General features: G+C 37.4%; 5 protein-coding genes across 5 annotated transcripts; 2 read left to right on the top strand and 3 right to left on the bottom strand.

Annotated features, from left to right (window-relative positions):
- The first annotated feature begins 41,934 nt into the window (after window positions 1-41,934).
- On the top strand, window positions 41,935-45,841 carry LOC113317506 (uncharacterized protein ycf20). The gene is made up of 2 exons (XM_026565632.1): window positions 41,935-42,219; window positions 44,991-45,841. The coding sequence occupies exon 2, from the start codon at window positions 45,030-45,032 to the stop codon at window positions 45,495-45,497; it is 468 nt and encodes a 155-aa protein (XP_026421417.1). The 5' UTR covers window positions 41,935-42,219; window positions 44,991-45,029; the 3' UTR covers window positions 45,498-45,841.
- Window positions 45,842-46,411: 570 nt separating this feature from the next.
- Window positions 46,412-50,933, bottom strand: LOC113315967 (uncharacterized ATP-dependent helicase C29A10.10c-like). Its single transcript, XM_026564205.1, has 10 exons — window positions 50,823-50,933; window positions 50,177-50,671; window positions 49,554-49,965; window positions 48,742-49,382; window positions 48,331-48,655; window positions 47,987-48,242; window positions 47,686-47,902; window positions 47,202-47,572; window positions 46,943-47,086; window positions 46,412-46,643 (listed from the first exon to the last, which is right to left on the bottom strand). The coding sequence occupies exons 1-10, from the start codon at window positions 50,931-50,933 to the stop codon at window positions 46,412-46,414; spliced, it is 3,204 nt and encodes a 1,067-aa protein (XP_026419990.1).
- Window positions 50,934-52,957: 2,024 nt separating this feature from the next.
- Window positions 52,958-55,401, top strand: LOC113315966 (sulfite exporter TauE/SafE family protein 3-like). Its single transcript, XM_026564203.1, has 12 exons — window positions 52,958-53,162; window positions 53,304-53,492; window positions 53,575-53,639; window positions 53,743-53,767; window positions 53,873-53,952; window positions 54,031-54,138; window positions 54,214-54,294; window positions 54,402-54,452; window positions 54,525-54,746; window positions 54,857-54,950; window positions 55,048-55,188; window positions 55,316-55,401. Exons 1-12 carry the CDS (start codon window positions 52,958-52,960, stop codon window positions 55,399-55,401), a joined length of 1,347 nt encoding a protein of 448 aa, XP_026419988.1.
- A 965-nt stretch (window positions 55,402-56,366) lies between these two features.
- Window positions 56,367-57,553, bottom strand: LOC113315965 (F-box protein CPR1-like). The gene is made up of 3 exons (XM_026564202.1): window positions 57,388-57,553; window positions 57,106-57,249; window positions 56,367-56,995 (listed from the first exon to the last, which is right to left on the bottom strand). The coding sequence occupies exons 1-3, from the start codon at window positions 57,551-57,553 to the stop codon at window positions 56,367-56,369; spliced, it is 939 nt and encodes a 312-aa protein (XP_026419987.1).
- A 410-nt stretch (window positions 57,554-57,963) lies between these two features.
- On the bottom strand, window positions 57,964-58,914 carry LOC113315964 (F-box/kelch-repeat protein At3g06240-like). Its single transcript, XM_026564201.1, has one exon. It carries the CDS (start codon window positions 58,912-58,914, stop codon window positions 57,964-57,966), a length of 951 nt encoding a protein of 316 aa, XP_026419986.1.
- Window positions 58,915-72,089: the final 13,175 nt, after the last annotated feature.

Genomic DNA, 72,089 nt, shown 5'->3' with positions numbered 1-72,089 from the left:
ACCCGAATACAGTTGAAATTAGGGTTTGTTGAATCTTACCCATACTTCTCTGATTTGCTTCATAGCCTTCGACCCATTCTTCTGCTTCCTCCCATGCTTCTTTGGTGCGAGTTGGTGCCCTAATCCTTACCCCTACTCCAACTAATATTAACCTAATTCTTCACTGAGAGGGGAAGGTGAAGATGTAGGCTGATAATAGGTGGATAGAAGAGTGATGGTGATGTGTGAGGGTTTGTTTACTCGAGCTTTGCTTGAGTTGGTGGAGGCAGCAGGAGAAGGTGGTGGGAATGGTGGTGCGACAGGGTATGGTGGTGTTGCAGAGGGTGAGGGAGAAAGAGAAGAAGTCGATGGAAAATGGATTGGGGTGCGTTTGTTTTGGGTATAGGGTATTTGGTACTCGGGTGTTGAGCGGGTTTAGCAATTGTTGATGAACAGCGAGGATGCGACGTTGGATGCGAAGATGATGGGTCGATCTAACGGCGAGACAGAAGGAAGCGAGGAGCGACCGTTGGATGCGGAAGTACAACGAAACTGACGGCTCAAGATGGAGTTAGGTGCTGTAGTGTTTGACAGGAGCTTCAGACTTCGATGCACGACTATGAAGCGACCGTAGGATGTATCTGTGGATCTAATCTGACGGCTACGAGCTTAGGCAGGCTTTGGGCGGTCTTGGACTTGGGTTAGAGTTTGGGCTTAGACAATTCTGAGCCCACTTCTTCTTTAAGAACAAATTCTTCCTTCCAAGCCCACTTCTAGTTGATCCGGCTCTTGCAAACATCATTCTTCGCTGCCTTTCTGCGGGAGTCTTTGCCGTTTCTTTGCTCTTTTCACTTCGTGAGTTAACCAGGCTTTATTTAGTACCTAAAAATGCAAAATTAATTAAGAAAAGTATTTATTCTTGAAAACAATGAAAATACAGAATATGGGATAAAATGGAGAATTAATGCACAAAAGATGAGTTAAATGCCAAGAAAAATATATAGAAATATGCACTTTTTAGCACTCATCAAACACCCCCAAACCTGAATTTTACTTGTCCTCAAGTATAACAAAACTAAGGAAATCCTACCTATACCACTGTCGCTGGTTTCTCGAATGCATTTAGCGTATGCACTAAGCCTTTTAAACCACTAAGTGTCCCTAGTGGTTGAGTGAAGTCTCGTGAAGGTTTGCTTAGAACGTACCTACAAAGTTCTAGGTCAAAATATAAGCTCAGATTCCATCAAATGTGACATGTGCAAGTCAGTTTAAGCTCACAGCAAAATGGAAATGTCAATCTAGCTATCAAAGGCACAATCCTAGCACTGATAACAAATAAAGACATGTGATAAGAGTGTAAAGTGTATCTATACATGTGTAAAGAAAGATCTGAAGTTATGACTACTAATCACCAAGAGATAGTTTTTAGGCTAAGAACCGAATTCTAAGCCAAGCTAGCTGTCCGGATTTACGAGAATTGTGAATGTTCACCCAATGAGTTGGTGATATTTCAGTTTACCCGCGTTATACATCGATGGATGCACCCTCCTTGCTTATTACAAGACTATTTACAACAAAAAGATGACTCTTTACATGACTCTTATTTACATTGATTACTCTCTTTTATTTTTGGAACAAGAGAGAATATTGTCTTTAACATGACAAAACATGGAATAAATAAATACTTGATTGAATATTTTTTTGATTTTTTTTTGATTTTTTTCTGAATTTTTCTGATTTTTCTGATTTTTTTTTTTTTTTTGAAGAAATAACTTTGATCTTTACAACATAGTGACACTTTTGATACATGAACAAAAAAAAACATAATTACATGACTCTTAGCAAGAGGTGGCCCTTATCGAATGCATCCGGTCAAATTCTATGGTTGCTTTTCTTAATGTATCCTCCAACTTCTATCCCAGCCAACCAAAGAACAAGCTAGTCAAGTCTCATTCAGTATTCTAAAGTGATTGGCAATCTAACTTCCTATCAAACACCTTGAAGATCGAGGCTATACATGTATTGGTAGATCGTGCGCGTGCAAGTTTCTTATCACATGTGAATTGTGCTAGAATCAGGGTGCCTAAATATCTAGACTAAGAATCCTTATGTTTACATACATGCACAAGAGTCAACATTTCAAGGTAAATTAGCTCCATTTTTATGATTTTTTAATTATTTATTTATTTTTTTTTTTTAATTTTTCAATTTTTTCAAAAAGAATTCAAAAAGAAGGAGTTCTTGTTTTCAATTATGGCATATTATCGTGGTATCTACTCTATACCCCCAAACCTAAACTAAACATTGTCCTCAATGTTTCAAAAGATGTAAAGAATTATAATACAACATATGAATAGGACCATGCTAAGCAGGGAAAAAGGAAAGAGAATACCCAGATGTCGGCAAAAGCAAGATTAGAACTCCGTTATTCAAGGCAAAAATCCAACATATTTCAATTAAGAGTTACATTGGATTAGAAAAATATGTACAAAAAAAACAAAAGATTTAACTAAGAAACTATCTACTAGATTCTATACAAGAAAATTTGGTTTTTAATGGGATTGAAATTTTAGGGAAAAGTTTGGTTTTGTCGGGAGACATTTGGTTTTGGCGGGAGACATTTGGAAACTTTTGGTTTTTTAAAGGGAGCAAAGAGCTTTGTGTTTCTTGGGAATTTTGGAAAAGAAATTTGGTTTTTTATGGGATGAGGAAAAGTTTTGGTTTTTAAAGGGAGCAAAGCCTTTTGGTTTTTAATGGGTTAAAGAAAAAACTTTTGGTTTAAATGGGATAAAGAAACCTTGGTTTCTATTCGGGAAAAAGCCCAGATAATGGGTAGATCTTTTAGGGCTTTTGGAGAGGCCCAGCTGTGAGTTTTGAAGAAGAAGCCCAGATGACGTTTTTGAAAAATAGGCCCACTGCTCGGGTGTAAAGCCCAGCTGTGAGTTTTGAAGAAGAAGCCCACCGCTCGTGAGTAAGGCTCACTGTTGGTTTGTGGGAATTTGCACGGCCCAGCTGAGAAATTTGGACGAAGCCCAGCTGGTTTTTTTGAAAAACAGGCCCAGCGTTTGAGGGTTTTAAGTTCGTTTTGGCCCAGTTAGTTAAGGTCCAGAGTTTGTTAGGAACTGAGCCCAGTATTTGTTCAATAGGGCCTAAGGTTCAGTTCTGTTAAAACTACAAGCCCATAAACAAGTTAGATAAGCCCACAGATGGTTACCAGTTCAGCTGGGTTTAAGCCCAGATTTCAAAAACACAAACTTATTACAAACCCAACAAAATGGATAAGCCCAGTGTCTAAAAACAAAAACACACAGTTGTTGGGTTTAGGCTTACACTCTTAGCACAGCCCAGCTGCTCAGAAATTTCAGTTGCACAGCCCAGTTGGGCTTGGTTCTCAGCAGCAACAAGCTTGGCCTGGCTCACAGCAGCCGCAACAGGACAGCAAGGGAAGGAAAGACAGCAGCAGCAGCAGGGGACCAGCAACACAGGCTCAGCTCAACAACAGCAGCTGTAGCAGCTCAAGGCAAGTTGCACAACACAGCAGCCTTTGAACAGCAGCACAGCAAGGTACCTGGACAACTCAAGGAGAAGATTAGTTTCTTGCTAGAAGCTAAGAAGTTCAGCTGCACTACACAGCAGCTACTAAAACAGCAAGTTACACTAAAATGCAAGAATGCAATGCATGATGAGTATGCTAGAATGAAACAATATGAAAAAGAGTATGCAATGATGCAAATGAACTAACATGCAAAAACAGCCAAGAAAAATTCAACACAACACAACCAAGTCCCCGGCAGCGGCGCCAAAAACTTGGTGGCTCTCTAAAAGAGTCACAAACTAATACCGCAAGTGCACGGCGTCGATGTAGCTAATGTGCAAGTGCGAGTCGATCCACAGGGACAAGGTGTGTGTAGTTGAAGCTTAAGGTTTCACTAAAATTGAGTTGTAACAAAGAGTCTTGGTTGTGTTAAAACACACTTGAGATGATGGCAGTGACTGAACTGAAAAACAGCAGAATGTAAAGCAAGTAAACAGGAACATGCTAGGGCTTTTGAATCCACATCTTGATCGTAAACTAAGGCAGATCCTAATCAATCATGTTCTTGTTTCATCTCAGGGAAGATTGTGGATGATTTACTTAACTAATCTTACTAACTTACCCCTAGCATCAACTGTCTTCTCACAGTACAGCTGATCACAGGTTTGTTTGCTCAACCAGTTATCTAGCAATCCGCATTAGTGGAAAGTTAATCCACTAAGTTCTCTAGTTCACCCCTAGCATTGAGTGTCTTCTTACAGCACACTCAATCACAGGTGCATTTGATCACTAAGTTTACTAACTTCCCTACTTCAATTAAGCACAGTCCTTCAAATGGACTGAATCCTTAGCTACTCTCGCTCTTACACCCCTAGAATCAACTGTCTTCTTACAGCACATCTGATCACAGGTGCATTCACTCAACTAGACAATTATCAATCCTACTTAGTTTCAGCACTACAAGAACAGTGACAGGATTACTAACTATCTTAACATACAATCAAGAGTTTCATCTAAACCCTAGCACATGATACTTAAAACATGCTGGAAATGATTAATAGCTGAAATTGAAATAATATTGACTTCAAAACATGAACTGAAAACAACTTGGAAGCACTGGCTATTCCAGGCCCCTTGGGTGAAGTTCTGGCTAGCCCAGGCATACCCACAACAGCACCAAACACCTTATATTTATACCCAATTTACATCATTAGGGTTCATACACCCAATTCCCAAAAATACCCGAATACAGTTGAAATTAGGGTTTGTTGAATCTTACCCATACTTCTCTGATTTTCTTCATAGCCTTCGACCCATTCTTCTGCTTCCTCCCATGCTTCTTTGGTGCGAGTTGGTTCCCTAATCCTTACCCCTACTCCAACTAATATTAACCTAATTCTTCACTGAGAGGAGAAGGTGAAGATTTAGGCTGATAATAGGTGGATAGAAGAGTGATGGTGATGTGTGAGGGTTTGTTTACTCGAGCTTTTCTTGAGTTGGTGGAGGCAGCAGGAGAAGGTGGTGGGAAAAGTGGTGCGGCAGGGTATGGTGGTGTTGCAGAGGGTGAGGGAGAAAGAGAAGAAGTCGATGGAAAATGGATTGGGGTGCGTTTGTTTTGGGTATAGGGTATTTGGTACTCGGGTGTTGAGCGGGTTTAGAAATTATTGATGAACAGCGAGGATGCGACGTTGGATGCGAAGATGATGGGTCGATCTAACTGCGAGACAGAAGGAAGCGAGGAGCGACCGTTGGATGCGGAAGTACAATGAAACTGACGGCTCAAGATGGAGTTAGGTGTTGTAGTATTTGACAGGAGCTTCAGACTTCGATGCACGACGATGAAGCGACCGTAGGATGCATCTGTGGATCCAATCTGACGGCTACGAGCTTAGGCAGGCTTTGGGCGGTCTTGGACTTGGGTTAGAGTTTGGGCTTAGACAATTCTGAGCCCACTTCTTCTTTAAGAACAAATTCTTCCTTCCAAGCCCACTTCGAGTTGATCCGGCTCTTGCAAACATCATTCTTCGCTGCCTTTCTGCGGGAGTCTTTGCCGTTTCTTTGCTCTTTTCACTTCGTGAGTTAACCAGGCTTTATTTAGTACCTAAAAACGCAAAATTAATTAAGAAAAGTATTTATTCTTGAAAACAATGAAAATACAGAATATGAGATAAAATGGAGAATTAATGCACAAAAGATGAGTTAAATGCCAAGAAAAATATATAGAAATATGCACTTTTTAGCACTCATCAGTGACACCTATGAACGTGTGCGGCTGCATCATCCTCCATGGTTGGACAATAATATTTCTCATGAATTTGAAAATATGGTTTCCTCTTTCCTTGATGTTCTCCATCATGTACTTCCTTCAGGATTGTAGGGATTTCATGTTCGACTAAGCACCTCAGTAAATTTCCACCAAGGCTTTTGCGGTATAAGATCCCATCGAGATAGACGAATCTCTTAGATTTCTGAATGAGTTTGACTGCTTGCTTCTTTTCCAGCGGTAGTTCGTTGTCCCGGAGATATTTGATGTAAGGCTCCCTCCAGTCCCAGTGTGGGGCCGTCAAAACCTCCAAGTGATGATGAGGGTGTTTGGCAATCAGGACAAGATCCTTGTAAATCTCTTGACTGAGCTGGATGGAATAGTACCCCATTCTTTGAAGCTTTCTGTAAAGTGTTACCACTAACGTTTGCCCACAAACTTCCTCATGTATGCGCTTGAGCTGTTCTTCCGCTTCGTCGCTCCCAAGACATCGTGATAGAGATCCATCAGGGTTTCGATAGTATATCCCTCCATGAAGCAAGAAGTAGTTCTTCAATTCCTTGAGGCTGACTTGGCCTTCTGAATAGAGCTGCTCAATTCATGAATGATGGGTGCTCGCCAATCGTTCGCTGGAATCTTCGATCTGAGTGAGCCAAGTTGAAGATACGTACGCCTCTGTACAGTGATCGTTTTCTGTGCTCCTTCGAATTGCAGCTTGGAGGCGAGAGTTGCTAGGCAATCAGCATGCCTATTGTTAGTCCGTCCAGTATGGACGATCGTTGCGTCAGCAAAATAGGTCAACAGTCGCTGAGCTTCGGTTCTGAATGGAGCAAGTGTGATTTCTTTGAGAGAATACGTTCCATTCATCTGGTTGACCAATAATTTTGAATCTCCCCTTATCTCGAGGTGTGTTGCTCCTGCTTGCTTGGCCAAGGATAATCCTAATAGGAAGGCTTCATATTCCGCTGAGTTGTTGGTGCAGTGGAAATCCAACTTGAACGAATGTGAGAAAACTTCACCAGATGGAGACACCAGCACTATGCCCGCTCCTCCGGTGTCACTACTAGGGGTGGCAGATCCATCAAAGTATAGAAGCCATGTTTCTTCCTTGATGACCAAGATGTCTGGGAATTCGGGGCACTTCTTCATGTAGTGTTGTTGTGTCTTCCCCTGGAAAAGCGCGAGCAAGTCTGCGACCGCTTGACCTTTGATGGCTTTAGGTGGCGTGCAAGCTATGTCAAATTCTGACATCTGGAGTAGCCACTTCGCTGGTCTCCTATCAAGGCTGGCTTTGATAGCAAGAACTTTATGGGATCAGCTTTGGAGATGAGTACGACCTGTTAGATAGTAAGTAATGTCTGAACTTCTGGATTGCATGTACCAATGCCAGGCATGCCCTTTCGGCCTTTGGATATCGGAGTTGAGCATCTCTCATTGTGCGGCTGAAGTAGTAAATCGGTCGTTCGACGCCTTCGTCGTCTTCCTGAGCGAGGAGTGCGCCGATGGCGACGTCACTGGAGGCTGTGTAAAGAATCAGGGTCGTCCCTGCACTGGAGACCTCATGACGGCCGGTGACAATAATATCTGTATTTTATGGAAAGCTTCTTGTTGAACAGCTGTCCAGGTGAAGCTTGCTCCTTTCTTCAGCAGAGGTGTGAACGAAGCAATGAGTTGAGCTAATCCAGGAATGAAGCGTCGAATATAATTTACCTTGCCCATAAAGCTCTGTAGTTCCTTCACGGTACGTGGAGGAGGCATGGTGGTAATAGCTTTTGCCTTGTCTGGGTCGACTTTGATCCCTTCAGCCGTGACCAGGAATCCTAAGAATTTTCCGGAAGAAACTCCGAATGCGCACTTTAAAGGATTCATTTTTAATTTGTATTCCTGCATCTTTCAAACACCTGCCTTAGAACTTCGAGATGAGATGCTCGGTCTTCGATTTTACCACCACATCATCAACATAGTCTTCTACTTGCTTGTGCATCATGTCGTGGAATATGGCAGTCATGGCTCGTTGATAGGTGGCACCAGCATTCTTTAATCCAAAGGGCATCACAGTGTAGTGAAAATTCCCAATGGGAGTACGGAACGCAGTCTTGTTGGCGTCATGTTCATACATCTTGATCTGGTTGTACCCACTATAGCCGTCCATGAATGAGAACATACCGTGACCACTGGTTGCATCGACGAGCATGTCAATGTTGGGTAGAGGAAAAATCCTTTGGACAACATTTATTCAAGTTCCTGAAGTCGACAAACATCTGATTTGACCATTTTTCTTCTTAACAGGTACCACATTTGCTAGCCACGTTGGATGAAGAATAGGCTTGATGAACCCTGCTGCCAACAGTTTCTGGATTTCGACCTTGATTTGCTCCTCGACTTCGTGTCTAAATTGTCTGGGCGGTTGTTTGACAGCTTTGGAACCAGGGACGATGTGCAGGTGATGGGTGACGAGTTTGTCATCCAGACCCGGCATTTCTTCGTACGTCCAGGCGAAGACATCTTGATATTCTTTCAATAATTTTACCAGCTCGGTCCGCTCCTCTGGTGATAGCGCTGAACTGATCAGGATTGGCCTTGGATCGTCTTCAGTCCCAATGTTGATTGTTTCAAGATCGTCAGTGGTAGAGTCAGTGCCGTCCTGTAGTTGTCGTGGGGCATCTTGGACTTCTTCTTCAAGTGATAGCTCACTCTGACACGATTCTTCATGGTGGGGAGACTTTTCATCGTTCTCCCCGATTAATTGCTAATCTTTCCGTCGGCGATAAATGACTCTCCCTTCTACGTCTCGATCGTCGTGAAGTTTGTCCCTGGAGTTGAGACTTGATCATTATGGCGTTTAGTCGGTGTAGTAGGTGACTTGATCATTTTAGCAGCTGAGGATGACGGATCGTTATCAGCCTTCTCGATAGTCTTCCAGCTTGGAAGTGGAGTACTGTGAATCCTGCTTGGAGGTTCCGGGACGCCTTTTTGAGATTCAAGGAACTCAGTATCATAGACGGGAGCATAAGGAGATGAAGCCGGAATGCGAACGATCTTGTTGTCGAGCAGGGCCTTCATGCATTGATGGTATGTTGAAGGAACCACCTTGTTATCATGGAGCCATGGGCGTCCCAGTATTATGGTAGTCAGGTTCTTGCTCGATCACATGAAACTTTGCTTTCGATCGAATCGGCCCCACCCTCAAATCTATGTATGCATATCCATATGTATGGCTTTGACTTACTTCAAATCCTGTCATTAGGATGGGATAGCGAATGGTTTTACCTTGTGGGAACCTGGCCATCCTGAGAGTCTTCATAGTGACAATGTTGGTAGAAGCACCGGTGTCAACAAGAACTCTTCTAAATTCGGTGCCTTTGATGAAACCAGTGACATACAATGCTTGGTTGTGTCATTCATCCGTCATGCGATCTTCTTCTTCAAAACATATGTTATCGATCGAATGCCCAGGCACTAGGGATACCTCTTCAATTGATGGTGTTGGTGGCGTTATTTGCACGTTAAATTATATCTGGTTGAGAGCTGAAAATGTGTATGTGCGCCGATCCCTGGAGAAGTGCAGGAGTTCGCACAGATTTTCAACCAAATGTATGACCTCTTGTTCCACCGACTTCTCGTATGTGGTGAAGCTATTGATTTGAGGGTCAGATGACATCTCAGTCCCCGGTGTTGAGACTTTTGGAGCGGAGATACTGCTTAACTCGGATATCAATCTGATGAGAAAGTCGAGGATGTGGTTTATCGTCTCCTTTATCAGGTCCATGTTCCTGGTATGAACCTCTAGGATTTGATCCAACTCTGCTAAAGTCGGGATCCCTCTGCCCTCCACGCCGCCAGGTGTAACATGAGGAATGTTGTCGTTTGAAATATTCTGATCTGAATTAGTCCTAAGACCAACCATCTTGTGAGATTGTGAGATTGCAACCGAGAGAATGATCTCCCACTGTGGTCGCCAATCTGTAGATGGGGAAAAACGATTTGCTGGTTTTGAAGGAACTGAGAAGACGACCGTACGGAGGAGACTCCGCGAACCGAGCGAAATGTTAAACCTCACACAGATGCACCGCTGCAAAAGGGGTGCTTTAGATTCGAGAGATTAATCTGTAGTACTCCGTCCTAAATCAAGAAAATGAATGTTCCAGAGTAAATTCGGTCAAAAGAGAGGATGGGTTGATCTGTAGGAGGGAAGCTGAGAAATGTGTGGAATCAATGGTAATCAAAGATTGTGGGTGTGTGAATTCTGAATACGATAAGCTCTGAGTGATTGAAATTGCTCAATTGAGAGTAGTTGCTCAATTGATGAGTTGATGATCTCGTGTTGTCGATGAGACGTGAGATTGATGATACTGATGATGCCCCCCCTTTCAATCATGATTCACAGACTTATTAATATTGCTGGAATTGTAGACACCATGATCCCATGAAGTGTGACAGTTGATGGAATCAAGGAGTGGGGAAGTGGAGATCGTGTTTGAAACCAGTTGCTCAACGTGTGGAGACTTGGTCGATTTTCCACCCACTACCTCGTGAATTCCTTCAACTGATTGCACGACTTGCTCACATTCCATCGTGTGTTTGAACACACGTGCCGTAGACCGCCATACCAAAACCCTAAGTGATATCCCCCCAAGTGACACGATTGACGTCTCGTGGTTTGTTAGTCAATTGATGACTTCGTGGTTTGATGGGACGATGAGTACATGTAGTCGTTGAGTTGAACATGATGTTCTGAAACTCATGAATTGAACATGTCATGAGACAGAGGTATAGTTCTTATGATGAAGTGAGCAAGTATTGCTCATTCGATGGATCGTTGAATATTGATTGTTGAACCAATATTGAGCAAATATTCCTCATCTGAGAAAGTGATGCTCATGTGATGAATTGTTGAATATTTGATCGTCTGAGCATGTGTTGCCCATCTGATGGATTATTGGCAGTGTACCAAAAATATTAATTAGAATACTGGTCGTTGAACCGAGCATAATTAATAAAATTAATGACCAGGAGGCCGTCGTAAAATTATTAAGGTTGGAATATGGAATGATGATCCTTGGATTCAGAAACCCTAATTTGATCAATTGATGATCAATTCATGGTTCGTCAAAATTTCAACCATGGGACGAAGGAGGGAGCGACTATATGGACCGTGGGTCAACCATGTAGTGTCCATATGCTCACATGAGCAAATACAAAGAACTCGTGAAGAGTTGACGATTTGTTGGTGAAAGAATGATCAAATGTTGATTTAATCATTTATTCGAAAATGCTCGTCTGAGCCTTAGGTGAGAAAACCTAAATAATTATGACGAGGCGAGGGACCGATCATGGAGTCATGAAACCGGCCCTGGGTTGTCACGTGACCGCCTGACGATGACTTCATGAAAATCCAAAGTGTTTGGAAGAGTTTTGGACCTAATCTGAGCAATTGTGCAAATTAGGTCAAAACTGTGAAAATTGATGGGACCGGCTTTCGTGAGACAAAGAGCCAATCTTGGTCGGTCAAGATAGCGTGCTCGTGTCCCCAAGAGTTCCGCGTCTCAGTCCTGAGAATTTTGATATTTTATGGCGTGCAATTGAGCATCCATTCGAGAAAATATGCTAAAATTAAGGTTTCGACGAAACTGAGGAAAACACCATGAGATGATGAAAAATAATTATAAAATAAGGAATGAGGAGGCGTGGGACTGGCATGGTCGGTCGGTCGTGACCACGGTCCCATGGTGCCTTTTCCTTAATTTTATAATATTTTGATGATTTTATGAAAAAATCATGAATTTTGAGAAATTTGATGAATTTAGGGAGTTTCCAGGAATTGAAGGAGTTTTCATGAGTTCAGGTAAGCAAAAAATATTCAAATAATAAAAACAAGGGCGTGTGGGACCGTGGAAGGGATGGCCGGCCGGCTAGGGCCCGGTCCCATGAGTTTTCCTAATTTTTTTAATATTTTTAGGTATTTTGATGATTTGAGGGAATTTTCCTAATTTGAGAGAAATACCATGAAATCAAGGAATTTGATGAATTCAAGGAAAACTAATAATAAAATAATAAAACAAAGGGGCGTGTGGGACCGTCTAGGGCATGGCCAGCCGGCCAAGGCCCGGTCCCACAAGTTTTCATAATTTATTTTATTTTTTTATTATTTGATGATTTGTGCAAAATACCATGAAATCAAGGAGTTTTTTCATGAAATTAGAGAAATAATAATAATAATAATAAAATAATAAGGAACCATGGGGTGTGGGACCGGTCGGGACCAAGGCATGGCCGGTTGGCCAATGGTCACGGCCCATACTCCTTTCCTTAATTTTATATTATTTTTTATGGATTTATGGAAGTACCATGAAACCGAGGAGTTTCCTCGAGACGAAGGAGATTTGATAAAATGAGAGAATTTTCATTAAATCATGGAAAATAATAAAAATGCATTAAAAATATAAAACTTGCGTGGGATTGACCATGACACGATCGGTCGTGAGTCCGTGCTCCCATCACCCTGTAAATATTTTTAATTATTTTATTATTTTCTTCTCTATTTTGCATAGGTTCATCGTTTCGTTGTATTTTTAAAATACTCGTTCGTGCGGTGACTGTTAGTGTATCATCGTTAAATACACCTTCACCATTTGAATCGGGGTTTAGTTAGAGGTAGCTCAGACGCCCGGTTGTTGATTATTTATTACTAATTGTGGAATCCAGTGGAGAATAATTCACAAAACTGAGTAATAAAATGTTTATTATTAATTCATAGGATTGGCTGAGGATTCGACTATGAATTCAGAATAATAAAGTGAGCATTACCATTCCATGGGATCGTAGATTCGACCATAGAATCAGAGTAATTAAGATTTATCTTTTACCATTTATGAGACCAGTTGTGGATTCGATCATGAAATCAGAGTAATGAGATAATATAGTTATTGCTATTCTGTGAGATCAAGTCGTGGATTCGATCATAGAATCAGAACAATTTTTATTGCCATTCCAGGGGACCAGTCGTGGATTCGACCATCGAATAGTAGAAATTGTTATTTCCATTTAATGTAGTACATACCAGGATTGATAGAAGGTGAAAGCAAACTAGTTGCTAGGGATGAGAAGAGAGTTTAAGTTCCGTCAGAAACTTAGTAAAATATGATTCTAGGATCAAGACTTTAGGGTTTGATAAAGATAGTCATAATATTGATAATTGATTGATAATAGATTGTCCTTTCTAAACAAAGAGACCTAGCCTTTATATAGGCTTTGTAGAACCGACTAAAAGAAATAAAAAGGAATTCAAGATAAACTAGGAAAGTAAAGGACTTGTAAAGCTAGAAAACTAAAAAGACGCAAGGGATCAACAATCATTGTTGATACAGACGTAAGGGATCAACAATGATTGTTGATACAGACGCAGATGTTCTACATCAGTCCCCCCTTCTTGAAAGAAACTCGTCCTCGAGTTAGCTAATAACAAGATCTTCATTATCTCCATATATTTCGTTAGGCATCGGGCTGTCATCAAAGAATTCAAGTTCTTTTCCTCCATGAAAAATGTAGATATCATTTTTATCGGCTTGCCACGATCAAACACAAAACTCGTTGCTCTAGAGATCATAAACTGGAGTAGCCAAGAAATGTGTCTCAAAGCATCATAGGATTTGTGCTTAAATTTCCCACGATCAAAGACAAAAGTCACGTCACTGGTGTTGGGAAGGAAAACCATGCCAGCAACGACTTCTACGAGTATAACATGTGTGTCTTCCAACTTCAGAGCTACACCTTTGAAAGCATATTCGATTAACTCAGTCTTTTTGTGGTCCAAGAATATCTCCTTCACTTCAGTATCAACATTTCTTTTGGAAAATAGAATCCACCAACCAAGTCTTCTGTCCTCTACGTACCGTCTAGCATCAATTATGTTATCTACCAGTTCCCCAGAAAATAAGGTAACAGAAGATGGTAAAAAGAATGTGGAAATAATGATGTTAAAACTAGCTCCGTCGGTGCTACTGTTAACTTGTACAAATCCACTTGTATAGTATCCACCAGAAAATATTGTTGAATCTGACTCATCAAAGAAATTTTTTCCAAACTGACCTTAATGCTTGCATCAGCGTGTTTGGAGTAACATTTTCTTGAAATAGTATCAGTGTATATTGGGTATATTCTTGTATATTTTTTTATATTCACTTACTTGTTTTGAGAAGATATTCACCTCTTTTAGAATATCTTTTAGAATATTTTTGTAACCCTAACTCCTTTATATAGGAGTCATTGTTATCAATGAAAACACAATTGAATTATTCTTCTCGTCTTGTTTTGAGTTATCTTGTCTTAGGTTATAGAAACCTTCATGGTATCTTGAGTCCGGTAGCAATGTCTAGTGTTTTAACTTCAACTTCCTCTTCACCAAACAGACAGTCCTCCATATATGCTCTAGCTTTCAATGATGGACCAGGAACTATCATCACACATGTAGTTCTCAAAGGATCAAACTATGAAGAATGGGCTAAAGGGTTTCGTATTTCTCTGGGTGCGAAACGAAAACTGGGCCTCATTAACGGTAAAATATCAAAACCTTCTAATGATGCTTCTGACCTGGATGACTGGTGGACTATAAACTACATGATCGTTGCCTGGATTTTTAACACAATTGATCCAGTTCTTCGTTCCTCAATTTCTTATCGTGACACCATATTCGATTTATGGGAAAACATCAGGCTTCGTTTTTCTCTTGGGAATGGAATAAAAAGTTTTCATCTTAAATCTGATGTCGCCGGAGAATGTGTTCTTACTGCTGCCTATTTGATTAATCGAACCCCTTCTCGTGTTCTTCACTTCAAGACCACTTATGATCTTATTTATGGTTCAGCTCCATCTATTCACTCTCTCAGGGTCTTTGGATGTCTCTGTTACGCGAAAAACCCACAACCCTTGTGATAAATTTGACAGTCGCAGTCGTCGTTGTATATTTCTCGGCTATCCATTTGGAAAGAAGTCCTGGCATCTATTTGATCTCGACACAGGTCATTACTTTCAGTCTCGAGACGTACATTTTATTGAAGATACTTTCCCGTTGGCAGATAATGATGAGCTTCTGAAACTGCACTCACTGTATTCTGATAAGGTCACTGAATCAGTTACTAGAAATTTGTCTGACGATCATTTTGAAGCTGAATACAAAAATCCACATGTCTCTGGTGGTTCTTCTTCCGCTGCTATTCTCTCGCCTGATGACACTTCACCTCCACAGACTAGTTCCAGTATTCCGTCAGTCTTCCTGGATGATGTACATCACACAACACATATTGCTGAGAATGATGCACAGCCGTTTTCTCAGACAACACCTGCTGTAAATGATACATGTTCTGCTGATAAGGATATTGATTCAACACTGTCTCATGCTTCTTCTTCTGTTGTACCTGCATCTGGTACAGAATTTGTTACTCGTTCTCCCACAGAAAATGCATATAGTCGAGATCATCATAATATAGTTGCAGACGAGGAACTTGGCCGGGGTAAATGTACAAAATTTGAGAACGTCAGGCATAAGGATTTTGTTCACTGGCAGGGTGTTTCAAAACAGTCTAACACGACCTTGGTTTCCCCTGCAGCTTCACCTATACCAGTCAAGTCCTCAGGTACTCCCTATCCTATAACTCATTTTGTGAATTGTGATGCATTTTCTACTGCACATCGTTTTTTTGTTGCAGCTATTTCAAATAATGTTGAACCCAAATCATTTAAGGAGGCAATGGCTGATCCACGATGGCGTCAGGCAATGCAGGCTGAAATTGCTGCACTAATCTCCAATGGTACATGGACAATTGAAGATTTGCCTTCCAACAAGTCTGCAATTGGTTGCATGTGGGTTTTCCGCATTAAGCGAAAATCTGATGGCTCAGTTGAGCGCTACAAAGCCAGATTAGTTGTTTTTGGAAATCATCAACAAGAAGGAATTAATTTCACTGAAACTTTCGCTCCCACGGTAAAAATGGTTACTGTACGAACTCTTCTTGCGGTTGCTGCAATAAACAACTGGGAGTTAGTTCAGATGGATGTACACAATGCGTTTCTTCATGGTGATTTAAATGAAGAATTCTATATGTGACTTCCTCCTGGTTTCAGTAATGGATTATCTGGCAAAGTCTGTAGACTTCGTAAGTCTTTGTATGGTTTACGCCAGGCTCCCCGGTGTTGGTATGCTAAGCTAGCAACTGCTTTGCGTACATATGGTTTTTCTACCGGTGCTTCTGATCACTCGTTATTTCTTTATCGTCATGGAAATATTTTCATGTATATTCTTGTGTATGTGGATGATCTTGTTATTTCTGGTAACAACACAGCTGCTATTTGCGAATTTCAGGAATATCTAGGCAGATGTTTTCATATGAAGAATTTGGGGAAATTAAAATATTTTCTTGGCATTGAGGTAGCTAGAAGTTCCAAAGGAATTTTCCTTTGTCAGCGCAAATATGCTCTAGATATCTTGACATAAACATGCCTTCTCGGTTCAAAACCATCTAATATTCCCATGGAAGAAAATCATCGGCTGGCTCTTGCATCAGACTCACCTATGCCTGATCCTGCTCGTTATATAAGGTTGGTGGGGAGAATGATTTATCTCAATCTTACACGGCCGGATCTGTGTTACTCTGTTCATATTCTTTCCCAGTTTCTGCAACATCCAACTCAATCACATTGGGATGCTGCACTTCGAGTTGTGCGCTATTTGAAATCTAGCCCGGGGCAAGGTATTTACTTCGTGTTGATTCCAAGTTAGTTCTTGACGCTTATTGTGATGCAGATTGGGCTAGCTGTCCACTTAGTCGACGTTCACTCACGGCTCACTTTATCTTTCTCGGGGGTTCTCCTATATCTTGGAAAACGAAGAAACAAACCACAGTTTCTCGTTCCTCAGCTGAAGCAGAATATCGTGCTTTGGCTTCCACAACTTGTGAAATTATATGGTTAAAAGGATTATTACGGAATTTTGGTGTAGGACATACAAAACCAGTTTCGATTCATTATGATAGTCAAGCTGCGTTACATATTGCTAATAATCTTGTCTTTCATGAACGAACGAAGCATATCGAGATTGACTGTCACTTTGTGCGTGACGAAATACTTCGAGGTACTATCCGTCCATCTTATATTCATACTACCTTTCAACTAGCTGATATTCTGACTAAAGCCTTGGGTCGTCAGCAGTTTCAAAATCTTCTTCTCAAGATGGGCATTTTGACTCTTCATGCTCCAACTTGAGGGGGGTATTGGGTATATTCTTGTATATTTGTTTATATTCACTTACTTGTTTTGAGAAGATATTCACCTCTTTTAGAATATCTTTTAGAATATTTTTGTAACCCTAACTCCTTTATATAGGAGTCATTGTTATCAATGAAAACACAATTGAATTATTCTTCTCGTCTTGTTTTGAGTTATCTTGTCTTAGGTTATAGAAACCTTCAGTGTACTAGCAATAACGCAAACCTTGTCAACAACAATTATCACAATTTTGTCACTTCTTAAAGCACCAACCTTAACTCCGGGAAGAAGTATATATTTCCTCTTACTAGGAAGACCATAATTCTTATAGCCACGGCGCACCGGTTGCAACTTGATATTAGAAATGTATCCATCACTTGGCATCAATAGTCTCGGTTCAAAAGGATATGAATCAATAGTCTCGGCCTGATGTTCAGCTGTCCACAATGTTGTATAGTCTCTTGATCCAAACAAAATTGGTAGAGTTACGAATGTTCTGCCCGACCTCTTCTTCAAAATTTGGAAGTCTTTGGTGCCTCCCTCTGCAAAAATCCGAACTAGTTTCTCTGTTATTATTGAAATTTCTTTCCCTCTATTGTAATAACTGTTTACGTACTTCGAACGCAGAGAAATACCATCTGTAAGAAATATCTTAAAAATTTCATCAAATTTAAGTTGTCGATTTTTCTCGCATATCGTATGAGATGTCAGTATCAATTCAATCACAGCGATATAAGAGTGGCCACAAGGTGCACAAACTGGCAAAACCAAAATCACTCGAACAAAACTATCCATAGCATTATTAGGCCGTAGAAATTTCGTGTTGGAATAATACTGTACCCTTGAGTAAGTTATAATACTATGAGATACCTTAAAGGATTCGTATGGCATTGTTGTTGCAAAACCCAAAGACCAGGAATCTCTTCCAATATGATGTAAGGCGTTCTCATGTGCGAAAAGATTAACACTTGGATGGTACCTTAGAATGATTGGGAGACCAAAAAAATAATCGCAGTGGTGATGAAAAATTACCAACTTTTGTGAAGATGAGGCAAAAATTTCCTTAAGCTTTCGATCTTCATGGAATACCTTCAGATACTTGCAACAGGGTTCAAAGTGGGAAGTTTTAATAGCTAGATCTTCACCATTAACGAACACAAGAAAAGGAAATCCCCCTCCAGGCTCCCATGTAGCTTGCTGAAAACAAGAATGTTTGTTGTTCCATGTCTCGAAGTCATCAAACTTCTCAATCCAAGCAAGAAAAACTCGACAAATATCTTTGTTATTGCCTGCCCAAATTGGAGAAGAAAGTGAATGCATGTTCACCACTAGGTACCATATTCTAATCACGAAGAAGAGTAGAAATATCGCTGCGTTCGCAAGTATTGACAAAAAGAATTCGAAGAACCTGAAAAATATAGGGAAATATTTCTTCATGCTACCACCAGTGCGAAAATTCACATTCTCTTGATCAACACAGTGATTCTCCAACTCAAGCGTAATATTTTGGTGCGCGTGAGCATCCACAATATGTGCAGTAGAATTTAGAATATGGATACACGAAACTCGAAACTTTCTGTGATCACGTTTCCAGTGAGTAACATATGTTGTTCTATAGAGATTACGAGTATCATATTTGAATACAACATCAGTCTCCATGACATCAAATAGCCGTAAATCGGAGTCCCGTTTAGGATGTGAACTATGGAATATCAATTCTCTTCCATCCATCAGTTTCTGTAGCTGATTCTCGGCAGTAACATTCCTGTAATCCCATGTCTCAAAATTTTCCCCAAGCTGATGACCTTCGTTATTTCACAAATGGAATTTATACAGACGTTTCAAATTAACAACAATTGAGTAGTCATCATGAACTCCCATTACTTGTTTCATAGCAAAGTTAAGCTGTGTGAATGTCTCGTCTGATAGCTCCTTTAATTTAGTGTGTGCACAAACTAGTAGGTTCCTTTGACCTCCATCAGAACAAAAGCTCATAGTCTTTATCCCAAAGTGGAACCAAATGTTTCTATCAATTACTTCGACAATAATGAAAAACTTGTCTACATAATCAAGCAACTCTTTTTTTTGATCGAACACTTCATGAATATTGTGATATCTCCAAAGTCTTGTGACTAAGTTCAGTCCCTTTTTGATATCACCAGTAGTGGCATGATCAAGGGACTTTTCAGCTTTTTGGACTTCTAACCTGAGCTTATCAATTTCGGCAGCAAGTTCATTATCCCTCTTCCATAGTGATTTTCTCTTTTCTTGTAGCTTATCCCACTGTTTCTTTAAACTGTGAAATTCATCCCGAAACGTTATATTATAGGATTCCAGCTTCTTATACCCTGTTTTGCGTTCCTGAATACGTGCTTCTTGGGTTTGTAATCCGAAAATAAGTTCCAGCTCAGTCACATATGGTAGAATGTCATAAGAAACTGTAGGTTCTAGATGTGCAACTGCGCAACTTATAGGTCTCGTTGTCAGGCATCGTACAGTAAGATCCTTCAGGTAAATAACTTGGCCTTCCGTGTCCACATAGAACCAAATTTCTGTTGATGTAAAACCAAATATCTCAATACCAATAACCGACATATTAGTCTTAGTAAGTGTTTGCTCAAACTCAATCCTCGGATATCTATTCATCCATCCAGAGATGCCCAGAAATTCAGTAACATAAATCCGGTGATGAAAAATAGATTTTACTGTTAACTGTAATTGAAAATACCGTGGTTCATCCAAGTAAGGACGCAAACGGCCATCATAGATACATGTACTAGCAGCACTAACATGAAATCCAATGCCATGTATTTTCCGTTGATCATCAGAAGGTGATGCCTTGACAAAAGCATTAAGATCATCAGGAAAACTAGTTGGAAAAGACAAACGCCTATTTCCAATACTATCAATGGCTGGCGGCAGACATGCATCTCTCCACCCAATACCTTTTGGTGTAGACCATTGTATAAACGTCTCTTCAATGTGAATATCAATACTTGGATATGCTGTAACCTTGACGTTCTCAAACTCCCAAAGTAGCCTTTTGGCTAAAGATTGTCTACCGAAATAACTTTGTATAGTAATATCCTCTTGAGAGCGAAATAACACTTGCACAGAAGTATAAGGAGACACAAAAGAATTCCCATATGATAACACAACAAGTTGATCCTTGCTAGGGTTTACGCAAGAGTCCATACGTGCGTTTCCATGAATAAAAACTTGATTATTTCTTACCCTAGAATAAACAAGTATATCAACATCAGAAGCTATTAAGCAAAGTTCTGAAGACTTACCATTAATCGCTGACAAATCATACGAAACCTTGTCGACTGGATTTTCTTCTTCGCTCACAGATGCAGCTGAAACAGCTACAGTATCATTAGAAGATGACGAATCCTCTTGAGTTGACAACGACACTTCTTTATCATCTTGTGACTCCTTAACATGATGTTTCATTATAAGCATTATTTTCTGATTAGGTCTCTCCAGTTCCTCTATAAACTTATCAAACTTGGTTTCTAAAGAACTAAAGGACCTTTCAAATATGTTGTCGAGCTTGGTTTCAAGTGCTGCGCTGAGCTTTGTTTCAAGTGCTGTGACAATGGCATCAATATCCGTCTGTGTAAATTTTTCTCCCATTGAAAAGAAAGGTGGGTTTGTTTGAAAATTTAGGGTTTTGAGTTGTTGTGGAAGCTGTGTAAAGGATCTTTTTCTGGATAAAAATCTAAAAACTCTGTATCTGATACCAACTAATGTAGTACAGACCATGATTGATAGAAGGTGAAAGCAAACTAGTTGCTAGGGATGAGAAGAGAGTTTAAGTTCCGTCAGAAACTTAATAAAATATGATTCTAGGATCAAGACTTTAGGGTTTCATAAAGATAATCATAATATTGATAATTGATTGATAATAAATTGTCCTTTCTAAACAAAGAGACCTAGCCTTTATATAGGCTTTGTAGAATCGACTAAAAGAAATAAAAAAGAATTCAAGATAAACTAGGAAAGTAAAGGACTTGTAAAGCAAGAAAACTAAACAGACGCAAGGGATCAACAGTCATTGTTGATACAGACGTAAGGGATCAACAATGATTGTTGATACAGACGCAGATGTCCTACATCACCATTCCATGGGACCAGTCGTGGATTCGACCATGGAATAGAAGCAATAATAGATTATTCTGGGAATTCAGTAGTGAATGTCACGGCAAAATTAATCTTAATTAGGAATAATTAACTTTGTGTCTCTATACTAGTAGAGCAAGCTGTCTAGGAGCATTAATTATCCCGATATGAGCTTGTCGGTAAGTCATATCCTTTATATAGTCAGGTTAAACTCGTTGTTTGTTCCTGAAGACGTTATCATTCTATACTAGCAGATAAAGCTGTCTAGGAGCCTTCCATCACGTGATGCTATATATAAATAATCACTGAAAGTATTCAGTATTCATGAGATATGACGTTGTCCAGTCGTGAGACTACATATCCACATGTACTCTGAGAGAAGGTACTCTCCGTTGAGAATTCGATGAGAGACCCGTGTCTCGATACTCACGTCTGATTTCTGAATCAAAGCTTCGTATAATTATGAGTTTACGAATTTAGTCTTTGTCGAAAATCCACCATCTACAGCTACCCAAAGTGAAGCCTAGATTAATATTCACCTCACAAGTATTAAACCTGTGGAATCACAAAGTCCAAAACGAAGAGAACTTTTTTATTTTTATCTATCTTGTTCACGTGAGTAGCTCAATAAAGAACAAGATTATGATATTATAACTATCAAAATAACGATAGATAGACATGGCTTCATGAATCCCCGTGAAGAATTTGTAGTCGGTAAACTCTAAAAGGGGTTAAAGGATAGATAGATTCTAGTTTACAAATAGGACACACAAAAAGTAGTGTTGGGATTCAAAGATCTTAGTTTTCAGAAGTTCCCCTTTTATAGACTTCTCAAGGTCAAGGTTGCTTTAGGTTTAATTTAAAATAGCTTTGGAACAAAGCAATAAATGATCCCCTTTTGATGAAAAACTTGACTTGAGGTTATAATATCTAGATATACACCCTGGTTAGGATGAACTGTAATTGAACCGTATACAAAGACATTTTTCATGGACGGTTAGTCGAAACTAGCCGATTGAAGCATATGCTTGATCATTTTCATATACACTTAAGATTTTAAGGTTAAATCCCAATCATGAGTTATAATGTGATATATCATGTCTATAGTTTTTTTAGAGATTTATTCAAATGCTAATTATCTCATTGAAATAATTTTATATGCATCTGAAAATAATTGACAAGCCAAGCATGTGTATTAGGTACGTGTACTCTTCTTTGTTCGTGATTTTTTATGTCATGGTGTGACGGGTTATGGGTACCCTTAAGACACGAAAAGCGTTCAGGAACTCACAGAACTTTTTCGGTTTGCGTACCAAGTATGGATACCACACTGGTTATGTAACCAACAGTTCTTTTACGGTATGCATACTGTGTAAGAGTATCGTTGATAGTTTACAAACTACATACTTTTTGAGGTATGGATACTGGGTATGCGTACCAAAAAGTTGTTGTCGACATATAGCTACTCCGGTACGTGTACTGAGTATATGTACTGCGGCTCCGGACCCATAACAGTTCTCCCAGTTTGGGAACTGGTATGCATATTATCCTGTATCCATATTTACAGTAGTTATATATTTCTCTCTAAATCAATTCGAAACATTCCCAAATAACATCAATGATACATATCGTTGTTGCAGGCTATTTTCGAATTATAATCTTGAATCATGATTTTGATTTCAAATAACAAATTGTTCTTAACCGAAATTCATCAAGTATGAACAAATGTTCATTAAGATTAGTCATATTCCGAGAACTAATTACCAAGATAAACTTGACTACTCGAAATTCTTGATATGATTACGATAGTCAAATTAGTTATGCGACAACGTCTCATAGATAAAAAGATGAATATAACTTGAGAAACAGATGGTTCAGTCTTCACTTACCTTTTCTTGAAGAAGTTATCCAAAAAATTCGGCTGATCTTTGACTTCAAACGGTGGAACGCAGTGATGTTCGATTCTCAACTACATCTTCTATCATAATCCAAGAACTAACTAATAGTATAGTAGAAATCAAGATATAGTTTTGATCAACTAAATTTGACAACAAGCTTGATATAACAATACTTGTGAGTTCAAACGAGCAATGCCCTAACACTATTGACTTCATTTCACAGTATCTTACGAGCGATTATTTTAGAAAGTAAAGGTGAAAGGAAAGACTATTGACTACAACAGTCCTGATGATATTGAAGAAGATAACACGATTAACCCGCCTATTGTTAAAAAACAACCAGGTAGATCCCAGGGGAAAATGATTGAAAGTAAAGGTGAAAGGAAAGGAAAGAGGAAAGTTTGTTATAGAAATTGCACAGAAGAGGGTGACAACAGGGAAGGTCATAAGAAGTATCTGAAGTATACACCCTCCCTAGCTTTTCTGCAAGGATTAATTATGTGTTTTTTTTTTTTGTTTACTTATGTTTTTTATTTGTTTTGGACTACTTTTATTTCTGCAAGGATTGATTATGTGCAAGGATAATTTATTCAGGTTTTATTTCTGGGCCACAATGGCAAAAACATTTTTATTTTTAAAATAATTCAATGTTTATCTGCTAATCACACTGGGGAAATGCATGTGTAACTTGGGATTACACATGTAATATATGCATGTGTAACTATAAAATACACATTGTAATTGCATATATGTAACTTTTGGTTACACATGTTTATTTATCAATAATTTGTCAAGTACTTAAACTGCAGATTTCATGTATAACTTTGTGTTACAGAACCTATTATTCAGCCTATAACCTTGTTTAATCATCTTAATTTCATGTGTAACTTTATGTTACACAACATATTATTAACCCTATTTAACTTCGAATTTCAAAATCCATAAACAACATGTGTTCAACCAGAATAAACACCAAACAACACATTAATAGAACTTTCCTTTTATTATATCATGTGCAACTTCACGTTACTTAACCTGTTTTGCATATTACTTCCTACAATCCTTTTAACCGCACCCTCATAATAACTCCATGTACCGCAGTCGTGTGGTTGTGTCTAACGGCAACATCGTCTTCAACTTTCAACACCTCAGAAGGAGCGCTCTGCCAACTTACATCTTTCACATCTTGTTTTTGAAGTAATTTCCAATTATTTCCTTGCCAAAAACAGGGAAACAAAAATCCATGTATGTAATAGTAATTTTCCAATAGAATTTGTTCTTCATATGCTCCATGAATATCAATATTTCTTCTTGTAATATACCCGCCTTCCTCCCTGTAGATTGGTGAGGTTCTTCTTCCATCCACAACGGTAATAATATTATTACTTGCTCATGAACCGACTGCAAGAAAGATAAAATAAAACAACATAAATCAATTAGATATAATAAATATTGAATACAAGAACAACTGTGCTAATCAAGTGTTTACTAGTTACAGTTCTCCAAAGTAGATATGATTAAATTGTCTTTGTGTTACTTTTTAGAGATTATTGTAAACCTGTAAACCCGCTTACACAAATTTGACAGAAATATATATGTTACTACCTTGATATCCAATTTTTTTCTTAGGTTCTGAATTGTTCTATAATTTGTTCTTAAAAAGGTTTAAACTTCAGCAATGTAGGAATTCTCCATCTGCTCAAAATAACTACTGATCACTCTATCCAATCTTTCTTAAGCCGCGATTTACAAATAAGAAGCATTTCGTATAGAATTTAAGCTTTATTGGTGCAATCTGGATGATTGCACTAAAGTTGTTGAGGAAAGTTGGGCTAACATCTTCTGACCTTATAGTATAACACATTTTCATCTATTTTAGTTGGACTAAACTATGAAAAAATACTTGTTGTATAACACATTATCATCTATTTTAATTAGACTAAACCATGCTAACATCTTCTAACCCTTTCTACCTCCAATCCTTCGCATGATGGCACACTTTTATGGTGAGTGTATGAAGTTATCTCCAAATTTAAAGGAATTTGGCGTCTCACCATTACGATCAAAACAATTTAACAACTTTACAACTCCATACTTGTTTATAGTGATTTGTTTCGATTTCTTAGCAGTAGCAACATCATATGCCTTATGATTCAAAAATACTAGCTTACCGTAAGGTGCTTTCCTAAGATACTTTTCTGCTCTTTTAGTTAACCCAGTTGGCTTTATTTCCTTCACCAAATTCAAAAATGCATTTTTCTTTACATTACACAAAACAACGTGATCTGAATGTTGTGTACTAATATCAAATACACTCTTTAATTGCAAAATCAAAATCAGGTTACAAAGAATGTATATCTTGTAAGTACACAAGCTTAATCATGTTATAATGTGGTCTGTAACTTAATTACTTTACATATGCATATCAATGTGTAACTCTACCTTACTGATGCATATGAAGGTGTAATTTCAAATTACATAACCTATTTTTGGCACCTCTAAGTTCATATTTGTGACACCCCAATACTAAACCTACTTAGGTGTTAGGATTAAAACCCAATTGAAGCATCAAAACTAAATTACCGATTTTAAGAATCATAATTTCTAATAACCAAAACCCAAACTCTCAGATAATAAATAAATGTGAGTCTTTTGAGTACTAAGATTATATTAATGTGTTGTTTACAAAATAAAGAAACAATACATATAATAAAAGATACACAATAACACTAGATTCGATAAAGCTCTAAGCTACTAAACAGATATCTTCACGTGCACCATTTCTTCTGATAACTGAAACTGAAATAGGAACAAGTGAGCACATCATCCTAAAGGGGCACCCAGTGGAAACAAATAACTCTCAAGTAATCAATAACATGCTTCACAATTCTAAAATAATAACAGTAATTTAAGAATAATAATAAATTAAAGCATTCGACAATTGACGCATCAGGAAGCAAGTGTTATCCTAACCTCGCCAACCTCAATGGAGAAGAAGACGCGAGAACAACCCTAACCAATGATGATAACATCATCCACATAAAGTTTTCGCCCAAATCATGATTCGAAATATTACCATCAAGATTAGAAAGTTAAACAAACAAACATAATATGCACACGAGTGACTTCCCCTAAATAAAATAATATATATAATATTTAACCGGCTTACCCCGACCTACTATGTAACATTCAACCGGCTTACTCCGACCTACTATCATAGTAAAAGTAAATGGCATATTATTTAACCTGCTTTCCCCGGTCTACTAAATAATAAAAGTAAAGTGCATAATATTTGACCGGCTTTCCCCCGTCTACTAAATAATAAAAGTAAAAGTGCATGATATTTAACCGGCTTTTCTTGGTCTACTAAATAGTAAAAGTAAAGTGCATAATATTTAACCTGCTTTCCCCGGTCTACTAAAATAATAAAAGTAAAGTGCATAATATTTAACCGGATATCCCTGGCCTACTAACATAATATTCAACCGGCTTACCCCGGCCTACATCGACTTAGCAAGAAGCTGTGGGGAAACACATACACTCTTTGCGGCGAAATATCACAAAGCATATCACATACAAACACATTCATACCAAAGATCATACATAGAGATAAAACACAAAAATCACACTCAAAGATATAGGAACAATACATCATGCTCGCAGATAAAAGAAACCTAATGATTACAAAATGGTTACAAGAGTTCCCACCTGATTTGATGCCAAGCCAAGTGTACCTCAAAATACACAATCCACTAATTCATCCTTTGAGTCGATCGTTTTTAATATAGATTAACTGTTAATCATACAAGCACTCTAATAATTTTATCCAATAACACAAGGTTCAAAACATAAAATCATACAAGTCTCCAGTTATAGGCTAAGTGACATAACTAATTGTTAGAGCGCTGCTCGGTCGAACTCGCATGCGTTGCTATCTCAAGCATGTTTATCAAGTTTAGGTGTCAAAACTATATGCCTTGATTTCTAGACTACTTATAGCTAAGTCTCGGTTTAGGAAAAATTTTGAGCTCCAGACTCCAAGGTGATTATCTTACAAAGACGAAGAACTAATCGAAGAACTAGTGGAACTTCATCCGACTAAAAGGTATGTGGAGAATTGAACTTATATATCACTCAAAATTCTATCTCTCTATCTCCTGCTCTTGAGACAAAGTCTTATAAGTATGATAGTTTTCATACATACACATTTGCTATTTCGAGCCGAGTTTACTCGCCCATCTTTTTCTCGAAATACGTGTTGGTGAGTTTTCGCTTTAACCACTTTTCATATTTATCCGTGATAAATGTCATGATGACATTTCAATCTTGAAAATAGCTTTGATGACGATAGTCGTGAATAACGATTGTTATAACATTTTAGAAGAATTTTTCAATGATTGAAATGTAGAGTTGAGATTATGTAACCAACTATGGATATGAGCATATATAGTGTGTTCTCACATTAGTGTATAAGTCCATGTGCCGTAAACCAATTATGTGCACTTGTGCATGCGAAGTTGGTAAAGGAGACAGGTTGGGTACGTTTACCCGTACGGGTACATGCGGAAGTTTTCTGACCGGAAAATTCTGCTGGAGTTTGTAGTCTACAAACTGGAAAACCAGTCACCTTAGGTACGCGTACTCACGGAAGTTTTCGAACCGAAAATTTCTGCTGAGTTTCCAAACTCAAATCCGGTAGCTAAGGTACACGTAGCCGTACGCGTATCCAAGATGGTTATTTCTCAAATCGGAAGTTCAAGAACTTAAAACAATAAAAAAATAAGGAATGCAATATTTACAAACCATGGATATGTTGTTCATGAATTGATTCAAGTGAATCAAACCGATTTTGTTTCAATTGTGTCTATAAACAAAGACCTAAGCAATTGAACAACTCTATCAACTAGTTCTTATGAGTCATTTGAACTAGTTATGAGAAAGATGAATATGGCTGATATGAAAGTACTCATATGGCTAACCTCGGTTAACTATTTGTGAACCAACCAAGTGTACACGTTTAGGTACGGTTACTCAAACCTAAATGAAACACATTTCTTTTGTGTATGACAAGCTAAGTTTCGATCTAACGGTTGAAAGATATTAGCTTGGAGAAATCACGTTTTTCATCTAATGGTGAATATTGAATGCTTTGTTACCAAGGTAACTTGGATTGCAAACCCTGATTTGAAAACTATATAAAGGAGACATCTAGCAACTTGAAAAACTAATCCCCACACCTCCTGTGTGATACTAGTTGGTTTTCTAGAATCGATTCTCCTTTAACCTTAGGTTTCTTCCCGAGACCCTATAGGTTAACAACTGAAAGACTTCATTGGGATTGTGAAGCCAAACGAAACTACTTCTCTTGTAGTTGAGCGATCTGATCTTGCCATTTTCTATCATACGAGTTCAATTGAATAATTGACTTGAGATTATATCTCCGATAGGGCAAGATAAAAAGAAATCACAAACATCTTCGTCTCATCATTTGTGATTCTGCAACATCTTGTTTCCCTACCATACGATTAAGATTGTTGTGAGATGATTGATTATACTAGGTTGTTCTTCGGGAATATAAGTCTGGATTATCAATTAGTTCATGTTCACCTCGATTTATCAAAAGACGGAATAAAACTCATAGGTTTATCTGTAGAAGACAGACTTATCTATCATCATAGACTTTTCTATGTGATACAGATTTGTTTATTAAAGTCTTCGACTTTGGGTCGTAGCAACTCTTGGTTGTGGGTGAGATCATCTAAGAGAATCAAGTACGTAGTATCCTGCTGGGATCAAAGACGTAAGGAGCGCAACTGTACCTTGAAACAGTGTGACATTGATTAGGTTTCAACTACAGTCCAGACCGAAGTTAGTTTGTAGTAGGCTAGTGTCTGTAGCGGCTTAATACAGTGTGGTATTCGATCTGGACTAGGTCCTGGGGTTTTTCTGCATTTGCGGTTTCCTAGTTAACAAAATTTCTGGTGTCCGTGTTATTTCTATTCCGCATTATATTTCGTTATATAATTGAAATATCACAGGTTGTACGTTAAGATAAATCAATTAGAATATCCAACCTTTGGTTGTTGATTTAAATTTATTGACACTTGGATATTGGTCTTTGGTACTATCCAAGTTATTATCATAAAGACTCGCAGATTTCTATTTGCTTGAGTAAAGATCAAATCAAGTGAGAGAGATATTAACTCCTCAATATACTTTTCTCTAGATTGAGTCTCACTGTCTAGTTGATTCTCTAGAAAGTATAATTGGAGTTATTCCATACAGATTTCTAATCGAAATATTGGGTGTGGTTGTTATACCCCTCGCTTTTTCAATTGGTATCAGAGCAGGCAAACACGTTTAAGACCTCAAAAGTCTGTGTTTATAGTGATCTGACTCTATGGACAGAGGTGATATCTCTATTAACGTACCACCAGTCTTCGATGGATATAATTACTTATGGTGGAAAATTGTTATGTGAGATTTTCTTCAAGCGCGTGATTTTCAATCATGGGTATATGTTTTTAATGGCTATGATGCTCCCGTTATGGCAATAGGTAACGCTACTTTTCCAAAGAATATTGGCGAATACGATGCTGCTGAGATACTTGCTGCAAAGCAAAAATCCAACGGTTTGAATGCCGTCATACGTGCCATTACCCCAAATCTTCAGCACCATGTGTCAAATTGCACTAGGTATAAAGATGTGTGGGATATTTTAGAAACCGTATTCGAAGGTAATACCAACGAAAAGGAAGCTATGCTTCAAAACCTTAATTCCGATTGGGAAAACCTTCGTATGGCAGATGAAGATTCATTTGATGAGTTTAACACAAAGTGTCTAAAATTGTTAATGCATCTTTTGCATTGGGTAAGACTATTCCTAAAAAGAACATTGTGATGAAAATTCTCAGATCGCTGCCATCTAGATACGATTCTCAAAAGCATGCCATCGTTGAGTAAAATAACCTTGATACACTTTCCAAAAATACTCTAGTTGGAAATTTAAAGATTTTTTATCTTGAAATGCAACAACTAGAGAAACATCATTTGGTAGTAAACTCTGTTACCACATCTGATAAGAAATCTCGCCGCCCAAAAATGATTGAAAAAAATGAGAATAACTTTAATTCATCTCTTTCAGTATTCATACAATAGTTGAAAAAGACACTCAGGCAGAGTAAAAGAAAGTCTCAAAAGAAAAATACCTCAATCAAAAAGGGAAATAATAAAGATCAAAAGAATCATGAAAAAAAGTCTTGTTTAAAGTGCTACAGAAGTGTTCATACTTCAAAAAACTATGATGAGGAAGTTAATGAGTTAACAAAGGCTTGGATGGCTACTCTTGGCTACTGTCCGGAGGAAGAAATCTGCGTAAGTTCCTTTAACTTCTTTGCTGACAATCACACGTGTCCTCCAAACAAACCAGTTCACTCCAAATTAATCGATCGTGTTTCTCCAAAAGATGAAAGTCTAATGAAAAGGATTGATTATTTGGAAGATCAACTGGATGTTCCAAAACATGAAATTGCAAACCTTCGCAATAGTGTTTCCCATAAGAAATACCATCTCTCGATTATTTCTTCTCAGCAAATCATACCTGACTCTATCATCTAATGAAAATGATGATATAGAAAATCACAAGATTGTCTCAATTGATTCAAATTCTGGTATCTTGTGTGTTGATCAGGATCATCAAGATAATATAAGCACAAAAAATCAAGAGATTATCTCCTCAGTCAAAACATGCTTGCAAAAAAGGAGAAAGAAATCTTCCATATGTACTATTAAAAGTACAAAAGATATTTCTAAGGCCACTCATAGCCTTCAAAGACCAACAAACAGATTCCTTAACACTGCTCTAAGACAAATGAGAAAAACTCTCAATTCTGTTAATACAAGGGGAGAACGGGATCAAGAGATAAGTACACCCTTAAGATGGAGACCTCCCAATTCTGTTCTGGATCAGGAGAATCTTATTCTGTAGTAAGAATATAAGATGGTTCTTGTACCCTATGTTTTCTACAAGAACCATATCCTACTAAGAGGGTTGTATTTCTGTAATTAGTCTGGTTTTTATCTCTGTTTGGTTTGGTTAAAAACATTCATGAACGGTTACTCCTAAAATCGTTTCCTTGCACCTACCCTTGACTTAGGGTTTTAGTCAAAAGATATTCTTAGAATATCTTCTTCCTTTTAAGAAGAAGTCTCTTCCCTTGAAGGCTGAGCATTTCATTTCTATCCTCCGCCATGTCTTCTTCCAGTCTCTCAAGCAAAGAGAGTGATGTGTGGACTGTTTTGTTTCCATCTAAGAAGATTCGTTTCGACTCATCAGATAATGAGTTATGCTTAGACAAGCGTGATGTATCTCTTGATGGAAATCCATCTGTTTTGAGAAACTCTCCTTGACCATGAATCTCGTTTTGGAACAAGTAAGTTCTCTGAAAAACGAATTGGTTTTATCATCCAAGAAACTGGAAGAAAAGATTGAAAATCTTGATTCAAGGAATGATCTAATTGAAGATGAGCTTGATGAATATAGGGAATACGAGAAGAATTCTGAAAGTAAGTGAAATATCTTTCTAGTAAATCTTCTTAAGAGAAATTTATTCTTGTTTTTTTTAAGAAGGATAACTAGGGTTTGGAATAGCCATTATTGTGACTACACATATCTATGTCTAATGTTTTCATCTTCATGTTTTTAGATTTATTTGGTTAAATTCTAAAGTTGGTTTGGAAGATGATTTTTGCAGTATTAATCTTTATGGTTTCATATATTGCAATATGTTATAGGATATGTGTGTTTGCGTCCGTAAAATATTTTTGTCACATACAATGTCAAAAGTTATCTCGTTTATATGTCGATATGCATGTATTGATACAAGATCGATGAACTTTTGACAAACAAAAGTTAAGCCTATTATGTCAATTCATTAATGGAAGATATGTTAAAATCCTTTGTTTACGAGGATTATGTCTATTGTATGTCGTTATGCAAATAGTGATGAAGATACAATGAATCCTTGTATATTCCGCAGTATTGATCTTTCCCTGATCCATTTTTTATGTATATACTGTGCGGCTCCATAAGTCTTCTTATGTGAGCATTTCCAACTAAACTAATCATAGATTCGTTTGTGATTATTTAGGTTGTGTATTCCAATTAAATTAATCATGGGTTCTCTTATGATTAGTTTAATTGAGAATTTTTTGGATACAAAATCATTTTGTGGTTTTTGGTGTCCAAAGAAATCCTTCTTTTCTTGTAAAAGTAAGGTCGCTCTTGTTGTTCTTTCGAGAATGACATCAAATATGGAGAGTTCTTTTGAACTTGCGCTTAATTTCCATATCTTTGTGGGGAGTGCGGTTGTGGAATTTTGAGGAGTTATCTTGTATCTTTATAAACTCCGTGATGAATGCATCTAGCTTCGGAAATATGATTGCATCAAAACAAGTTGATATGTGCTTTTCTTTGGTCTTTAAATGTCTCCATGAAAATCTCATTAGGATCCCGTTTTCGTACCTTTGCCAATTTTATTGACAAAAATTGGAAGAATTAATATGTAGTTCACACTACAAATATATATGGTTTTCGGATCATTATGTAAGGGGGAGTGATTTTCGTGTTGAGACGAAGTATTGACTAAGGGGGAGTGATACATATCACCATAGTATTGTTTTCAAAGTTGTGATATAAGAACTTTGATACTATATAATAATACTATGACACTGTATAAGAAAACTCGAGAGCTTTTGTTTTCTCATTGTTATGGCTACGGAACTTCAACAACTATGATGTTGAATTGAACATCTATGGAATCATGGGAGTACTTGGAAAAGACGAAGTTTTCGAGTAATGTTGAAGCACCAAGAAGATCAAACATGTGGACGAGAAGCTACAAAGTTTTATTTATTTTGTAATCCATATGTATTGATAGTTTTTCCACTAAAATTGACAAATGGGGAGATTGTTAGAGCACTGCTCGGTCGAACTCGCATGCGTTTATATCTCAAGCATGTTTGTCAAGTTTAGGTGTCAAAACTATATGTCTTGATTTCTAGACTACTTATAGATAAGTCTCAGTTTATGACATATTAGTGTAGTTGAGCTCCAGACTCCATGGTGATTATTTTACGAAGACGAAGAACTACTCGAGGAACTAGTAGAACTTCATCCGACTAAAAGGTATGTGGAGACTTGAAGTTATATATCACTCAAAAGTCTATCTCTCTATCTCCTTCTCTTGAAACAAATTCGTATAAGTATGATAGTTTTCATACATACACATTTGCTATATCGAGCCGAGTTTACTCGCCTATCTTTTTCTCGAAATACGTGTTGGTAAGATTTTTCTTTAACCACTTTTCATCTTTATCCGTGACGAATATCATGATGACGTTTCAATCTTGAAAATATCTTTGATGACGATAGTCGTGAATAACGATTGTTATAACATTATAGAAGAATGTTTCAGTGATTGAAATGTAACAAGCTATGGATATAAGCATATATAGTGTGTTCGCATATTAGTGTATAAGTACATGTGCCGGAAACCAATTGTATGCACTTGTGCATGCGACGTTGGTAAAGGAGACAGGTTGGGTACGCGTACCCATACGCGTACTGGCGGAAGTTTTCTGACCGATAACTTCTGCTGGATTTTGTAGTTTACAAACTGGAAAACCAGTCACCTTAGGTACGCGTACTCACGAAAGTTTTCGAACTGAAAATTTCTGCTGAGTTTCCAAATTCAAATCTGGTAGCTAAGGTACACGTACCTGTACGCGTACCCAAGCTGGTTATTTCTCAAATCGGAAGTTCATGAACTTAAAACAATAAAACAATAAGGAATGCAATCTTTTCAAACCATGGCTATATTTTTCATGAGTTGATTTAAGTGAATCAAACCGATTTTGTTTCAATTGTGTCTGTGAATAAAGACCTAAGCAATTGAACAACTCTATCAACTAGTTCTTATTTGTCATTTGAACTATTTATGAGAAATATGAATATGGTTGAAATGAAAGTACTCATATGGCTAACCTCGTTTAACTATTTGTGAACCAACCAAGTGTACACGTTTAGGTACGGTTACTCAAACCTAAATGAAACGCATTTCTTTTGTGTATGACAAGCTAAGTTTCGATCTAACGGTTGAAAAATATTAGCTTGGAGAAATCACGTTTTTCATCTAACGGTGAATATTGAATGCTTTGTTACAAGGTAACTTGGATTGCAAACCCTGATTTGAAAACTATATAAATGAGACATTTAGCAACTGGAAAAACTAATCCACACACCTCCTGTGTGATACTAGTTGGTTTGCTAGAGTCGATTCTCCTTTAACCTTAGGTTTCTTCCCGAGACCCTGTAGGTTAACGACTGAAAGACTTCATGGGGATTGTGAAGCCAGACGAAACTACTTCTCTTGTAGTTGAGCGATCTGATCTTGCCATTTTCTATCGTACGAGTTCAATTGAATAATTGACTCGATATTATATCTCCGATAGGGCAAGATAAAAAGAAATCACAAATATCTTCGTCTCATCGTTTGTGATTCCGCAACATCTTGTTTCGCCACCATACGATTAAGATTGTTGTGAGGTGATTGATAATACTAGGCTGTTCTTCGAGAATATAAGTCCGGATTATCAATTAGTTCATGTTCACCTTGATTTATCAAAATACGGAACAAAACTCATAGGTTTATCTGTGGGAGACAGATTTATCTATAATCATAGACTTTTCAGTGTGATACAAATTTTTTTATTAAAGTCTTCGACTTTGGGTCGTAGTAACTCTTGGTTGTGGGTGAGATCAGCTAAGGGAATCAAGTACGTAGTATCCTGCTGGGATCAGAGACGTAAGGAGCGCAACTGTACCTTGAATCAGTGTGAGATTGATTAGGGTTCAACTACAGTCCAAACCGAAGTTAGTTTGTAGTAGGATAGTGTCTGTAGCGGCTTAATACAGTGTGGTGTTCAATATGGACTAGATCCCAGGGTTTTTCTGCATTTGCGGTTTCCTCGTTAACAAAATTTCTGGTGTCTGTGTTCTATTCCGCATTATATTTCTTTATATAATTGAAATATCACAAGTTTTGCGTTTTGCGTTAAGATCAATCAATTAGAATATCCAACCTTTGGTTGTTGATTTAAATTGATTGACACTTGGATATTGGTCTTTGGTACCATCCAAGTTATTATCCTTATATTTGATAAAGAGTCGCAGATTTTTATTTGCTTGAGAAAATATCAAATCAAGTGAGAGAGATATTAACTCCTCAATATACTTTTCTCTAGATTGAGTCTAACTGTCTAGTTGATTCTCTAGAAAGTATATTGGAGTTAGTCCATACAGATTGCTAATCGAAATGTTGGGTGTGGTTGTTATACCCCCACTTTTTCAATTGGTATCAGAGCAGGCAAACACGTTTAAGACCTCAAAAATATGTGTTTGTAGTTATCTGACTCTATGGACAAAGGTGCTATCTCTATTAACGTACCACCAGTCTTCGATGGCTCTAATTACTTATGGTGGAAAATTGTTATGCGATATTTTCTTCAAGCGCGTGATTTTCAATCATGGGTATATGTTGTTAATGTCTATGAGGCTCCCGTTGTGGCAATAGGTAACGCTATTGTTCCAAAGAATATTGGCGAATACGATGTTGCTGAGATACTTGCTGCAAAGCAAAACTCCGACTGTTTGAATGCCATCATAGATGCCATTACCCCAAAGCTTCAGCACTATGTGTCAAATTGCACTAGGTCTAAAGATGCGTGGGATATTTGAGAAACCGTATTCGAAGGTAATACCAGTGAAAAGGAAGATAGGATTCAAAACCTTAATTCCGATTGGGAAAAACTTCGTATGGCAGATGAAGATTCATTTGATGAGCTTAATCACAAAGTGTCTGAAATTGTTAATGCATCTTTTGCATTGGGTAAGATTATTCCTAAAAAGAACATTGTGATGAAAATTCTCAGATCGCTGCCATCTAGATACGATTCTAATAAGCATGACATCGTTGAGGGAAATAACCTTGATACACTTTCCAAAAATACTCTGGTGGAAAGTTAAAGATTTTTGATCTTGAAATGCAACAACGAGAGAAACATCATTTGGTAGTGAACTCTGTTACCACATCTGAAAAGAAATCTCGCCGCCCAAAAATGATTGAAGAAAAATGAGAATAACTTTAATTCATCTCTTTCATTATTCATACAACAGTTGAAAAAGACACTCAGACAGAGTAAAAGAAAGTCTCAAAAGAAAAATACCTCAATCAAAAAGGGAAATAATAAAGATCAAAAGAATCATGAAAACAAGTCTGGTTTAAAGTGCTACAGAAGTGTTCATACTTCAAAAAACTCTGATGAGGAAGTTAATGAGTTAAAAAAGGCTTGGACGACTACTCTTGACTACTGACTCGCTAACTAGGTCTGACTTGGAGTGAGTCAGACAGCTCACTCGGTCATCTTCTTCACTAATTCTCTGAAAATACTCTTAAGTGTTGGTCACCAAAACAATTCATGTGGTCTACTTTGAAGGTCTCTAGTTCATTCAATATAAGTCCAAAATGATTGATTGTTGATTCTAAAGAATCAAGAGACAAATATCTACAACATTTTCCTACTACTAAATATTTTCCATATATTACTCTAAGATATCCAATATTATCCAAACTTATTCATACTCGTGACTGAATACACCTGGGTTTTGCTGCGTCAACTAGTTTTCCGGCTGTTTATATCTCATTTGTTACTCATCCAAATGGAACAAACTTTATATCAACAGAAGTCCCACCCGACGTACTAAAAATTCCATTTAAAGAGCTAAATCAACTTAAGTCTCTAAGGTACCTAGAAAAGTTTATGTAGTATGGCCAACGAACAAAACACCATTACATAAAATCATAATTTTTTGAAAACAGAAACATGATTGGTTCTAACTGTCTTTCATATATATAACACCTACCCAATTCATATAAACAATATTAGAATCATTAAAAAACGGTACCTTAATTGTCATAAACATGTTCTATCATCTTTCCACCATTATTACATTAAATTCATAATCAACCCATAAAGATTCATCATAACCACCATTAACATGAACTCCAACAACAACACCATATTTCTTTATCCCACCATAACTCTCTACTCCCACCGTAACCCTCTATTGATTTTATTCTTGTCTCTCCATCAATTCTCTCTCAATCCATCACCATAGTCAACTAAGAACCTTTCTCACTTGTAATTCCATCACCTCCTCACTCTTTTTCTCACAACTCAACTTCTCTACTTATCTTTTCAAAATAATATTCAGACCTATAAGTTATCTATCGAGAAAACTCATTCTTATAAACTAGATTCCTGTTTCAACGTGAACCCAATAACTCCTCCTTAATTTGCATGAAGATATATAGTTCTTGACTAAATAAAGGCTTCACTAATGCTAACCTTGAATATGTGCTAAGGGATGACCTTTCCTAAAGAGAGGTTCAATTAATCTAGAGGTATGGTCAACTAGAGTCAAGATGAAATTCTAATTCCTAGTCAGGGACAAGTTAGTCGGTCAATGGTAACGGTAAGATGGTCAACGATCGAGTCAACTCCAGTTGATTTTTGTTAAACTTCGACATCCAAACTTTCAAGTGCGATATATTCTTCGCACGATATCATATTGACGCGTTTGAGTAGTCCATTTTGCCTAACTTTCTGAGACCTATCTATTGGTACTAGTTTCATATTCAAATTATTTCTTAATTAATTTCTATTAATTAATGTTCATATTTAATTAATTATGTCATTATCGGCTTAATTGTCTCTTGACTGGTCTAATAGCGTTACGTGCTCGAGGGTCCTTACAGTATTACACATGCATATGATAGTTACACAAGCTTATTTGCATATGTAACTGAATACACACTTCAATAAAAGTCATTGGTGGGATTCACATGTGTTACTATCAGTGCTCATTTGCATGTGTAACTTATGAATACACAAGCTAAATAAACACTTCAATAGAAGTCATTGCATATGTAACTGACAGTCACACAAGCTCATATGCATGTGTAACTTATAGATACACAAGCTAAATACACAATTCAATAGAATTCAGTGGTGGGATTTGCATGTGTGACTGATAGTTACACAAGCTCATTTACATGTGCAACTTATAGATACACAACCTAAATACACGCTACAATAAAAGTTATTGCACGTGTAACTGATAGTTACACATGCTCATTTGCATGTGTAACTTATATATACACAAGCTAAATACACACTTCAATAAGAAGTCAGTGATGTGGGCAACCAACTAGCAGATATATACTATTAGGAACGAAAGAAATCATTCCAATACATGCTGATAGGCTTTTCTATAACCAACAAGTGGTGATTTACCCACATACATTTAATAGTTAATCATCTATTATAATCATTGGAATCATTTAAGAACTAACCATTTAAGAACATATCAGAACCAACATGCGATCATTCACAAGATGCAATCATTCCAACGACTAGCTACAATAATTTAAGAATTAATTGTTGACATGTTATCTCATCATCTGATTCCTTTTTTCTTTCTTTCATCTTTTCTCAGACCAGTTATAGAAAACCAAACAAACTTGTATTTAGGTTTTTAGATTTTAGATTTTTTTCAGGTTTTTTTAGGGTTTATTTTTTGTTCTTTTTTGCGCCTTTGGTATTTTTCGATTCTTTTTCAGATTTGGAGTGAAGCTAAAAGGAAATAAAAAAGTTTTATAAAAGGAAAGCTTTGTCAAAGAAGGAAAGAAAAGAGGATTCCAAAAGGAGTGAAGAAGATTTTACTTTTTTTTAGATTTTTATGTTTTGTATTAGGTTTTGTTGTATTTGTTGTAATTTTTCTTTTTATTTTTGGACACTTTTTGGACTTTATTTTTGGGACTATTGAATATATTATTACTTTCAAAAACCCGAAGGAAGAGTTAATTTTAATAAAACTCTTCAGGGAAGGACGACAGTGACGATACTATCTTGGCCCCTCACGTTCATACACTGACAAAATTACTTACAAATGATTGAAATGACTTGTATTTAGGTTTTTAGATTTTAGATTTTTTTAGGGTTTATTTTTTTTAGTTACTTTTTGTTCTTTTTACGCCTTTCGTATTTTTCGATTCTTTTTCAAATTTGGAGCGAAGTTAAAAGGAAAGAAAAAGTTCTATTAAAGGAAAGCATCGCCAAACAAGGAAAGAAAAGGGGAGTCTAAAAGGAGTGAAGAAGATTTTATTTTTTTTACATTTTTATTTTTGTATTAGGTTTTGTTGTATTTATTGTAATTTTTCTTTTTATTTTTGGACACTTGTTGGACTTTATTTTTGGGACTCCTGAACATTATTATTATTTTTAAAAACCCTAAGGAAGGGTTAATTTTAATAAAACTCCTGCAGGGAAGGACGATAGTTACGATACTATCTCGGCCCCTCAGGTTCGTACACTTACATATGAGTCGTTGGACTGAGTAGACTACAACTGATTTTTCTCCCGTCTGGTACGGGAGGTAAGACTCCATACACCCACGAATCCCCGAATCCCATGTCAGTGGATTTTCTTTTGTGTTGAACAACTTCTCACTCTTGTTGGATTGAATCATGAGTTCGTCTATTAAAATAAAAAACCCTAAACTTGAAAGAAAACTCCCCCACCACCGCTGCCTCCACTACCATCACCACCCATCGCATCTGATTACCCATAACTATGATCTGATGCAAGTTTTGGTATTTAATTTGATATCACGAAAGAAAACCCAAAATTGAAATGAAAATCCTCTACCACCGCCGCCGATACTACCATCCCTATCCACTGTTTTTTCAAATAGCTCCACCTACTGATCTATGAGGATGATGATGATTATTTACAGAAGAAGAAGCCGTGAAGAAACAGACTGTGGTTTTCTACGAGAGAGAGAAAGAGAGAGAGAGAGAGTTACTTGATATAATAAGATCTCTACGAAGTAGAAGAAGAACATCAGAAGTACGAAGAGGGTAACCTCGGCATTTCTGGAAACAGAAAAGATCTAGTTTAGTTAGATTTAAATAATTTTGGGTTTTTATGCCACTTTTTAATCAAATTTTTTTTATTTATTAAAAATAATATGTCTGGATTTTTTGTACCACAAGTTTGGTCACCTTAGTGTTTTATGACTAGTTATGTTGATAATACCCTGTTACAACATAACAAGGGTGATAGGTGTTTCCGAATCATCAAAAAGGAAGTTTACACTCTTTTCTTGGTGAACAGGGAAAGAAATATCTCGGTTCATGCTTGGAGATTAAGAAGAAAATATATTCCGTATTTAATTTGATCCTATCTTTAGGAGAGTTTTATATAACTCAGGATGCGTAAATAAAAGGAAACAAATGACTCAGTTGCCGCATATAAAAGATTCGAAGGGAAGAAAAGCGGTGACTTGCAGAGAAAAAAGAGAGGACGTAAGTGAAGTTAAAACTCGAGAGATTCAGACCTGTTGGATATAAAAAGGTTTGTACGAGTCTCAGGAGGAGTTATCGAGTAGTTGGGAGTTGATAGGGAGGCCACGGAATCAGAGCAGAGAAGTGCAGGTGGAGTTGCAGGAAAATTCACTTGCTGCTATGTAGAAGACGAGCTCAAGAACAAACACCCTCTAAGTCAGTCGCGGAGTGTGTCGCAGAAGTAGTTGCATTCATTAGTGGCTACTAAATGCTCTCAACCATTGTTAATCATATTTAGTGACTATTCCTTTATAACAATGACGTCTCTAACACCACTGCAACTTTGCAAATTTCTTCAATAAAAACACCTATTGAGCCATGAGTTATTACCTTGAGCGTGGTTTCACCATGAAGAGCTGAACCCCAACACTGGCACAACAGAGGAAGCCATTCTTCACACATATGGTAATTCTATTTAATTCTTTCATGACTTTTTGCATCGATTATTAATCGTTTTATGGTTTTTATTGAATGTTTGTGATTTCAATTGATGGGTTATGCTTATGTTAAGTCTTTTGATATTCCATGCTTTCGATTTACAGTTATTGCTTACAAAATCTATTTTTGGCAAAGAATCAGAGTCCATGTTTTTATTATTTGAGCTATAATTGTCTAGAATAAATACATGAATCACATGAATGAATTTATTCGTGGAATCCCGAGTCCCAGTATCTCTCGATATTGTGATAATCTTTTGTATATATTTCTAGTATTAAGTCTGAAATCGAATCTACACAAGTCTGAGCAACGAACCTTATTTCTTATCACTATAAAGACAACATCAGTAGGGCTTGATAACTTTTGTAACATGATGACTCCACAACAAATAATTTGCTCGACAACAAATAATCAGTGTCACAGACCCCAACCGATTGGTCTTTATAAATAAATTAAGTTTAAATAGTTTTACTAAACTATGTTTGCTTTGGTTATTTACTTTGAAAAACATGTTAAATCGATGAGTTAGCCGAATAACATGTGTAGCGCGTTTGGGTACCAAAAACAGAAATGCTTCTGCTTCTTCAAAAGTAGAAGTCAGAAGCAGAACCTACAAACAAAACTATTTTGCTTCACAAAAAGTTAACATTATTTTTTTCTAAAGTCAGTTTCGAAATTCGATACCCAAACCAACCAGGTAGAAACTTTGCGATTTCTAAAAATCATAAAATCAAGCTTCTCATTTGCTATACAAACGTGCTAGTAAATGAATCACATTCCAAACAGAAACCTATTCCAAAAATCCCATCATTAGCATTTCCCCCTGCCGTGTATAGGCCATAGAATGTTGTTTCACTGCTAGATCTCCACTTTCAACACTGATCGTTAGATCTGGGGCATAACCTGCATAAATCTGCTCCCGAATCTGGGCCTATCACTCACTCAGACTTCCTCTTCCTCTCTTTGTTCTATCTGCTCTCGATTCACAGAGAAAAACTATACATTTCTTCAATGTTGAAAGTTAAGATTTCCAAGAATGAAGACATTAAAATCTCCATATACTGTATCATGGGAGCAAATTGATTATTTATTTACTTCTCTCCCTCTCAATCTACAAAGAATTTGAAGTCTCTCATTTCTAAACTATCGTCAAATTGGTATCCTTGCTTTTGAGAAGAAGAGGAGGTTACAATACAGGTATTCTACCATTTTCTTCTTACTGAACCCATATCAGAATCACTTTAATTTGATGTATGCTATAAATTTGCTTGCAGTTGTTTAGTTAATTGAAGGAATTATTTTGTTTGTTGTTGTAAATTGTGTACATGTACTTTAGGCATTTCATTTTTTTTCAATTTTTTCTTTGAGTTTTATCTACTTGTAATTAAAATTGTTTACTGAAGCCGCCTCAAATGCTACTTAGAAGATGGAATTGGTCTGGGTTTCTTGCATTCGTGGTCTATGTCATTGCGTGTGAGAAGTTTGGGATGGGGTTTCATATTTTTCGTTCATCAGTCCTGATAAGCTGGCTAGTTGTTTACTAGTTTAGAATTAACTAAACCGGAGATTTGGAAATAATTAAAGCGGAGATCTGTAGTGGTTAGTAACCTCAGGAATGGATTCCACCTATCTGCAGGTGATTTCCCTTATGCTGGTATTGGTTCACTTTTTAGCAACTCCACTTAGTTTCCAGTGTAGAGAATAATGTATAACTCTTGTTTAATTTTTCCATTAATTTGGCTTGGTTGTTCTTGTTATTCTATTTTTAGCATGGTGCTGGTTGTCAATGACAATTTTTATACGATGGTGCATTCAGTCTGGTATTTTATTAGGGAAACCAAGTGATGTTATGTTTCTTGTGTTTGCTTGTTTAGTACAGTGTCATTCAATTTACATCAGTGACAGGGAGATTAAACTGTCTATAGCACGTAAATCTTGTACCCGTGTTGCTCGTTTCTTTCTTGGTTCTCATTGTTTTTGTACAATTTATCTATCTGTGTATTTTGTATGTTTGCAGTTGTGAAACATCCCAATAGGAGCCACATACATTTACACTATAGGTATCTATCGGATTCTTTGGCACTGATTGTGACAGTCTAATACAGGATTGTTGGATTCTTGATATAGCCAAATCTAGATTGATAAACATCTCAGATTGCGTATACCAAAACCCTCGAAAATGACTGCACAGATGGGTGTTTTCTAAATGAAAGAACAGAGTTTTTTGTAGCCTTCATGCATCAAGGAGATTCCATCATGTGATTGACATGGACATAAAATCCAATCATCCATACTTGATACTTCATGTCAGCCAGTTATGTGGTGAGGTCTTTTTGACACTGGTCAATTGTTAGTTGACTAAACTGAACTCTACAAATATTAGAAGGATGGGTTCTGGGTACTTTTGAATTATTTCACCTTCATTAGTCATTTGCTTTAGAAAATATTGAACCAGGATTTCTAGAAATGGTTCATATTCTACCAGTTTCTTCATACTGAAATTATATCAAAATTACTTTAATTCTATGTATACTAGAATTTCCTTGCAGTTCTTTAGTTGATTGAAGAAATTATTTTGTTTGTTGTTGTAAATTGTATACATATACTCTAGGCATTTCATTTTTTCAATTTTTCTATGAGTTTTATCTACTTGTAATCATAATTGTATACTGAAGCCGCCACAATTGCTACTTAGAAGGTAGAATTGATCTGGGTTTCTTGCATTCATGGTCTATATCATTATGTGTGAGAAGTTTGGGATGGGGTTTCATATTTTTGGTTCATCAGTGCTGATAAGCTGGCTAGTTATTTACCAGTTAGGAATGAATTACAGCGGAGATCTGTGGTCGTTACCAACCTCAGGTGGGATCCTTTATGCTCTATAGGCTCAGCAACTCCACTTAGTGTCCACCATAGAGAATTATGTACAACCCTTGTTTACTTAATTAGTTTAAATCCATCCATTAATTTGGCTTGGCTGTTCTTGTTATTCCAATTTTAGCACCGCTCTGGTTGCCCTATGGTGCATTCAGTCTGGTATTTTATTAGGGAAGCCAAGTTCTTGTTATTCCATTTTTAGTATAGCGCTGGTTGCCAATGACACTTTTTATAAGATGATCCATTCAATCTGGTATTTTTATTAGCGAAACCAAGTTATTTTTCTTGTGTTTGCTTGTTTAGTACACTATTATTCAATTTTCGTGCTGTTACGAAGTTTGAGATCAGTTACTAAAACAAACTTGTTCACCAGTAACAGGGCGATTGAACTGTCTTTAGGACGTAAATCTTGTACTACTGGTGCTGCTTGTTTCTTTCTTGCTTCTCATTGTTTTTTGTATAATTTATCCATACATATATTGTGTATGTGTGCAATTGTGAAACATCCCCAATAGGAGCCACATGGATTTACACTATAGCTATCTAGCCGATTCTTTGGCACTGATTGTGACAGTCCAATACAGGACTGTAGGATTGTTAATATAACCAAACTAAATTGATAAACATCTCAGATCGCGTATAACAAAACCCTGCAAATTGACTGCACTGTGCACAGATTGGTATTTCGTAAATGAAGAGAGTTTTTCTGTAGCTTTCATGAGTCAAGGAGACTCCATCATGTGATTGACAGGGTCTTACGATCGATTCCTCCATACCTGATACTTCATGTCAACCAGTTATGTAGTGGGGTCTTTTTGACACTGGCCAAATGTGAATCGCGTAATCGATTAAACTGAACTGTACAAATGCTGGTCATAGTTAGAAGGATGGGTTCTGCATACTTTCAAATTATTGCACCTACATCAGTCATTTGCTTTACAAAACATTGAGCCAGGATTTCTACATGAATGGCTTATATTTATGATATACAATGCTAAACCTTTTACCAGTTAATTCCAATGCTTGAATATCAATATTTGTTAGTCCCATTTTAAGTCTCCTAATACTTATATTTTTATTGTTTTGAACAGGCTTTCTGCTCCCTCTTACTCAGAGTAGAAGAGCCTGCAATGACATATGGATTGATCGTCATTTCTCCATGCCTCCATAACTTCAGCTCAATTCTTGGGACAAAGATCCCCAGTCGAAAAAGCAGAGTTTTCAGGTCTAGCTCCTCCCCTGGTTTTATCAGCATTCGAGCTGTGCAAGACAATGAGGGTCCAAGAAGACTCATAGACGTAATCCGGTTTATTCCAGACCTCTCGAGGAACTACTTCAAAAGTCCCTCTCGAAGAACTTTGTTCGGAGGTATCTCTTTATTGGGTGGGTTTTATGTGGCTCAAACAATTTCCTTATCATTCGGAGCTTTAGGAGTAAACGATGTAATAGCTGCTGTTCTATGTGTTCTTCTCACAGAGTATGTGACAAGGTTTTATTACAGCCGACCCAAGGTAACTTTCCCCCTAGCTCTGCTGAACAATTTTAAGATGGGGTTCACGTATGGTCTCTTCATCGATGCTTTCAAGCTTGCTAGTTGAATTGGAACAACCTTACAGAATTTTTAATTCACTTCTATAGCTATCTGTTGCTGTATTGACATGGTGTCTCTGTGGCCTTTTTCTCTCAGACCACCAATTCTTTTGGTTCCCATTAATATCAAGTGAAGATGTGTATTACATTCTTCGTCTGTTTGTCATCTGTTCATCTGGGAAGAACTCGATTTTCTATATTTTGTGTACAGAAATGTTGAGTATTCTTTCTTGTCTTACAGTACTTAATTCCTGTGATGTGCATACAGCTGGCTCAAGTGTTCTGTACCTTTCAGGATAATTTGAACCTTTCCTCATGTAATGAATTAGTTCAACTCCAGTAAAAGAAAATTAGTAAACTTTCGTTTTATTTCTTTTTTTTTTTGTTGTTTTGCTTTTGGTAATCTAAACACATCAATTGTTGGGTAAAAAAAAAATCTTACTGGTAATTGAACTACTGGTAAAATTTGCATGAGCTTATATCCTACTGGTTAGGTCTGAGTCAGATGTGACTCAAAATTGAAAACAAAGGTCGGACTCGAGACGAGTCAGGTTTGCAAGTCAGATGCAAACAAACATGGTCTAAGAAGGGAAACCAAACTTTCAGTTGGGCATTTATGTACCATTAAGGTTTAGAAGAATGGCTTTTGCCTGTGCACAACCTTTCAGTTCAACTCCAATCCACATGCTCTTTTTACTGGAAGAAACTTTAGTGCTTATGTTAGTTATATGAGATTATCTGGACAGTGAGGATCTCTAATATTTGCAGCCAACGTTATGTCGACAATCTTCCTATAATCGCCCAAAATAACAATTAGCTCAAGGACCCAAAATGCAAGTACATTCTCTTCCAAATTCCAATACAATACTATTGCTCGAATTAGAAATTACGTACTTTAAACAAGAAATGCTGGAAATATCAATCACAGCGTATAAATGTCCAAAAACACGGTTTGTCTAGAACGACTGAAATGTAAGTAATAATACACTGCAGGAAAAATTCCTGCAAGAACTTTTAACTCATCATCCCTTCTTAAACTACGTGCCACTCCTGCTTTGATGTAGACTTGCTCCTGAAACCCCTGGGCTTTGTGGCTCGTGAACTCTGACCCCTGCATATCACCAGAAATTAGAGAAACCTTCAAAGTTCTTGAGCTGATCAAGTTCTGAAAAAGATAAAATAGATGAGAACAAGAACATAAGAGCTGTGGAGTGTTCCACACAAGATTCTTGGTGTTCTTGCATAAACATAATGAAATTAAGCATCTCATATGCCCAGATATTCACTTTCAGGCCCTTGGGAGATGAGCAGAATGATAAAATCTATTCGACAGATGGTTCGCAATTTTTACAACTTCCAGCTCCATACGTTTCAAATGAATGCACAAAAAAAAAAAAAAAAAAAACAGGTAAGAACTGATAAGTTTTTTGTGGCTAATTACTACAAAACTGACCTTGAACCATGGCTCTTTGAGTTTGAGGTGTGTTCCTTCGCATGATTTAGTGAAGCCAGTGCAGCTGACAAGTCTTCATAATTAGTTCCAGCGCCAATAGTATCATCAGGACTGAACTCCCAACTCATTGGAACTTCTAGTACCCTTCAAAAAAGAAAATATTAAATCAGAACTGATCAAAGAAATGTTTTTTCTTACCAATTATACCTCACAAGACAAAATAAAAGGGGAGAATCATGGATTATCTCATTGAGTGTACCCTTCAAGACGTTTGTGCTTGCAGCGGCACATTTTTTGGACTGTGTAACTCTGAAAAATGGCATCTAGACTTTTAGCAAGTCTAGGAGGTATCTCCGCTGACGGCAGTATATCCAAAAAATTTAGCACTTGGATGTAATTTGACTTTTCTTTGACAATATCTGTAGTCCAAAGTAGATTTAGATGCCTATTGATCTGGTTCCTCTGCAATAGCTGTGCAACATCCCCATCATTAGTTTTGAGCTCTTTTTCTTTTTGAGAACGTTGACGCCATCCACTTGAAAGCTTCATTAACAAAGAAACTAAGTTCTTGCGGACCTCAACACTCTTTATTCCCCATAATGAGCTCCAAAATCCATCACTAAAGATAACCTATCACGATTGAACAAGCACAGAGAGATCATTTAATAAATGCATTTTGAGCAGTAGGAGAAAACGTAGAGCTTATATATATCACAAATGTGGTAAAAATATAGATTGTATACCTGCCCTTTTGCACCTTTAAAGAGTAAAGAATCTCTTTTGAGTAAATCTTCAAGTTGGTTAAGCTCAATCAAGGCGTTTATAACTGCTTTAGATAACATCTTGTCATCATCAACACGAAAGAAACATCCTCTGCCCTTGGCAGATTGCACTAGTTTCTTCCATACTGAGTCACTGTTCATTAAAGTTTGTCCATTCCCCACAACCCAAAGGCAGTACCTACAATGAAAGACACAAAACCTCTTTAATAAAGACTGAATATACAGAATTAGAAGACCAAATTACTTCATATATAAACCATACCTTGCCCTTGTTAGAGCAACATTTGTTCTTTGATGATTCGAAAGGAATCCCACTGATCCATTGCCATTAGACCTGACAGTAGACATAATTATAACATCTTCCTCGGCTCCTTGAAACCCATCAACAGATCGAACACTCACTGAGAAATTACTGTGTGCCTCATATTTGTTGCCAAGTTTATCCATGAGCGCGAACACTTGCGCTTTGTAAGGGGATATAACCCCAACACTGACTTTGTTCTTGTTTGCAATTGAAGCTGCATGTAGATGTATGAGCAACCAAAATTACTATATTTAGTTACTGAAGCATGTAAATTTTCTGAAGACAATTAAAAAGAAAAGTACCTTTGTAAAGGTTCTCAATTATGACTGAAATCACTGCTACTTCCACCGGATTTCTGCAGCTGTGCATATCATTGAATTCCTCCTTCCCATAAGAAACATCAATAAACGAGAAAGACCCGTACATTCTCCCTTGAAGCAAGTTTCTTGTATAACTTCTTTCTTTGACAGTCGGAGCATCTAATATTTGTTTGTTGTAGAATTCAACATTTGAGAAAACACTTATGGAAGGGTGCATTCTGTACTGGATATTCAGAAGGTGCTTATTCTGTCCGAGTGACACCAATCTCTCAAAGAGACTTCTACCAAATTCAGCCTTTTCAGAAATCTAATTACGAAGAATAGAACACCAAGTTAAGTAGTCTGACAAGATTGTAATCAAAGTAAGAAGCACAAATTAAGAGGAATGCAAACCTTGCTTTGTACCATTGCAGGCAATTGTCGTTCATCGCCTATGAGAATTGCATGTCTGACATAAGTTAGTTGAAGCGGAATAGATGATTCACACTCTTTATGTTGGGCAGCTTCATCGATGATTACCAACTTCAGTTCCTTAATTGTACTTAGTTTGGCTGAGCTTGAAGCAGTGCAGAAAATAAGGCAAGCCTTTTGCAAACAAAACTCTTTTATTGATCCTACACCCTGAAAATTAGGAAACTTAAACTCTTCAAGGAATTTCAAAACTTCGAGGCACTCAACTCGGTTCTTCCGTAATAGCAACACAGGGGTTGTTTTGTTGCTGCAATCTTTTATTTCAGAATCAGAGAAGACTTTCTTGAGCTCTTGATTGGAATAAGAACCCTTTACTAGCGAAACCCGAAAAAACTTGAGCAAATCAAGGGTAGTGTACATTTTGTTTACCATTGTGACAGAAATGAATGAGGTAGGCATGTGAGAACAGATAGATTTTATTGAAAATCTCATGTCTTTCTCTATCAAATAAAACCGTTTTAGTAGAAACTCACTGAATTCTTCATTTACCGCTTCCTCTTCCTCACCGGTGCTACTTTCACCAGATTGTCCAACACTTACTGAAACGCCTACTGTTTCCTCTTCTGTTTCTTCCATTGCTCCGTTTTACAAGAAACATCTCTCTTTCTTCTGATTTTTATTTCCGCGGTAGACAAGGAACTGCTGATATGCTTCTTCAAGCAAACATATCATTGATTTTAACTGAACCCCCCATCCAGTGCGTGGGTTCAAGCAATAATCCCACAGTATCTTACTGCGATAATCAAGAAAAACATCTCGAAGGTCGCCACGAGCATCAATATTCATTCTTTTATCATTCCCAAATAATACTATGTCACCCAACCCATAATTGTTACTTTCTAAGGTTTCCCTAACAATACTCATCAGCCTTGTAGTTACCTCCACAACTGCAGTGTTAGTTGGAGCGCAAGTAAGAGCTTTACATTTCATTTTTAAAAGTGCCCAAAGAAGTATACCGATTGTCTTTGTTTTCCCAGTGCCAGGAGGCCCCCAGATAAGCTTGACTGAATTTTTGTGACTACATGAACTTGTTGCAATAGTACGTAACACTTCACCAAGTTGGGATTCATTAAGATTGAACGACTGCAAGCCTTTGCTGAGAGCCAGTTCAGCTTCTTGAGAACAGATGTTACAGTCAACTTCAGCCTGTGCAAACAAAATGAAAGCCAAAACAGAATGACTGAATGAGGATGTCAAACTATCCTTAAGAAAACTTCAAACAGACAAACACCAGTCTAAGATTGAAATTATGTATTGCCTTTTTGGCGTTAACATTACTGCACAATGTACGGCAACATACAATCACAAATAACTACCAATGGGAAGCAACTAGGGTCATAAACTAGTGAAAACTAACCTTGGAATTAGCCCGCAGAACCTCCTTGAAAATATTTTCATTTCTGGTGCCACTTGGTTGTAGTGCCCTCCATATGCGAAGATTTGTTGTCATGTTTATAAGATATACAGCAAAAAGGGGATCATTAATCAGGTTGTCTTCACCGTTTTCATCAACACCTAAAATCATAGCAGGAATATATGACACTCGAACGAAGTCCTTGACACGTTCAGGCCTCACATCTGAGAAAGCAATTATATCAGAACCTTGAGGCTTGTATACGTCTTTGTCAGGTTTTCCATCTTCTCCAATATGATCGAACAATATAGTGTAAATGAAATTCCTGGGTGGTTTATAATGTTTATGTTTCTGAACAGATAGAATTTTGCATTTCGGTGCCTTATACAAATTCATCATATTTGACAACAAATCAGCATGTGTCTCTTCAAGAAGAGGATAACGGTATGAATCCAAGTATTGGTTCACTGATGAGAATGTCTTTGGGATTTTGTTTACCTGCCAAAATGTCAAAGTTGAACTAAACATAAAAATCCTAGTAAAAGGAAATTAATTAACGTGCGAAGTAACTTCTTGGCCATGAACACAAACATGCAAGCAAAAGAAAACACTATAGTGATGAATGTACATGAGATCATTGAGTACCTACCTTATCTTTGTAAAGATCATGATTAAAAATATCATGAAGAGACCAAGAGAACACTTTATCAACCAAACTATCTCTTTTTTTATTACCTTCTTCCTTTGAAGAAGATGACATCGCTGAACTTCTTTACTTTTCTTCCTATTGATCAATTAGCTTTTTGGTCTTCCTTCTCTATTCACCGGATATATCGAGCGCTAGTAATCAGTTTTCTGCTTGTTGAACTCAGTGCTGCGCGTGCTCTGAGGATAATTAATTTTTTCTGCTCTCGCACATACACAGAAAAAGGCTTGAAAAGTTTATAAATGACGTCCTTCAAAATTCTTCCCTGTGCAATTCTCTAGTTATCAGTGTATTCAATATGGGAAACGCATGCGTGCGTGCATGCATGCATGGATATTCACACATTCCTAGCCCACGACTTTTCATATATCGATGCCATAGTCGCAATATGAATCCAATATATGCATATATCAAATTGAAGTCATCGTAAGTAACTTTGTTAAACTGAAGATAGAGGTCATTGATGATGTTGTCGATCACAAAGAGGAAAAAGAATGAAATCACTCCCAAGTCTCTCAACGGCTACATTTATCTAGGATATGTCTCATTATTATATATGATGTGAAAACCTATTGTCGAAATATTCAGCTACGTACACAGAGTTAAATCAACTGTAGGTTGTAGGATTCACGTAGTTAAGTGGGCGGTCATCTCTATTTCTAGGGAGAATTTGACGGTTCATAAGTAAGATGATGAAACTATAATCATAATCCTGAGGAGTGTACAAGGTTCTGCTTCTTTATTACGGCAGAAACGAAGCGTTTCTAACCATCAATTTACTTAACGGGGGTAAATCGAGTAATTAGCTCTCAAGTAGGAGTATATCTTAATTGGCGTGCCTATTCTATCTACACCTGGACAACGGACAATGTGGGAATCAGTGTTGGAGAGATGTGGGCATAATTAGAAAACATCCAAACACGATCGCTCTCCTAGCCGGAAGTATTACTTTTGTGTAAAATTCTTGGAGTATAAGAAGCATTTTGGCTTTTATATAGAGCTCCTTCGTTTCTGCCAGTTTAGTCATTAGTGTAGTATAGACTTCAAATATTTCAAATAGAGACACTTGATTTAGATATGAGCCTATGTCATACCGACATACCCAATATCACCTGCGAGGATTTAAAATAAATATCATACACAAATTCAGCTAGTACACTCATTTGACACCGATTTTTGATGAGGTACACATTCTAAAACACCGTGAAATGTAGGGCATGATGAAGAACGCATTCTAACACGCCATTGTAGTGCACAACATGATGAGATACGCACTTAAAAACCATGCAGTGTACGACATATTGAGATATACGCACTTAACCAACGTGTACAGTAGGGACCAAAAAGGTTTGGCTATATCTGTTTAATTGGCATGGACCAAAAATATGCTGGATGCCACTATTTATGCTTTTTGGAGCATCACAAACCAGAATCAAATCTATCTAAACCCGACGAATAGGCTTTACTTTATGAAGCTACTAGCCTTTTAGCGCACATGGGCGACTTCATGGTAATTACCATGAGGTGAATAAGTGAAATAGATTTTCTGTTCCATCTAATTGGATTGCTTTTTTGCAGGTAAGCATTTCCATGTGGAGAGTCCACTGACAACGTCATCAGTTAAGTTAACATTTTTCGGTTGTTTTATGCGTCGACTATCTATAGATTTTTCGAAAAGGATCCCACTAGTAAAACCAATAACAAAGATGGTCGAGAGTAAACGGAAATAGTAATCATTGGCGGCCAATTTCAACATCCACATTTCCCTTTCATCAGTCGACGTTTTGTTTACTTCCTTGATTCATATTCTCTTGATGGGAAAAAAGAAAATTTAAAGTGCACATAAAAGACAAGCAAATTGTTTACATGATTATTTTTGTTCTTGATTTTGGGTAGGTACGAGAAAATGACGTTTAATAATGAGCAGAATGGGATGCCAAGATCCGTATTTTGACATGCCAGCAAATGGCTGTGCCTATTGCCAACCAAAAAGAGAGTTGTATAATTACCTGCATTGCTTCCATTTCAATATCCCATCCTAGACCTGAGTAAAAACAGGGAACTATCGGAGTGCAGTAATGGAAGTAAGTGATTCTGAGCAGGGTGCTTGTTTGGCTTTACAGGTATTTGTATTTGGTTGGCGGATTATTGTTGGTTCAATTATCGGGTTCTTGGGAGGTGCACTTGGGAGTATAGGAGGAGGTGGCGGGGGTGGAATTTTTGTTCCCATGCTTATCTTCATCATAGGATTTGATCATGGATCGTCTGCTCCAATATCAAAATGTAAGACTAGTATTTATTATTGCTTCAAATGCAGATATACATCAATACTACTCTTAAACCATTCATCCGATCTATATATTCAAAATGTGTATACGAGTGACGAAGTCAGGAATTTTGTTATTTGGTTAGGCATGGTGGCAGGTGCAGCTGTAACAACCGTGTACTACAACCTCAAGCGAAGGCATCCAACCCTTGAAATGCCAGTTCTGGATTACAACTTGGCACTTCTCATCCAGCCAATGCTCATGCTTGGGATCAGTATAGGAGTTTCTTTACGCTTGGTTTTTCCTGACTGGATAGTCACAATTCTTCTAGTTATTCTTGTTTTAGGTAAACGCTACTCAAAAAAGTATAAAATATGTTACTTGTTGTTTTCTACTTGAATCTATTCTTGACAACCGACTGTTTGTAGGCCCATTAACCATGGCGATCTTAAAAGGTATACCAATATGGAAAAAGGAAACCATCTTAAAGAAGGTATTTATCCTGTTCCCATCTCCTTTGCATGTTTGTTATGATAGACTCTTATGCATCTAGTAAATTTTGCATCTAGCACTGACTCTTTCTCCTTGTAATTCAGGACGTTGTCAAGTGTTTGGAGTATGGTGAGTTGTGCGTCATTCTTTTCCTTTATAAACTCTAAGGGTATTCTTAGCTCTAATCTGTTTCTTTTGAAGTTGTTGCATATTTATCCTTCCCTTGCTGTTAAGGTACTGTTGGCGAAGAATCGGGCAACAAACCCGTATCAAGCAGTTCAAGTGGTGGCACTCCGATGAAGACAAATTCAGTGGTTAGTATCACTCTTTCGGCCAGTGGTATTCAGCGAAGAAAAATTCCAGCTCTAATACTAATTTCTTCATTTATCTAGGTGACTTTTCATGAGCATATTGGTAGTGAAGCAGTAGATCAAAAGTCTATTCCAAGTTGCCCCAGCAATGGCTCTCTAAAGAATATAAATGCATCTAAACAAGTCAAGGTCCGTTTCCAGAATCATTATTTCCACCTCTCAGGATCGACAATTAACTCATTTAGTTATCAAACCCTGTTCCAGGTCACTATCTTTGAGAATGTTTACTGGAACGAACTTGCCATTCTCGTTTTTATCTGGGTGGCGTTCCTTCTTCTGCAGATTGCAGGTTTGTGCCCTTTTTTCATTGACCATGTTAGGGTTTCCTCCAAGTATTTGGATTTAATGATCTAACCGGGGAAGAATAACCTTCATGCATTTATGTAACACAGAACGAAACAACAACCCGTTCAATGTCATACTGGATTCTGTCCACAATGCAGGTACGAAGTCGCCCATAGAGTTCCTTAAACCCTGTTTTGGAACATCAAATAATGATATTGTATGTACTGCAGATCCCAGTTTCAGTTGGAGGGTCTTTGTATCAGGCAGATAGCTTATATAAGGGAAAGAAGGCAATTGCTTCAATGGGAGTAGCGGGCATGAAATGGAAAAAGCATCAGCTAATAATATATTGTTTAACTGGCGTACTTTCTGGTATGGTTGGTGAGCTTCTTCGTCTTGGTTTCAGCTTCATTTTGGTTCCTTTCTTCTTGGAACTTGACATTGCTCCTCAGGTGCATTACCTCTCCCTCCTTTTGGAAACTTGAGCATTTCTTACCATTTCTCTTTTCAGGTTTTCAAGTCGTAACAAGAGTTCATGATACCTTGAGTTTCTGTCGTGCAGGTCTCTAGTGCTACAGCTACTTTCATCGTGATGTTCTCTGCATCCTTATCTGCTATTGAGTTTTACTATCTAGCGCCTTTTCCGATCCCTTATGGTTAGCAAATCCCATTTTCCTCTTCTTGTGGATATTGTCCATTTCCTGCGTTTTATAGTGTCATTAACTATTAAATGTTTCTGTTTTCTTTTTGCAGCACTATACTTCCTCTCCGTGGCAGCTATCGGTGGGTTTCTAGGCCAGCATGTAGGAAGAAAGATGATCACATTACTTGGGAGGCCATCTGTTATTATTTTCGTTGTAGTTTTCAACATTTTCGTGTGCACAATTTTATTAGGTGAGAACTTAATCATAAGTGCACCATTACTTCGTATAGACACTCAAATTTTCCAGCATTTCGCAGTTTAAGTAACAGTATTCGAGAGACCAACAAAGGTATTTAAACACTAATTTATATTGAACAGGTGGTGTTGGAATAGTGGATGTGATCGAGAAGATTGAGCTAAAACAGTACTTGGGATTTCGGAATCTGTGTCAAAGACATGCTTAGTACCCCTTCCGTTCTTCAGAAGTTATATTCTTAACATTCTTTTTGTCCCTTGGAAAAAATGCTTAGCAAGAAAATGGAATATTTTCTATTTAAGACTTTAAGATTATTCTCTTTTTTCTTCTTTTCTTACTCATCTTCTAAGACAAATCTGTGCATTTTGGTTTAGGCCCTTCTTGCTGGTTCTGGTTCTAGCGAACTTTAACTAAATCATACGTTGTAAAGTTTTCTTAGAGCATCCCTCCCTATACTTGTCTCCTGATTGTTGTTGTCAAAAAAAGTGACTGAAATGTGAATTCATAAAAATGTCTAAATATTCCTTCAAGTTTCTTAACCTACTCAGACTTCAGTGTCATACTAACTATTAGGAGGGAAGACACTTCAAAATGACGATTAATTTCGTAAGAAAAGGAGGTCCACGGTCCATGAAGGCATACTTTTGTTACGTAGTAATTCACCATGAACTGCTAACTATCTCATGTGTTCTACTTGTAATTAGAAAAGCAGACTTTGCCATCTCATTATAATTGGTATTAGTGGACAGTCCTTGTGGTTGTGGGGGTGTCTATCCTCCATAATCTTTTCCCCTTTCGTTTAATCAATAACCTGGCTCTTGGAATTACTTGAAAAAGAACTCGCAGTTAGTCTAATAATTCAATATTAAGAATCAAACTTTCAAAACCCAAACATGTAATTATGTTAGAGATGAGATACTGTAATGTGTCAAAAATAACTTTTGAGGTTAAAATGCTCTGCTACCTTCCAAAAAGAAAAGGCATTCAACTGTTCTGTAGAATTGTAGCTAATGTGACCGTGTTGACCATTATGCCTTCATTGCATTACTTGTATCCTTATTTTCCTGCTTTCTGTTCCCCTATACGTATTATGCGCACCGGGTTTAAGTGAAACTAAGCTCTGCACGTAAGTCTCCAACTGTGAATGTACTGGATTCATATCCTTATCGAGCTTCAAAACCCTTGCTCTTTCATCCTTTGGGTCATACAAAACCAAAACCTCAACATCACCGCGGACCCCGAATGATATTTAATCTGCACTAGAATCTGGCCATTTTTTAAATACTTTATCCTCCTAAGGTACTGAATCGGTTGAACATGCTGAATAACTTTCAGTTGAGAAATTTTATAAAGTTGAATCCAAGATTCTGGTACTCCATAATCCTTCATCATCCATACTTCAAAACCATCCACAGGTGTGCTGCAAAGCATACAAAGACACCCACTCAACACATCCACATATTTAACATCAGCAAATTTCTCTGCATCCAAATTTTCTGGCTGTGATACTTCTCGGACAACCTCTTTTACAACATCCAAAGCAATTAAGACTTTGTAGTAGGATGAGGAAGGGTTGTTTCGTTGTAAACATGATTTTGCAAACCAATGAAGAGATCCATTAAAGAACAGCCCTGGTACTAGTACATCTGCTTTACACACGTAAGGGATGTATTTCGCTGGTTTCCATGAATCTGATCTTAAAGAATATATATGCATTTCAGACTTATCGGATTCACCTCTTACACACCCAAGATCGACAAACTTGTAGTCATCAGTCTCAGAATCATAGCCAAACCCATGTGCTGATACGATAAACCTGCAGGTGTCATCAGTCGTGGATGCATATGGTTTTCTTGATCTTGGTACATATTTTTAGTCTCTAGTGTATGGTTCCAAATTCAATAAAATCTACCTTTGAAAAGACTTGAGCAAACCAATCCATTACAAGAACCATTAAATGCGGGATCACCAAAATCAGACCAAATTCTATATGGGTTAGTAATTTCTTTAACAGGTGCATCATTAGTTTGTGATAACAATGCTGATGAATCGTAATCTAAAGAGTATAATTTGTTGTCATGTTCTATTAAGAAAGTAATGCTGTTGTTGTAGAAAAAATTAGGGTTATTGAATTGAGTGTTCCAATTTTCGCATACACACCTGAATCTTAAAAGAGATTTTACTGGCAACTTACGTAGAATTTCGAAGATGATTTCTTCAGGAAGGATTGGTATTGGTTGCTGCTTGATTTCTTCAAGAAGGATTGGTATTGGTTGCTGCTTGACCTTCTTCTTCTTGTTACTGGTAACTCTTTGTTTGAGCTTAGAACAAAAATTTAGGATTTTCTTTCTCACCTTCATAGTGCCCGTCCTTTCAAGATAAAATTTAGGTTTCACCGGTAGCCTCTTAGTTTAGTGTCGAGGGTTTTCATTGTATTAATAGTTCTGCTACAAAGAAAGAAATCGGCAAAGTGTAGTTTGGTTCTTTAACTTGCAGCGCAATTAACCGACAACACAAGAAAAGGACCATCTTGGATGGGTGTAAATAGTAAAAACAAGAAAGAAAAAAAAATATTGAAAAATGAGTAAGGTTTTAAAGATCAAAAAGGTATTCAACAACAAAAGATCAAAATCAACCAAAATTCAGAGGTCTTAACATAGTCAAGTACACTCTATCTCAAATGACAAAAAACCAGACAAAAAACAAATATAGTATAGTACCTCTGGAACACTTGCGGACACACATAAGATATTATAACCCTGCACCTCTTTCATTCCAGCATTCTTCTTTCCACATAAGTACCAGAGTTAAGTGAAACAAGGCTGGGCACAAAATTCTCTGCTGCTACGAACCTTAAATCAGCCCCACGAATGATCACTTTCTTATCTCTGTTACGATTTGAGTCATAATAAAACAAGAAATCATCACCCATTAGTAGAATCTCACCGTTCTTGAAGTCCCACTTTAGTGTCAAATAATTGTTTCTGGTAATATTCTCTTGGGTAATGCTTATACGTTTAGTCCAAGATTCTTTAACTCCATTCGCCTGCATCACCCACACATCGACCTGAACATCAAATACATTAAATAGTAAACAAAGGCACCCCGCTAAGGCTCCCAAGATATAATTATAGATATTCTCATCACACTCTGGTAGATGTAGCCCTTCTACTGCCAACTCCTTGAATGTCTCGGTACCGATAGCAAAAGCTATTACGATAAAGTTGGGCTCACTAATTTTAGCTCCTAACCAGTGCAGAACTCCATTTACAATTACCCCAGGTATTTTATGACTAGGAAAAAGATAAGGTACAGGACCGATATCTTTCCATGAATTTGATCGTAAATTATACACCTCGATGTCAGATCCAGTATCATAATAATTATTATAGTAATAGTCCACGACTCTTACAACCTTGTAATCATCATCCTGAGAGTCATAGGCAAACCCATATAAACCGGTGTCCTCACGTGAAAAATGATTTGGTGATGAAGGTAATTCCTTGTACTCATTAGAAGATGGGTTCCAAAGACTAATTGCATCCTCATCCTCACCACCAGGGAAGCTAGTGCGTACGCAAAGCAATCCATTACAAGATCCCAATATCTCTACTCCATTATCTGCAGAAATTAATGGGTAATACATCTCAACAGCCTCATCACATTCATATGTTTCTATTGATGAGGATGTTAATGACGAAAACAATGAATTATATTCCATTGTGTAGAATACATTACCTTTATAACCAGGCCGGTAACACTTCAATAATAGTGTACTGTTGTATTCTTTGATACTAAGATTGAGATGTTTAGAAATGAAATTTGGAGTACGGATTAGTGTACACCAAAGCTTGCATACACACCTGCATCTTAATAGCTGCTTCACTTGTAACCTTAAAAAGATGTTCTCCAGGATCTCCTCCAGAAGGCTTGACATTGTTGCCTCTTCTTACTTGCTGAGCACAAGGAGGCTAGGGTTTCAGGAGATTTTTGTATAACTCAAAGAGACCAAGTTGGAGATACCATATATTTCTATTGAAGTCCCTAGTGGCAAGTAGTGTTCTGGTAAACAACTAAATGTTGATATGCTCGGAGAAATTGATAGCTACGGATCTTCAACAACTGTGATGCTGGCGTGCTCACCCGGTTCAGTATTGCTCCTTGTCTGGCCAACTTTCTAGGGCTTTAGAAGTATCTAATATGTTAAATCGCGCCCTTCTTGATGAGAACCGAACATTATCTGACGACGTTCGCAATTTGAAGAACCACAAGCTCTCTTTTGATGGTGCGTACTATAGGCTTTCTAGGGACCGTAATTTATTGGAAAGTTCCCTTCGATCTCAAAAGGATGTGTCCAATGATCTGGCATCAAAGTTAGCGAAGTTGTTGAAGGAGAAAGATGAAGCCTGTCAGGCAAGAGATAGGGCTTTGGAAGATCTCCAATTGTTTCAAAATGCTAACTATCATCCTGTAATTTCAAATGATCTTCGTACGATTACTTCGCAGAAAAAAGGTAGTCGCGAAGATTGCCGTATTTGTTGCCTCAGTCTTATTTTCTTTCTTAACCCCTGTTGTCCTAATCATTTCTTTTTGCAGAGGAGGTACTTGCGTTAAAGAAGAAGCTTGCGACTCTTCAGGGGAGTTTGACTAGAGCTATTCTCGGCAGCTTTCTTCGTCTTCTTAATTGGTGGCTGAGGTTTCGCAAGAGTGTGACGAACTGAGGAGAGTTAACGAGGAGTTGGAGCATTCTTATTCTGTCCTGGATAAGAAATACTCTAAGGCGACTCAACGTCGTGTGAACGTAGAGTGCCAGCTCGCGGTCAATTGGATTTGTGAGAAGCACGGGCTGTCTCGCGAAGCTTACCCCCAAGTCCCTGTTAGTGATGATGAAGAGGAAAATCCTTCCGCGGCTTCTCCTAGAGTTGATGTTGAGAAAGAGGGTGAAGTCCTAAGCCAGCAGGTCTCTGATGTCGCCGATGTCTCAATCCAGGCTGGTCCTGCTCCTGAGGTTACAAACTCTTCCCAAGATGTTGTCTCTTCTTAGGTTTTCTATTTCCTCTTTTCGTAAACATTTCCGTCTTGATCTTTGTTCTGTGCGCTCCCAAGGTTGGGGCGCAAACTTTGATTTTGATCATCCTTTCAATTTTTGTACTTAAGAATAGACAAGTGATTCTGACTTTATCTAATCTTAGCGTGTTTTCATATATCTGACGGAGGGGGTGGGAAGCATATAGGTTTTAGTATTCCCACTGAGGGAAGTTGGTTATTTTATTTTGAATTTCTAATATTCTGCGCGAGTAATGTCATGCTTTCTAAGGTGTCTAGTATGCTAGATGTGGATTCCAACGAATACTGATAAATATGATAATTAAATCTAAACATATGCTCGCTATTAGTGCGTGTGAAGTTTATGGCATGGAAGTCAGATGCGTGTGATTTATGCGATAAGTAAATCGAGATGTGGTTCAGTCGCGCAATATGTGCGAGAAGCAGGTTTCTAAGGTATGGTTACATAGGTGTTCCCAGGCATGCTGTGATATTTGGGATAATTTAATTTGTAAATTAGATGATACTTACCTCGTGAGAAGTGTGCCTCCCTTATTCCTCACTGCGACCTTTTCCTGCCTCCGCTCCTTTTGCGCTCCTCGTGTTTGCATGAGTTTACAAGTTTTATTTTCCTCCTACTAACTGCCTTCCCCCACATAGAGAATGTTAGAGCATTGCTCGGTCAAACTCGCATGCGTTGCTATCTCAAGCATGTTTGTCAATGTTAGTGATCAAAACTATAAGTCTTGATTCCTAGCCTATTTGTAGATGTCTCGGACTAGGACATAGATAGTGTAGTTGAGCTTAAATCTCTCGACGTTCATCTCTTGAAGACGAAGAACTACTAAGGGGAGCTTGTGGAACTTCTTCGACAAAAGGCATGTGGAGACTTGAACTTATCTATCAATTGGAAAGTCTATTTCTACTATCTCATATATTGAGACATAAGTCGTGTTACGATATAGTTTTCTCTACACATTTGAGATTTCGAGCTGAGTATAGCTCGCTTACATATTTCTCGAAATATGTGCTGGTAAGCTTTCGCTTCGACCAAGTTCATCTTATATCATGAGAAAATTGTCGAGTAACACCTTACATGGTTTATGTGATACAATCATTTGGTGTAAGACTTGGAAGGTTTCAATAATGATTATTTCAATATCTTGAAAATTGCTTTGATGCTAATAGTGTGTGAAAACGACTATAACATTATATAAGAATGTTTCAATGATTGAAATAAAGAGTTGATGCTGTAACCATCTTCGGATATAAGCATATTTAGTGTGTTCGCACATTAGTATATAAGTCCATAAACCGGAAGCCAAGAGTGTGCATATGTGTGTATAAGGAATTGGTGAAGGAGACAGGTTAAGTATGCGTACCCGTACGCATACTGGCGGAAGTTCACGAATCGAGAATTTCTGCTGAGTTTGGTTTTGGCAAAACTCTTAACTAGTCACCTTAAGTATGCGTACCCGTACGCATACTGGCAGAAGTTTTTGAACCGAAAATTTCTGCCGAGTTTGGAAACTTTACAAACTCAAATCCGGTTGCTTAAGTACGCATACTTAAGCTGGTTACTTTGTCAAATCGGTCAAGTCCATGAAATTAAACATTTAAATCATAAGGAATGCAATCTTTGCAAACCGTGGCTATAATTTTCATGATTGATTCAAGTGAATCAAACCGGTTTGATTTCAATTGTGTTTTCTAAAAAATTGAAAAACTCTTTAACTAGTTTCATTTGAGTCATTTGAACTAGTTATGGTTGAGATGAATAAAGTTGATATGAGAGTAATCATATGGCTAACCTCGGTTAACTATTTGTGAACCAACATGGTGTACACGTTTAGGCACGGCTACATAAACCTAAATGAGGGTACATTTCATTTGTGTGTAACAATCTAAATTCGATCTAACGGTTGAAAGATATTATCTTGGTTGAATCAGGTTTTTCATCTAACGGTGAATATTGAATGCTTTGTTACCAAGGTAACTTGGATTGCAAAACCTGATTTGAAAATTATATAAAAGAGAACTCTAGCAACTAGGAAAAATAATCCCCACACCTCCTATGTGTTACTAGTTGCATAACTAGAGTCGATTCTCCTTTAACCTTAAGTTTCTTCTCGAGACCCTGTAGGTTAACGACTTGAAGACTTCATTGGGATTGTGAAGCGAGACCCAACTATTATCTTTATAGTTACGTGATCTGATCTTGTTGTTTCTATCGTGTTGAGTGCAATTGAAATAATTGGCTCGAGATTTTATATCTCCGATAGGCAAGATAGAAAAGTAATCACAAACAAACTTCGTCTCATCGTTTGTGAATCCACAGTAACTTTTTTCGCTAGTCGATTAAGTTTATTGTGAGGTGCTTGGTAATACTAGGCTGTTCTTTGGGAATATAAGTCTGGTTTATCAATTGGTTCATGTTCACCTTGATTTATCAAAAGACGGAACAAAAACTCTTGGTTATTTCTTTGGGAGACAGATTTATTCAATCCTATAGACTTTTCTGTGTGAGACATATTTGTCTATCAAGTCTTCGACTTTGTAGCAACTCTTAGTTGTGGGTGAGATCAGCTAAGGGAATCAAGTGCGTAGTATCCTGCTGGGATCAGAGACGTAAGGAGCGCAACTATACCTTGAATCAGTATGAGATTGATTAGGGTTCAACTACAGTCCAGTCCGAAGTTAATTGGTAGTAGGCTAGTGTCTGTAGTGGCTTAATACAGTATGTTGCTCAATCTGGATTAGGTCCCGGGATTTTTATGCATTTGTGGGTTCCTCGTTAACAAAATTACGGTGTCTGTGTTATTATTTTTCCGCATTATATTTTGTTATATAATTGAAATATCACAGGTTGTGCGTTAAGATCAATCAATTAGAATATCCAACCTTTGGTTGTTGATTTATATTGATTGACACTTGAACATTGGTCTTTGGTACCGTTCAAGTAATTCCTCTTATATTCAATCAGGCTCGCAGATTTCTATTTTTCTGATTGCGGATTGAATTAAGAGTTAGAGATATTAAACTCTTTGATATACTTCAATCTAGATTGAGTCTAACTGTCTAGTTGATTCTCTAGAAAGTGTATTGGAGTAAGTCCTCTCATATTTCCAAATGAATTGTTGGTGTGGTTGATGAGTGCCAAATAATGTATATATTTATCCCTTTTTGTTGGCATTTAACTCATCTTTTGTGCAGTAATTCTACATTTTATCCCATATTCTGTATTTTCATTGTTTTCAAGAATAAATATTTTTCTTACTTAATTTTGCATTTTTAGGTAATAAATAAAGTCTGGATGACTTGCGGAGCAAAAAGAGCAGAAAAGTAGTGAAAAGCCGGGAGAAATCACGCAAGGAAGCCGCGAAGAATGGTGCGCACAACCTCATTTTCTACACACAAAAACGCCTCCGTTCTCAGCCATCAGATCAGTTCTCAGAAGCATCCGATGGTCGCTCCTTCATAGAGCATCAAAATCTGAAGTCTCTGCCAAGCACCACAGCGCTGAAATTCCAAGCCTTCAGATTAGATGGTAGTTGAATCCAACGGTTGCTCCCTTGCTGTTCATCAAAGTTTGATATCTCCTCCTCACACTACAGCACCTAACCTAATCTAGCACCGTTCGTTTCGTTGTATCCCTTCATCTGACGGTCGCTCCTCGCTTGCCTCCGCATCACCGTCCGATCTACCTACCAGCTCCACATCTCACGGCTTAGTCTCGCTGAACATCAAAAATCGATGAACTCGCCTCACACCAAAACAACCCTAGGGTATATTAGCAAAAATTGAAGAAACCCTAATCATCTTCATTCCCCTTTTCTCTTTCCTTCCACTCGCACCACCTTCTCCTTCACCTGCAACTGCCGAACCACCACCACCAACTCCACTGTCTGCAACCACCTCTTTCACCTGCAACTGTACCACCTTCTCCACCTACCCTAGACGATATTTTTCCTCTCCAACTTCTACCAACCCCTTTCTCTGACTTACCCTACTTTTAGGGTTCTAAGTTGAGAACGTGTTTGATAGATGTGGTAGAGAAACGGCATGGAGAAGAGCAAGGAAGCAAGGAAGAAGGCATGGGCTCGGATTGTCCAATCAAGTTAGGTAAAAACAAAAACCCTAATTTCGACTGTTTTTGGGGAAGAACCATGAACCCTGATTTGGGGATTTAGGGTATAAATAGGAGGGTTTGTAGAACTAGTGAGGGTGTTCTTGGACTAGCCAAGTTACCAATTAGGTTTAATTTTAGTTTGTAAAATTTTAATTTCAATTTCAATTTATGCCTGTTACTGTTTTAATTTAGTGTTAATTTCTTGTTTGCATGTTGTTTTAATCCCACTGATAATTCCATGTTAATGTCTACTTTCAATTTCTTTTGATTTTCAACTTCAATTTCTTTATCAGTTTCACTGTCTTATATACACTGTCCATGTTTAGTCTAATTTCTAGTTTCATGTTTAATTTGATGTTAGTGCACTGTCCATGCTAGGTTGTTTTGTATCTGTTAGAGTCATTGTTAATGTCATGTTAGTGTCATGTTAATTCACTGTAAATGTTTAGTGTTAAGTTGTGCACTGTTAAGTGATGGACTGTTAGATTAAAACCTGGGTGCATTGTGTTGATTGAGTAGTGGGGAGAAACTAGTGCTCAGTGGTTGTTAGAACCCCCGCATTTTGAATTGGTATTAGAGCAGGAAAACACATTAAAGACCTCATAAGTCTGTGTTTGTAGCGATCTGATATGGACATAAGTGCTATCTCAAAAAATGCACCACCAGATCCATGGATTCCAGAAGTTTCTTCTATGACTGATTTAATTAAATCCATAGAAGAAATTCTGTGGAAACCTCCACCAGGTTTAAAATCTCTTGAAGTCTTTTCAGGGTTTGAAAAGAAACTTGAAAGCTTAACTTATGATGTTGTGTTATTTCTCCAGAATTCTCTTGACAGGCTAAATCAAGTTATGATGAATAACGTTTGTGTTGAAGTCGACATTGATTTGCTAATAAGTGAGAGCATTTCTCCTCCTCTGAGTAATCCAACTAGTTGTAACAAACTGAAATAATTACAAGAAGAGTCTAAATCTCAGTTATCTGAGTACTCAATCCCTGATAATTCGTATCAAGATAGTAGTGTTATCTTCTTTCATGGAGAAGCTAGGACGTCTCTTTTTATCAAAAGAGTTTCCCTTTACTGTAATATAAACTATCTGCAGAAAATGTCCTTTATAAGTTGGAAAACAAGAAATCACAAACTCATTCTTTTTAGAGATTTCTTGGTGTTCAGTGATAGTCTTATAAAGACAGTTACTTGGGTGTCTCTCGCTACTAGAAAATGTGAAAGCTGTTGGAAAGAAACCTTCTCTTGGTGTCATGGTGTGCAAAGTAATGATCTTGTGAACTGTGGGAAAAAGTGTTGTTGGGCCTTGCTCCGAACATTCTTGTTCATAGTTCTTCAATAACCCACAAAACGAACGATCCCCTGCTTCACACGTGCAGTTCGCGAACTTTGAAATCATATGAATAAATATTGTTTCAGTTCGAACATATCCGGTCCGATTGCCACCGTTTTTCACATTAAAAGAGAAAACTTTTCTCTTCGTTCTCTTCACCTTCTCTTTTCACAGTTCGAGTACGATTGAGAAACCCATCTGTTCATGTACCATTTTTCATCCTTCTCTTTTCATAACCAATTTTTGATTGGTTTGTACCATTAGAACCAGAAGAAGCTTTTACATGTTGGGTCAAGAACGATTCTTACCTTTCTCATTGGTTTTGAACTCCACCATCAACAATAGTTCACGAACCAAGTAAGTTGTTCATCTTCTCTGTTGTGTTTTTTTTTTTCAAAAATGGCTTCCAGGAAAAGATTAAGTCGTGGTGAAAGTTCAAGTTCTCAATCCAATCGAAACTTAGATAGTGATAATGAGTTTGAAGATGATGAAATTGGTTTAGACGTTTTACAACCTTTTTATGACCCTTCTCTTCAAATTAGCTTTACTAGCCTTCTTGCTACGAATAAATATGTCAAGTTTCTTAAAGGGAAGTATGTTATAGAAATGGTTTATGATCGTACTGTTAGCGAACCTGAGTTTCACCTGTTTATGAACCAACATGAGTGGGGTTATATTCATGATGGTCTTGGGTCCTCTTATCCTGAGATGACTTGCCAGTTTTATGCTAACCTGCATGCTGCCAACAAAGTCAGTTGTTGCTTCAAGACAATGGTTGGAGGGATAACATTTGAGGTAAACTGTGAAGTTATTGCATATTTGTTGAAATTATCTCTTGATCGCTCATTTTCAATTCCTCAACCTGAGAATCACAGACCAACTCAGGGTCAGTATCCGAATTGCTTCTAAATAGAAGTGAATCGTGGTCTGGGGGCAAGTTGTCTGTTGATAACATTAGATTTCATTTGAAGGTCTTCGGTAAATTGGTTGTTGCAAATCTGATTCCAAGTACACTTGATAAGAATCTATGGAGCAGAACCCTTGTTGAGATGGTTTGCTATCTTATCTCTGGTGAAGAGATTGAGTTCTGTGGTATGATTATTCGTGAGATGATTCAAATGGTTTCCCAGAAAAAGAATCTTGGGTTCCCATGTCTTTTCAGTAGAATCTGCAGTCAATTAAAGGTTGAACAGATTGACACCTGCACTGGTTATGCTTCTCCGATGAAGAAGCCAGTCACTTCTGAAGACAATCTTCTTAATGAAAGAATCGAGTTACATGAACATCTGAGATACGTGTTGGGAATTCATCCTGAATTAGCTGAACATGTGTGTAATATTGTTGAGAAATATAATCCCAATCAAGCTTAGTTCCTCCGATTTTTGTTGTTAAACTTCTTTTATTAAGTGATACTCTAAGGGTTGTAATAACTTTTATTTATCTTTGATTTTTTTTTCTCTTTCCCTGCTAAAAGTATTACATCCATGAGGAGTTTTAATACTTGTTCAAAATAGATCTCTATTATGTCAATATGAATGTATTGATGGAAGATAGAATGAACTTTTGACATTACAAAAGTTAAAGCCTTTTATGTCATGTTTTTGATAAAAAGAAAGGATAAAACTTTTGTTTACAAGGATTAAGTCTATTATATGTCATTGTGCAAATAGTGATGAAAAATAGAATGAATCCTTGTCTATTCCGCAGTATTTGGTCGATCTCCGATCCACAGTCTTTGTGCATATACTGTGTTGTTCCATAAGGTTTCTTATGTTGAGCACAATCGATTGAGTTGATTATTGATTAACTTATTTTTTGCTCTGTGAGGTTCCCTATGTCGAACATGTTCAACTAAATTAATCATTCTCTTTTGGTTATTTTAGCTGTTGCTCCGTAAGTTAGCTTATGTCGAGCATGACCAATCAAATTGATCATTTTTTTGTGGTTAATCTGGTTGTGTATTCCAATTGAATTAATCACGGGTTCTCTTTTGATTAATTTGATTGTTATTTTTCGATTGAACTAACTATGGTTTCTCTTGTGGTTATTTCAATTGAATTTTGTGGATACAAATTCATGTTTTCATAAGATTTGTTTGTCCAAAAGAAATCCTTCTTTTCTTGTGAAAGTAAGGTCGCATTTGTTGTTCCTTTGGGGACGACATTTTATGGAGGAGAGTTCATTTTGAACTTGTTCTTAATTGCCAAATATTTGTGGGGAGTGCGGCTGTGGGATTTTTAGGGGTTATCTTGTATCTTCATTAACTCCTTGATGAATGCATTTAGCTTCGGCTTTATGATTGCAATTAAATTTGTTGGTATGTTAATACAACTTTTTTTCATGATGTATCTCCGTGGAAATTTCATTAGGATCCCACTAATTTTCGTACCTTTGCCAATTTTGTTGATAAAAAGGAGGAGAATTGATGTGTAGTTCACACTACAAATACATATGGTTTACGGATCATTATGTAAGGGGGAGTGGTTTTCATGTTGAAATATGTATTGACTAAGGGGGAGTGATGCATATTACCATAGTGTTATTGTCAAAGTTGTGATACAATTGAACTTCGATGTTGCGTAATAATACTATGACATTGTATAACAATGATTGAGAGCATTTGTTTTCTCATTGTTATAGCTACGGATCTTCAACAACTGTGATGTTGAACTTGCAACCTTTAGTATCATGGAGTACTTGGAAGTGACGAATATTTTGAGTCGCGTTGAAGATTCCAAGGAGATCAAGCATGTGGATAAGAAGCTTTTTTTTTAATCTTTTTTGTAATCCATATGTATTGATAGTTTTGTCACTAAAATTGACAAAGGGGGAGATTGTTAGAGCATTGAACGGTCAAACTCGCATGCGTTGCTATCTCAAGCATGTTTGTCAATGTTAGTGATCAAAACTATAAATCTTGATTTCTAGCCTATTTGTCGATGTCTCGGACTAGGACATAGATAGTGTAGTTCAGCTTAAATCTCTCGACGTTCATCTCTTGAAGACGAAGAACTACTAAGGGGAGCTTGTGGAACTTCTTCGACAAAAGGTATGTGGAGACTTGAACTTATCTATCACTTGGAAAGTCTATTTCTACTATCTCCTATATTGAGACATAAGTCGTGTTACGATATAGCTTTTTCTATACACATTTGAGATTTCGAGCTGAGTATATCTCACTTACATATTTCTCGAAATATGTGTTGGTAAGATTTCGCTTCGACCAAGTTCATCTTATATCATGAGAAAATTTCCGAGTAACATCTTACAGGGTTTGTGTGATACAATCATTTGTTGTAAGACTTGGAAGGTTTCAATAATGATTATTTCAATATCTTGAAAATTGCTTTGATGCTAATAGTGTGTGAAAACGACTATTAACATTATAGAAGTATGTTTCAATGATTGAAATAAAGAGTTGATGATGTAACCTTCTTTGGATATAAGCATATATAGTGTGTTCGCATATTAGTGTATAAGTCCATAAACCGGAAGCCAAGAGTGTGCATATGTGTGTATACGGAATTGGTGAAGGAGACAAGTTAAGTATGCGTACCCGTACGCTTACTGGCGGAAGTTCTCGAACCGAGAATTTCTGCTCAGTTTGGTTTTGGCAAAACTCTTAACTAGTCACCTTAAGTATGCGTACCCGTACGCATACTGGCGGAAGTTTTTGAATCGAAAATTTCTGCTTAGTTTGGAAACTTTACAAACTCAAATCTGGTTGCTTAAGTAAGCATACTTAAGCTGGTTACTTTGTAAAATCGGTCAAGTCCATGAAATTAAACATTTAAATCATAATAAATGCAATCTTTGCAAACCGTGGCTATAATGTTCATGATTGATTCAAGTGAATCAAACCGGTTTGATTTTAATTGTGTTATCTAAACAATTGAACAACTCTTTAGCTTGTTTCATTTCAGTCATTTGAACTAGTTATGGTTGAAATGAATAAGGTTGATATGAGAGTAATTATATGGATAACCTCGGTTAACTATTTGTGAACCAACATGGTTTACACGTTTAGGTACGGCTACATAAACCTAAATGAGGGTACATTTCATTTGTGTGTAACAATTTAAGTTCGATCTAACGGTTGAAAGATATTAGCTTGGTTAAATCAGGTTTTTCATCTAACAGTGAATATTGAATGCTTTGTTACCAAGGTAACTTGGATTGCAAACCCTGATTTGAAAACTATATAAAGGAGAACTCTAGAAACTGGGAAAATTAATCCCCACACCTCATGTGTGTTACTAGTTGCATAACTAGAGTTGATTCTACTTTAACCTTAGGTTTCTTCTCGTGACCATGTAGGTTAACGATTTGAAGTCTTCATTGGGATTGTGAAGCCAGACCCAACTATTATCTTTGTAGTTGCGTGATCTGATCTTGCTGTTTCTATCGTGTTGAGTGCAATTGAAATAATTGGCTCAAGATTTTATATCTCCGACAGGCAAGATAGAAAAGTAATCACAAATAAACTTCGTCTCATCGTTTGTGATTCCACAATAACTTTTTTCGCTAGTTGATTAAGTTTGTTGTGAGGTGATTGATAATACTAGGTTGTTCTTCGAGAATATAAGTACGATTTATCAATTGGTTCCTGTTCACCTTGATTTATCAAAAGACGGAACAAAAACTCTTGGGTATTTCTGTGGGAGACAGATTTATTCAATCATATAGACTTTTCTGTGTGAGACAGATTTGTCTATCAAGTCTTCGACTTTGGGTAATATCAACTCTTAGTTATGGGTTAGATCAACTAAGGGAATTTAGTGCGTAGTATCCTGCTGGGATCAGAGACGTAAGGAGCGCAACTGTACCTTGAATCAGTGTTATATTGATTAGGGTTCAACTACAGTCCAATCCGAAATTAATTGGTAGTAGGCTAGTGTCTGTAGCGGCTTAATACTATGTGGTGTTCAATCTGGATTAGGTTCCGGGGTTTTTCTGCATTTACAGTTTCCTCGTTAACAAAATTACGGTGTCTGTGTAATTTCTTTTCTGCATTATATTTTGTTATATAATTGAAATATCACAGGTTGTGCGTTAATATCAATCAATTATAATATCCAACCTTTGGTTGTTGATTTACATTGATTGACACTTGAACATTGGTCTTTGGTACCGTTCAAGTAATTCCTCTTATATTCAATCAGGATCGCAGATTTCTATTTGCTGATTGCGGATTGAATTAAGAGTTAGAGATATTAAACTCTTTGATATATTTTAATCTAGATTGAGTCTGACTTTCTAGTTGATTATCTAGAAAGTGTATTGGAGTAAGTCCTCTCAGGTTGCAAAACGAATTGTTGGTGTGGTTGTTAGACCCCCGCATCTTCAGAGAACTTAAAGGGATTATGGTCGCCTTGGGTAGGGTCTTCAATATTGGGTGTCGAAATCTCAGTTCCATGTGCTCTCGCGAGTCATTGGCTATCGATCTCGCCTTAACTGTGTTAGTATTTTGACCTGCTCAGGTTGTTTGTATGACAGTATACCAGGCCTTAGATACTCCCGTGAGTAAGAAGCCCCAATACATTGCCGGCTTTGACACAGTCATCTCCCTAGTGAAGGGTGTCGTCCATTTATATTCCCCCTGTATTGTCCTTTCAAGGAGGTCACTCCTAACCATTGCAGTTGGGATCCTCCCCTCCAGTATCAACAATCAGTGTTGTCGTGACCTCGTGCTTTTTCGCCTACATGGATACTAGACGCGAGATCACACCCTAAATGGGGTTTCTTTGGACCGAGTGTGGAATCCATGCCAGGCCATCTACTATCTCCACTGCCACGTTTAGACACCGCTTGCCGGAGAACTTTTCGCTGAGTGGTTCGCTCTCAGTGGCCTCCAGTGCAGAGGCATTACGCCCCAATAAGTAACTTCTCCAGGATGCCCCAATTGCGACGTGTGTTAGGGCTTAAGGGTCGCCTCTTACACACTGTGCAGTCCTCCGGTCACATAGTTTTGTGCGAACTAAGTTGACACGCCGCAATCATAGTCCCGGGATCCCTAGGTAGAGGGTTTATAATAGTATCTTACCGCCCCCTATTGAGGTCTTACGAGTGAATTTGTAGCTTTTTCGCGTAGACTTTGTTTCTCCCTTACTTGCTCGCACGTAGAAAGTACTTTGCTTCATATTAAGATTTCTTTGAGTCAGTACGCGATCCACTTTCTTCGTTACAACATTTCGCCATTTTTAAATGATGGCTTTCACAGGACATGTTTCGTCTCTCTCGTCTTCAAATGTTGTTTTTTCGATGTCCAATATCAGATTTAGCATCTTGTCGTGGATCTGTGATTTCTCCTTTGTTTCCACTGTCGGTTAGGTGATTGTTATCAGTATGAATAGAGTATTATTTTCCATCTTGAGTAATTCA

The sequence above is a fragment of the Papaver somniferum genome, chromosome 10 (genome assembly GCF_003573695.1).
Source record: "Papaver somniferum cultivar HN1 chromosome 10, ASM357369v1, whole genome shotgun sequence".
Lineage (NCBI taxonomy): Eukaryota > Viridiplantae > Streptophyta > Magnoliopsida > Ranunculales > Papaveraceae > Papaver > Papaver somniferum.
The sequence above is the reverse complement of the archived record's forward strand: the minus strand, read 5'-3'. Positions and strand labels throughout refer to the sequence as shown.

Excerpts from the sequence above, each read along its gene's own strand:
- LOC113317506 (XM_026565632.1), top strand. The coding sequence starts at position 45,030 with ATGACATATGGATTGATCGTCATTTCTCCATGCCTCCATAACTTCAGC.
- LOC113315967 (XM_026564205.1), bottom strand. The coding sequence starts at position 50,933 with ATGTCATCTTCTTCAAAGGAAGAAGGTAATAAAAAAAGAGATAGTTTG. Across the intron at positions 50,672-50,822 it reads ATGATCTTTACAAAGATAAG|GTAAACAAAATCCCAAAGAC; the intron begins GTAGGTACTCAA and ends ACATTTTGGCAG. Across the intron at positions 47,087-47,201 it reads AAGCACAAACGTCTTGAAGG|GGTACTAGAAGTTCCAATGA; the intron begins GTACACTCAATG and ends TCTTTTTTGAAG.
- LOC113315966 (XM_026564203.1), top strand. The coding sequence starts at position 52,958 with ATGGAAGTAAGTGATTCTGAGCAGGGTGCTTGTTTGGCTTTACAGGTA. Across the intron at positions 53,953-54,030 it reads CGATGAAGACAAATTCAGTG|GTGACTTTTCATGAGCATAT; the intron begins GTTAGTATCACT and ends TCATTTATCTAG. Across the intron at positions 54,951-55,047 it reads GCCTTTTCCGATCCCTTATG|CACTATACTTCCTCTCCGTG; the intron begins GTTAGCAAATCC and ends TTCTTTTTGCAG.
- LOC113315965 (XM_026564202.1), bottom strand. The coding sequence starts at position 57,553 with ATGAAGGTGAGAAAGAAAATCCTAAATTTTTGTTCTAAGCTCAAACAA. Across the intron at positions 57,250-57,387 it reads AATCATCTTCGAAATTCTAC|ATTACGATTCATCAGCATTG; the intron begins GTAAGTTGCCAG and ends TATACTCTTTAG. Across the intron at positions 56,996-57,105 it reads TTGCTCAAGTCTTTTCAAAG|CACATGGGTTTGGCTATGAT; the intron begins GTAGATTTTATT and ends TTATCGTATCAG.
- LOC113315964 (XM_026564201.1), bottom strand. The coding sequence starts at position 58,914 with ATGGAATATAATTCATTGTTTTCGTCATTAACATCCTCATCAATAGAA.